This window comes from Saccostrea echinata, unplaced genomic scaffold (assembly GCF_033153115.1).
Source record: "Saccostrea echinata isolate AGI-Se365-2 ecotype Australia unplaced genomic scaffold, CSIRO_AGI_Sech_v1 ptg000009l, whole genome shotgun sequence".
Lineage (NCBI taxonomy): Eukaryota > Metazoa > Mollusca > Bivalvia > Ostreida > Ostreidae > Saccostrea > Saccostrea echinata.
The window spans coordinates 24,988,171-25,049,009 of record NW_026889758.1 but is presented as its reverse complement, the minus strand read 5'-3'; the positions used below and the strand labels follow the sequence as shown (position 1 = coordinate 25,049,009).

At 34.2% G+C, this 60,839-nt stretch overlaps 7 protein-coding genes across 7 annotated transcripts; 2 read left to right on the top strand and 5 right to left on the bottom strand.

Moving 5' to 3' along the window:
• Positions 1-1,250: 1,250 nt before the first annotated feature.
• LOC133182583 (mammalian ependymin-related protein 1-like) lies at positions 1,251-6,747 on the bottom strand. Its single transcript, XM_061317431.1, has 5 exons — positions 6,643-6,747; positions 5,601-5,635; positions 5,371-5,505; positions 4,927-5,202; positions 1,251-1,316 (listed from the first exon to the last, which is right to left on the bottom strand). The coding sequence occupies exons 1-5, from the start codon at positions 6,707-6,709 to the stop codon at positions 1,251-1,253; spliced, it is 579 nt and encodes a 192-aa protein (XP_061173415.1). The 5' UTR covers positions 6,710-6,747.
• Positions 6,748-8,180: 1,433 nt separating this feature from the next.
• Positions 8,181-9,254, top strand: LOC133182581 (carbohydrate sulfotransferase 9-like). The gene has a single exon (XM_061317427.1). It carries the CDS (start codon positions 8,181-8,183, stop codon positions 9,252-9,254), a length of 1,074 nt encoding a protein of 357 aa, XP_061173411.1.
• A 170-nt stretch (positions 9,255-9,424) lies between these two features.
• Positions 9,425-12,268, bottom strand: LOC133183499 (mammalian ependymin-related protein 1-like). The gene is made up of 5 exons (XM_061318449.1): positions 12,123-12,268; positions 11,569-11,603; positions 11,334-11,468; positions 9,676-9,947; positions 9,425-9,582 (listed from the first exon to the last, which is right to left on the bottom strand). The coding sequence occupies exons 1-5, from the start codon at positions 12,187-12,189 to the stop codon at positions 9,510-9,512; spliced, it is 582 nt and encodes a 193-aa protein (XP_061174433.1). The 5' UTR covers positions 12,190-12,268; the 3' UTR covers positions 9,425-9,509.
• Positions 12,269-15,448: 3,180 nt separating this feature from the next.
• LOC133182580 (protein-glucosylgalactosylhydroxylysine glucosidase-like) lies at positions 15,449-24,074 on the bottom strand. Its single transcript, XM_061317426.1, has 12 exons — positions 23,866-24,074; positions 20,554-20,756; positions 20,089-20,308; positions 19,810-19,988; positions 18,258-18,466; positions 17,912-18,095; positions 17,605-17,814; positions 17,101-17,310; positions 16,868-16,968; positions 16,496-16,621; positions 15,826-16,210; positions 15,449-15,465 (listed from the first exon to the last, which is right to left on the bottom strand). Exons 1-12 carry the CDS (start codon positions 24,072-24,074, stop codon positions 15,449-15,451), a joined length of 2,253 nt encoding a protein of 750 aa, XP_061173410.1.
• A 264-nt stretch (positions 24,075-24,338) lies between these two features.
• Positions 24,339-36,295, bottom strand: LOC133183498 (protein-glucosylgalactosylhydroxylysine glucosidase-like). Its single transcript, XM_061318448.1, has 11 exons — positions 36,015-36,295; positions 35,428-35,636; positions 30,418-30,619; positions 29,523-29,701; positions 29,172-29,389; positions 28,400-28,583; positions 28,080-28,289; positions 27,354-27,563; positions 26,680-26,780; positions 26,221-26,346; positions 24,339-24,809 (listed from the first exon to the last, which is right to left on the bottom strand). Exons 1-11 carry the CDS (start codon positions 36,215-36,217, stop codon positions 24,444-24,446), a joined length of 2,208 nt encoding a protein of 735 aa, XP_061174432.1. The 5' UTR covers positions 36,218-36,295; the 3' UTR covers positions 24,339-24,443.
• A 3,321-nt stretch (positions 36,296-39,616) lies between these two features.
• Positions 39,617-41,779, bottom strand: LOC133182579 (heat shock 70 kDa protein 12A-like). The gene is made up of 4 exons (XM_061317425.1): positions 41,468-41,779; positions 41,046-41,267; positions 40,816-40,963; positions 39,617-40,715 (listed from the first exon to the last, which is right to left on the bottom strand). The coding sequence occupies exons 1-4, from the start codon at positions 41,777-41,779 to the stop codon at positions 39,643-39,645; spliced, it is 1,755 nt and encodes a 584-aa protein (XP_061173409.1). The 3' UTR covers positions 39,617-39,642.
• A 9,733-nt stretch (positions 41,780-51,512) lies between these two features.
• Positions 51,513-59,988, top strand: LOC133183497 (probable cardiolipin synthase (CMP-forming)). The gene is made up of 6 exons (XM_061318447.1): positions 51,513-51,851; positions 53,720-53,857; positions 55,058-55,187; positions 56,325-56,410; positions 56,507-56,575; positions 59,896-59,988. The coding sequence occupies exons 1-6, from the start codon at positions 51,585-51,587 to the stop codon at positions 59,986-59,988; spliced, it is 783 nt and encodes a 260-aa protein (XP_061174431.1). The 5' UTR covers positions 51,513-51,584.
• The last annotated feature ends 851 nt before the right edge of the window (positions 59,989-60,839 follow it).

The window sequence follows — 60,839 nt, the reverse complement described above, 5'->3', positions numbered from 1 at the left end:
ATCGATTAACATGTGTAAATGCAAATAACTTTAACGCAAATTGTTGACTGTAAAATTTAAGATTTTCACCTTGTTTTCTTTCCCATAATTTGATATTATACGTTTATTACAGCATTGCTTCTCAAATACGTAATAATGGAATTCTCGAGTGCACCGGGTAGGAACAAAAGTTATCAGCAGCATTTGATCATAAAAATGCACCTTTAATTTTTCTCAACAAAAAAATCGTGATTATAAAGTGTTTTTCGGGAACCATAGCGCTGTATGTACAGCAAGAATTATTTCCCTCTTTCTTCTCGCCCAGCCATAGCAGAGAAGAGCAGTAAACTATACTTAGGCATGTTTATGTTGAACATATATAAAAATTCAAACTACATATATTTAAAAGGGATCTAAATATCATTGGATATTCTTATCAAATGAATATATCTATTAACACCTTGTAAGTGACTGTACATTCTCCTACAAAATGCCTTACCAGCCGGTAATGATTTTACATTTAATGCAGGTTAACCAATAAGTTATTACAATTCTTTCTTTGTTACTTTTTGACAACACAGTAAATACTTAATCTTAGCCATCAATTCATCAACGTTTTCTTTTGGGGAAGAATGTGTACCTTGCACAGAATCTATATCTACCATTAAAATGACAATCTTGTACAATGACATTTTTGTTTCTTCTGGGACTCCTAAAAATTAATTAAGTTCTTGAAATTGATGCATTAATTCTGTGCATTCACTAGAGTTAGCTGATCCAGCAAATAAGAAATCATTTAAGTAATGTACAGTCCCATCCTTTTGTAACCTCTGTTTCAATTCCCAATGTAAAAAAGATACTGAACATCCCATTGGCAAACACTTGTCAACATAGTTTAAATACCTTAGCAGACAAATTCCTGCAGACTTATTGGTTAAAGCCTAAATGCACCTAGAAATATATATCATTGTCATAAGGGCTCCTTTTCCTTTGGTTTTAATTGCATCACCAAATGAAGCATAGCTGACAGTACATGCTTGCTGGTCTTTGTAATCATTAACACTATCACCATAGGGATGGGACCGGTTGGTAATCATGCGCCATGCACCTTGTTCTTTAGGTGATAATCCTAGTGGATTACATCTTATATTTGATATTGGGGGGGGGGGGGACCTAAAACCCTACATGAGCAAACTTCCATCTGAATCTTTTCTTCTTGTTCACCATACTGGTGAATTGCAGACCCTATTTTTCTATATTCAACCCAAATTCTAGGGCCCTGATAATTTAGCAAAATCTCTTTCTGAAAACTCTTTGCTTATATGTTGGTTACTTCCCTGTAAGGATAATTTATTTATAATTTGTGAAGATTGTTACTGTAGATCACTAAATTTTCGCGACACCTTATTTTCGCGAGATAGTCTTTGACTCTTTATTAGCGATACGTAAATATTCACGAATTGTGGTTATTGCTCTATATAATCTTTAGGAATACTAATACACGAGAATGAAATTTTTGCGAGCACACTGTTTCGCGTAATAACGCGAAAATAAAGTTCTCGCGAATAAAAAAGGGTTTACAGTAATTTTAATTCGAGTATGACTCAGACTCGAGACTGCATTTTGAATATTTATCCTATTTATCTTATATTTAGTACTTTATGGATAGTGTGGACACTGAAATTTATATATTTATCTTATAATTTCATATATGATTGCTGTAAATTTTTAAATTTTATTGTTTTATATAACATGCTTGTACAGCGCCTTAGAGTTTAATATATAGGGCGCTCTATAAATGTTTAATAATAATAATGAATCAACTTCCATAATTGTTTGTGTAGGTCGCATTGCTCGCTGTGGAAATCTTGGGCGGAACCTAGACTGGGGGATTGTTTGACATCGTAATTCTTGAAAGATCTACAATTCAAAGAAGGATGTGATCCATTGCATTTCACAGAAATTTGCAAAAATCTACAACTCTCTTTTTCACATATACCCTGAAAGTTGTAAGAGTAACATTTAAATTGTTTTGGGGAATTATAATTATTGTTTTGTACAATGGACTGCATGCAAAATAAGAGGCCCACGCGTCACAACGCTTACCTGAGTGAATATGGCCCTGTTCTTCTTCAACAGATTTTTTTCCTATATATTATGTAAAAAATTGATCCCTATCTGTGGCCCACCTACCCCCTGGGGGTCATGATTTGAGCAAACTTGAATCTACACTTACTGAGGATGATTCCATATCAATATGACTAACCATAGCTTTGCTGTTCTTGAGAAGAAGATTTTTAAAGATTTTTTCCTAGATATTTCTATGTAAAACATTGATCCACCATTGTAACCCACCCTATCCCCGGTCGTCATGATTTGAACAAACTTGAATCTAAACTACCTGAGGATGCATCCATATCATGATGACTAATCATGGTTTTCTGTTCTAAAGAAGAAGACCTTTAAACTGAAATATGGAGATAACGAACAGTATTCAAGCTCCAAAGTCCATTCAAACAAAACAAAATCAGGAGCAGAGCAAACACGGACCTCTAAAACATCAGAGGTAGGATCAAGTGCCATGGAGGATTGAGCATCCCCTGCCGACTGGTTACACCCGTCGTGTGCTCCTTGTCATGATCGTGAAAAATTCGTAGAAAAATCAGTATGTGAATAATGGCCTAACAATTAGTATGAAAACCATCAGGCAGTCGACTAAATGATGGACTGTATTTGCTGACAAGGTCATTGTTTCGATCATAGATCATAGAACTTGCAAAATGCTGGCTTTAAACGAGACTGTTGAAATTCTTGTTTCATCAATTTGTTTGTCAACAGCTTGCCTCGTTTTAAACATTGTTCGTACGTAGAGCATGCTCTTGCGTATCGAATCAACTGAGAGACAAAAACCCCATATGCAGATGATTAGGGTATATTGCTACATAAGTAAGGGAAGTTGACGATTTAAAAGTTGAAGTCATCAAGTTTATCATAAAGCTTGGTTGTTGGGTTACCATTTACGTCTTTTTTTAGTAAACCAAATATGATACAGATGAGTCAGACTCTGTGGTATCTTTTATTTCAAGCTCATTGGAATATATCGTGTCGACATATGAATGGAAATAACTATTGTTAAGGTATTCAATGTATAACGACCATATTTTGTACCTAATTAATGAATGGTCCATGGTTTTTGATTATGGTAGCAATATGAAGGTGTTATTAAATAAAAATGCTCCACCAGAGGAATTTGCCAAATTTTGATTATTGTCCAATTGAATTTAACATTGAAGTCTACGGGTAGCGCATGTTTTTTAAAGATATTGTAAATAGCAATTTGAATTTGAATCAAATCTCTTGGTGAAAATATGCATAAACTCTCTCTTTATTTAACTATGAAATAAAATGAAACATTTACCGCAGACATTTCGACAAATTAAAAATTTTCTCTTTTCCATCAAGGGCAGATAACTCTTCAAAAACTTTTAAGGAGCAAAATGACCGGGTTCTTACATGTTATCAGTCTTGTGAATTTGGTTCATTTCACTTTTATTGTTATCTAGCATTGCATTTTTAACTAGTTTAAAATCATTCAAAATTGTTCAAAATCCCTTCATTATACATTGAATACCTTAACTGATATTACGTCGTTGATATATGTAAATGTCGAGTTGAAGGCCACAGCAAGAGATTTCTTTTTCTCATGTATAAGATTTTGAATAAACTCTGCTTCATATGAATACAAAAATAGGTCTGCTAACAACGGGGCGCAGTTGGTACCCATGGGAATTCCAACAGATTGTTGAAACTGGTTCTTTGATTAACAATTTGTTCAGGGCAACAAACCGGTACTTATTATTCCATTTTTGTTTTAAATGTCTGAGAGACATAAGCCTCAAGCATCGATACTACGCTCTTGAAGGGTGTGGACCAACAACTTTGACCCTTTGACCTTGACCTTGGACTTTGACCTACTTTTCGAAAACTTTAACCTAGGACACAACTTTTGAAAAGTTGTTGCTAGGGCTTTCATATTTAACATGTTTTTTCCTTGTTACAAGACCTTCATTTGGATACCAACAATTGTAATCCATTGACCTTGGAGTTTGACCTACTTTTGAAACACTTTAACCTTGATCATATCTTTTGAACGATTGGTGCTTCAGCTTTCATATTTCACCTGTATATTTCTTGTGAGAAGGCCTTTCCTTAGGCACCATTAATTTTGACCATTTGACCTTGATGTTTGAATTACTTTTGAAAAACTTCAACCTTTTCCATATCTATTCAATGGTTGCTGCTAGGACTTTCATATTTCACAGGTATATTCCTCGAGACAAGACCTTACTTTGGGTACCAACATGTTTGATTTGCATTTGAGAAAGTTTAACCTTTGCTATAAGCTGCCATACGGGGGCATCAGTGTTTCACAAACACATCTTGTTTATTATTACTTTATCATTAAAGTATATACCGAGAGAAGATAAACTCCTTTATTTACATGGATTACTGAATTTCAAATCATCTATACATGTAATCAGTATGTAAAGTCTATACATGTAAACGGTTTAGTGAAGAAAATAGATGCCATGAACGACTGCTACCAGTATATGTGATCGATGTCCCTCCCGATTCGGTTCCTATGATAAATGTTCCTCTGATGTATTAACAAAAATTACTACTAAGTTAGAAGAATGGCTCTTGGTTTCATTGTCATGTGCGTTAGACATGTTTTACTTAACAAAAAAAAAAAAAAACTAGCTCATTCAGTACTTGTATGTTTTATACATTATGTTTCAAAACTTTTCCTGCGCACTCCCTTGGAGGGACGAAAACCATCGGATCACTTATTCCAACACTGATATCGAATAACCTGAGAAAAGAAGATAAATTTATCACTTTTTGATGAGAGAGAGAGAGATTAGGAGAGAGAGAAAGAGAGATCACATACGTATTCAGAACGAAACCGGATTCGTCATTAAACTCCCCATTTGAAACAGGAATACAATCTGGGGATGTGACGTCACCAAAGAATTTGGTTCCATCTTGGTATTGTCCAGCAAAATTCAGGATAGCCACATTTTCTCCGGGAATACCAGCAGCCCCGATGGTAGCCTCACCGGTGAAGTTAGCCTCACGGGGAACCCCATAGGGACGAAAGGTGTGAGTTATAGTTGTCACATTGCATTGTCTTGTTTTCAGATTCAGTCGATATTCCTTTCCCTGAAAATGTTTCGACAACATTTATAAAACTCCTAAAACTCCTGTACGGAAGAAATGACAGTATTGGCAAATGAAGAGTTATAAGTCATTTTTAACTTAATATACATTTAGAATATTGAGTACTGTGAAACTGAGTTCTTATTAACGTTAAGTCTAGAGGTGACATACCACATTGTGAAGGTAAAGAATATCATAATAGTCAACTTGTCTCCCTTCTGTTTCCTCTTCGACAATTCTCCAGCGAGAGGAGGGTTCGTCATAACTAATTCGACCTCTTCTAAAGTAATTCTCCTTTCTATCAACCTGATTAAAAATAGTTGTAGACGAAAGGCTATAGATTAATAAAACAGGAAGAATAAAAAGCACTCAGAATTTTTTAATTATGTAGGAGAACCGACCGTAATTATTCTCCCTTCCCACTGTTTTGGCGAATCTGAAATCAAAGGTTTTGTTAAAAAGTTGTATAAATAAAAGGAGATGGTGAACATGACGAGCGATAAGCCTATAGTGTGACAAACATGAAGACGAAAAATTAAATTTCAATCATATCAAACTTTTCCTTGATATTTCGTCTAACATTAAATTATACTTTATGTAAAATCTCTGTAATTTGCAAAAATCCTTCAAAGATTGAAATTATTTGCCTGTGAAATATTAGACACACACTAAAGCGGGCAAAAAGAGTCATTTTCTCATATTATAATACTATTTTTCGATATGAGTGGGTCTTCGCTCCACCTTTTTGAAAGTTAATCCTCAAAGTTTGCATAAAAATATACATTTTTTGGTTACCAAAAATATGGAGCAATGACCCACTATACCTTAAAAATATACTTCTATGACATAACATTCGCATCTTTTCGAGAAATACTTGAAGTCCATTAAGTCAAGGGTCATATCACAAACATGATTTAAATGCCACTATTCATCAGGACTTGTGTAGTCTAGTGGTTAGCGTGCTAGTCTCGAAAGAAAATAATACTTAGGATTTTTATTGCTAGGGTTCGAACCCACGAATACCAGATTAAATTTTTTAATAAAAGAATAAATTTTGCCGAGAAAATTTTCCTCAGAAAAGTTTTGTTTATCATAATTTCATAAATTTCAATAATGAGAACTTTACTCTAAATACTAAATTCACAAACTGAAAATGATTTTTACATATCTGAAGCTATAGGCTTTCTGCACGCTATGTTCGCCCATCTCCTTTATTTTAATTTAAGGACAGCGATAAAGCAGCATGCTTCTTGAAAATTTGCAATCATGTTGGCTCTTATCGTAATTTGTATTGTTCAAATGGACTTTTGAGAATGATCACTGTTTTCGTTATCTACACATTTCACTTTTATAAATGGCACTATACACTTATTGTGTGATTATGAACAATTAAATTTATCTGAAAGTATTTCTGCTGCATTTTCTCGTGATTTTAAGTCTTACCACATGGTCTGGGAAGCTGCGCAGAAGCAACACACAAAAGAACGTTGATGGTAACAAGAAGGAACATGGCGAAAAGACGACGCGTGGCGACTTACAATATTATATGTGTGTTACGCGAGTGCATAGTTACTTAAATAGAACATCATGATAGGTTATCAAGTTCTTATATAGCACATATAAAAGTATTTATCTCTAAAATTTGTTTCTTTTTGTTTCTTTTTTTTTTTTTGAACTGGGAATTCTATTCAAAAATATGAGAATTATGATAAATTTGCATATAAACTATTTCCTCTTTTAGTTTATCTTTTCTTTCTAGTCGTTTGCTGATATTCCTTTATAGTTCTTTCCATAAGATTGATTTTGACCTCAGTAACAAAGCGTATGTATACATGTACATGTGCAGTTCCTCATGAATAAAAAATATGCACATCAATAATTGTCTTGTTCTTACAAAACCTGTGATGTTTACTTTTCCAAATTCTAAAACATTAGGGAAAAAAATGAACAAGGCTCTATCAGAGAAGAAAACAAGAAAAAAAAAATCACGTAAAGTCTCTTCTAAAATTATTAATGGGAGATTTTTGGACCATCTCTCTGCTTTGTAAGAGTTAAAATCAGGATTATTAAACAAAAAGTCAATGACCATCTAAGTAATATAAGTGATTTCATTTAAAATTGTGTTTGAAATTTAAATATTGAACAACATCAGTTGTTTAAACGTGGCATATCCTAGATTTCTCCTGATGAACCATTGCTGTTAATATCAATCCGCAGCTGTGTCCGCAGAAGAGATATTGTACAGAAGCTGTAAATCCTCAACGATCATTCACGCATTTCTCAAAAGCGGATTTGCTTTGTTATAATAACCATAAAAGAAAAAGAAAATTTTTATCAATCTGTATCTAAGTATTGACCACTGGGATATGACGACCAGAATTAAATATGGTGTTTTTCTAATAGCTGTTTTTGGCATCCTTTACTTATGCAATATTTTGAATATGGCAGAATGTTTTGGTGAGTTATCTCAATTCATATACTCTTGGTACTTTGTTATGGGGGAATATATTTACTTCCTTAATTTTAACAAACTGTCAACTGCCGGGAAAACTTGTTCTCCCATTGGATATACATGTTTATAGCGAAGTTTGTGATGAAGGATGTGTTTTGTTGTTGTTAAGATCAGCAATAATTTAACTTTACAGAAATGAATTTCCTAAACTGGCTAGAATACTCGTAAGTTCATAACGAACTGTGTAGCGTGAGATGTTAAGATATTGTTCTAACCAATCACTTGTTTTGCTAAAAATATATAATGCAGAAGTCCACTAAGTTCTTCTCGTGTGAAACAAAATGTTTTCTGTTCTAGTAATTTACATTTAGAACTCTAATATTTCAAGTATAAACAGTAAAGAGAATGTTTTCTTATTGAGTGTCTTCAAAATCTTACTCAGAAGTTCAAATTTTCAGCAAAACATTGGACAGAATGGAATAATTTTTCAAAGTCTCTTCATGAACGTAATGAGAAAGTTTCCCCGGAAATGTCAAATTTGTTGTCATCAAAAAGTGGAGAAATGAAGAAGAGAAAAAATAAATTACGTGCTTTATGTGGAGTGAATTTTACATTGGAACAATACAGTTTCAATTTTTCTCAGGTAACAGAGAGGTATTACATCGATAAAAAGGCCAAACTTTCTTACTGCAAAGTTCCGAAAGCTGGGAGTTCCTTGTGGACGCAAATTTTTATGATTCTGAGAACTGAACCTCAACAAAATTCATACATGATTAATAAAATAGTGGAAGAGAGTAGAAACAAACTTCATGGATATAAGCCATTCTTTTCCTCGATGCCTACTGTTGGAAACAGCACTAGCTCTGTCATTATGTCCAGGAATCCCTATTCCAGACTGTTTTCGGCGTATATTGACAAGATATATTTGATGGATAAGTTTAAAATTTCAAGGATTATTTCAATGCAAAATGGAAAACCAAAGTCAGTATGTGGATACAATGTGACCTTCCAGGAGTTTCTAGATTATGTTGTCAGTCAAGCATCAAACGGGTATAATATAAATAGACACTGGGCACCAGTTTATCTTCTATGCCGGCCATGTGATGTGAGATACGACGTCATAAGCAAAATCGAAACCCTAACAGAAGATTTACACTTTATATTTAATCATTCGCAGGTGTCTAGATCCACAAAGGATATTATTTTGAATGTGACTAAATATAAAGCAGATCTATTTGGAGTATTAAATACATATTTGTCACATTGGAATAAGCATAGAGTAGAGTGTCCCATATTAAAAGAATACTTGTTAAAGATATGGACAGCATTAAAATATCAGGGAGAACTGAAACACGATCTGCCATTTCCAACAAATGCATTTTCGTCTGTGTTGACAAAAAACCCGGATATGAAAGTCATCGTCAATGATTTTGTAGAGTATGTTACAAAAAATAGACCAACATCAGAGGAGAGAAGAGCGCAGCGGAGGAGGGCCCTGACTGAAGCATACAAAGGAATAAGGAAATCCACGATAGATAGAGTTCAGAAATTATACCAGCTTGACTTTCTATTATTCCAATATGAACTGACTCCACCATTATAGATTATGGTTTGTTTTCATTTTTGTCTAGGGCACTTTATTTAATACAGCAAAATCGCCCATTTTTGAGATTCTTGTTGAATATTGAGTGTAATGATGATATATTAAATTGATGATGAACCATTTTTAGTGATTATATGTACAAAAGGTATAAATAATAACACAATGACGAATATGTGTATTAAGCTTTGTTATTTCAAAAATGTATAAAAAAAATTACAATGGATTGAATTTTATAAAAAAAAAAAATATTTCAGATCATCTTCCGGCGCACTCCTTTGGTGGAATGAAAACCATGGGGTCTGTAATTCCAATATTGATATCGAAAAATCTAAAATAGAAAATGAGCACAAAAATTAAAGGAAATAAAATAGGTAAAAGGAGGCAGGAATGTATGGTGAGGAAATAAAAGAGAGATACTTACGTATTCATAACGAATCCAAATTCGTTGGAAATTGCTCCATTGGATACAGGAATACAATCTGGGTAGGTAACATCTCCAAAGAATCTAGTTCCATCTTCGAACTGACCATTAAAGTTCTCGATGACAGCATTTTCCCCGGGAATACCAGCAGCCCCGATGGTAGCCTCACCGGTGAAGTTTGCAAATGGAGGTACTCCGAAAGGACGGAAGGGGCGTGTCAGAGCTGTCACGTTGCACTGTCTAGTTTTCAGATTAAGACGGTATTCTTTACCCTGGAGAATTCAAATATTGATATTTGAGGATACATGTATTTCGGAATTTTTTATTCATAAAAACTAGAAAGGAAAAATGTATCAAAGTATATAGTTATTTTTCCAAAAGATTGATGATTAATTTAAATTCAAGGAAGTGATTACAAAACAAGTTGAACTGAATGATTTTTTTCTAAAAAAAAAAAAAATAATAATAGTTAAGATCTGTACAGTAGAAAAAATGTTCTTTGTTGATACATCTATACAACAAAAATTCAGTAAAATTATCTAAAGATAAGAACTATACGATCTTGTTTCTGTGTGCAGAAGTTATTCAAAACCATTCATGTCTGGCAAGCTCAAGGCACATTTGCCATTATGACCATGTTTAAGTTCATATGTGCAAGTCCATAGAAAAAGACAAGCTATGTTAATATGGATTTGGATTTCTATTACATGTATTACCATTTCGTCCCCAAAGTAATGGCATGATTTCCCAACAGAATTTTTTTTTGAAAACTTTATATTTAATGCAAATTCTTGAAAAAAAAAACACTTTATATTTAATGCATTCTGAAGTCACAATTTGTAACATACCAAAACAGTCAGGAATAAGGCTAGTAATAAATAAGGGTATGAGAGACGTTACGTCTCAAGCCTTCTTGTTTTTCACAAACAAAATCCAAAGTTGAAACTTGTTATACTAGACAGCTTCGAGGAAGTGTATCGACATGCATTATGTTGTAAAATTTAATTTACTCGGTGAGGTAACAAATTTACAACATGAAAAATTGTTATGATGTTCATATTTGTAATTATCCCTCCCCAGTAAATTCCAAATTTACAAAAGTATGCATAAGTACCGCGTTAAATAACATTGAATGTATGTCTTAGATAGAATAAATCTACCTTACACGAAGCATGTAGGGGTATCTTACCACACGTAATGTGCAGACAGAAAATGAATTATTTTAAATGATAATAGAGAGAGCATGCCACAAATTATTACAATATAGAGGCCATGCCAAAAATGAATGAGATATAGAGAGGCCATGTCATAAATGATTGAGTTATAGAGAGGTCATGCCACAAATGATTGAGTTATAGAGAGTTCATGCCACAAATGATTTTAAGTTATAGAGAGGTCATGCCACAAATTATTACAGCACAGAAGTCATGCCACAAATGATTGAGTTACAGAGAGATCATGCCACAAATTATTACAATACAGATATCATACCACAAATGATTAAGTTACAGAGAGGCCATGCCACAGATGACTGAGTTATAGATAGGTCATGCCACAAATGATTAAGTTATAGAGAGGTCATGCCACAAATGACTGAGTTATAAAGACGTATTACATGTGTTACTGTACATCAAATAATTACTATACAGAGCTCATACCACATTGTGTAAGTAGAGAACATCATAGTAAGACACGTCTCTGTCTTTAGACTCCTCCTCGATGATTCGGAATCGAGGTGCGTACTCGTCATAACTGATGCGACCCGCCCTGAAGAAATTCTCCTTCCTGTCCACCTATAGTAGATAGATGTCAATAGTATGAGATCATAGCAAGTTTGGATGTATATGTAAGTAGATAATGCATATATAATTGTATATATGTTGTGTGGCGTACCGTTATCACTCTCCCCTCCCATTGCTTCGGTGATTCTGGAATAAAAAAGTTTTAGATTGTTGTGAAAGATATAAATTATAATAGTGACTGTGACCGAATTTATCGGAAGATAAAGATTGACAATCACGTGATCTCTATGTTGGTCTTACAAATGATAACGGTGAGAATTTAGAAAGGTTAAATACTAATAAAGTCCTTCTTAGATAAATTATAATAAGTTAAAAATAATAGTAAATAATGCTAAAAGTAGAATGGTCATCATATACTTATATCTTAACAAATAACTTCGTGGCGAATGATAATTCTTGACTTGCTTTTAACTTTCTGATCTGACTATTTTGAGTCTTTATGAAACACGGAAATCTATATATGGTGCATACATGTGCTTGTATATTGAATCTATTTCAAGTACAAAGGATGCTCAAAATACATTTATGGTTATACATGTAATATAATTGGAAAAATACCCTCTTGAAAACTTATGCATTAAAGAAAAAATATATGATTTTTTCGGTCTTATGATTATTTTTGTTGCTATGAAGTGCGAGTCTTACCACATGGCCTTGGAAGTTGTGCCGTTACAACACACAGAAGAACGCTGAGGGCAACCAAACGGAGCATGGTGAACAGACTACACTGGCAGACGATCCAAAGTAACGGTCTTCTGCAAGTCCCAAGTTCTTAAATAGAACCCTTGTCTTTATCAAACGTTATCTGAAGACGTGACACACATACTTGTGTCGTTATAATATGCAGAAAGACCATAATATAAAGGACTAAAATATCCACTTAACAATATTTGTGTTAGGAAGATGTGCAACCATCTTCAGTATCTCTCTTTAACTTTATCAATATCGCATGTATATATTTGTTCATCATTATGTCATTTTACAAACCTAAGTAAAGTAAATGACGATTACATTAAATCGAAACCTGAGTTTAAAATCTCATCCTTTTCCTTAAATAATTACATGTATCTGTGAATTTCTTAATTATACACCGCAGTATTATGGACGGCATGGCATCTGTATGCTTTAAGCTCTTGACCAAGACCACTTTTTACCTGCATGTATAAATGCATGATTTGTACAGTGTTTACAGGAACAGTATAAAGAATATTGAATCAGGACATAGCTCCCTCAATTCGATGTTAATAACTGATGTTCCGACATCTTACAGGAATTGGGGAAATTTTCATTTCCTGCTCACACGCCTACTGTATGATGTTTTAATGTAAACTGAGGTATACTTCAAAAATGGACGTTATCCTGGTCTTGTAACCTTAACCTTCGTCCGTCGACTAATTCTGACTAGGAGATTTCTAAATCAAATATGGCTTTTTTCACATCGACGGGTCACAATATAGAACAAGTACCGAGTAAAAAGGCAAACCTTATATAACATAAAACAGTGTTATTAAATAATAATTTGGTCTCCAATAAACTTTCCAGCTTAAACAAGCACATATGCAGTAGTTTATAAGTCACACGTGACCATATATTAAAAAAAAAACTTTAATAAAATTAGATACTAAGTGTAGTTTTGGTGTTATCGTTAGTTCACCAATTTATAAAAAAATTAAGAAACAGAACCAACATCTAAATTCTTTACTTTTCAATTTATGCAAAGGCACAGTGCCATATTAATTGTCTTTTTAAGTACACATAAACTGATAAAAGAAAAGTCGGTCATTTTCCTCAGACCTGTGACAGGGACATGACATTTTGTCGAGGTCATATTCACATTTCTCGTCCTAGAACAGTATAAGCACTTCTCATTAATTATATTATCGCATATTTTTGCGAAACATATCGCGCATAAATACATTCAAACATAAATTTAAATCATAAATCCAAAAACAATTTCACTCAGATTTATTCAAAAAATATTTTTACATAAATGTTGATCTTAATGCCTATTCCCTGTGATGAAATGTATATTAAAGAGTTATTTGTTCAAGTGACATTCACTTACCAATAAGAAAAAAAAAATCATCATAAAGTTAATGTATATATACCGAATGCAAAGAGTTTGCACATAAAACTTTTGACCTTTCACTTGGTTCTGAAAACACAGTTATAATCTGTCCAATACGAGCGCTTCCATCACTTTTTAAGCGATTTCAAATAAGTTTGACGTATTTTCAAGAAAAAATCATTAAACATAAAAGTTTATTATACCTTTAAAAATAATTTCCTATAAAAATATATACTAAAAACGTCTTATATTTTACTGAGCGATCAAAAAAAAAAAAAAAAAAAAAAACAATGTTGGACCGCTTAGTATGATATTGGACCTTTCGATGACATACAACTTGACTTTTAAAGGTATATACCAAAACATTTATTAACAGTGTTCTCGGGCAAAATGCGTTTCGTCAACCCCCGAACCAAACAGTTTGGTTCTTCGGTCCGACAAAACACATGCTGCCCTCGAACCCAGTCAATAAATTTTTATTCATCATTTCAAAACCATATTTAGTCAGATTGGATTCATAAACATTGATAATGATACACAATTTTTCAAAGTTAACGGAAATGTATTTTTCGGCCATTACTGTCAAAAAAAGAGTTGTTATTTCTAGGAATTATCTGAGTGTACGACTGATCAATAGATTGATTCCAAACGTGTTCCATGACATGACATAAAAAACGGTTTGTTTGTTTGTTTGTAACGTCCCTTTTTCATGGCAGCACCTCTAAAGGACCGCTCTCCACGTCCCACAGTGGGATTTGAACCTGCGATGTAAGGATCAACTCCTTACTCCGCGACTCTAGAGCAAACGCTCTACCCACTGCGGCAGGCGGGCGACTGTAAAATAAAGAATAATAGTGAATCCTTGGGACGGATTTTCGTAATTTGTTAACATTCAATAGACTGAGAATTTCTTACCGGTTCAATACACTAGCTGAACTCGATGGTTTCTTTCAAAGCATAACGTTTGAATAAAATAATATATCTGTCGAACCTATAGTTTGAAAGACAAGGTTTATTTTGAGATATGATACAAAAAGTGATTATATTGGTAGGTTGGGAATACTATAATGTTAAACACATACATGTAGTTACTGACAGAGCGTGAAACAAACATGATTGTTCACTTTTTGATAAAGAAAATATTTTAAAACTTTTTTGTTTTGTTTCGTTTGTTTGTTTTGTTTTGTTTTTTCAAAATGTCTTGTTGATTTTTAAAATTAATATACATTTGTCAGTAGTCAGGACAGGCATGTGCTGTAATTTAATTGGCAATGCCATACAGCTCAGTAAAGTCTGTACTCAAAGGAACCAATCACCATCGTCTTCTGCATTATATATAAAAATACATAAAGACTTGGCCATTTGAATAGGTTCTATCAATTTATTCATTTTTTAAACTTAATGCTTTCAAACGATTCAGCGAGTTCAATTAGTACATTGACATGACAGCAGATGTAAAGTCTATAGGGATTTAACACTACAAATGATAGGTATCCATCATTATTCGTATTTTTTTATCACTTTCCTCAATATTGCACAAATAGGACATATTCGGAAAAAAATTAGTTGCAACATTCGGATATTCTCTTGAAATATGCCAGCTCCCTCCTGCACTTGATAGCATTGACCGAAGTTTACGTTGTTAATGAATTTCGGTAGACTTTGACGTTGTCTCATGATTGTTTATTTCAAGTTGTATGCATTCATCCAACTATAAATGACTTGGATATGTTTAACGTTTTCAAGTTTAATAATATTTTCATTAAATATAGCATAATTCTCTGCTCTCGTACAAATGAGGTTGAAGCGCTCATATGGGACAAATTATAATTGAAAAAATTGTCAATGCAACCATCGGGACATGATGCACAAGTGGACAGATAACTGTTCAAGATTTTGGTTGTCATAAAAACTTGTTACCTTAAAATGTATAAAGTAATACTGATATAAAAGTGACTACATTATATTATATTTAAGATGAAAAAAGAGCATATATAAATATCCTTCTTATCAATCAGAAGGTACTTGACTTTATAGGAGAAAATATGTAGTAATTCAGTTTTCGTTCATGCCATGGTCAGTGACTGCATTCATAATTGGGGATCAATGGTCTAGGTGCATTCATAAATCGGAATCGATGAAATCTTCATAAGGAATATTGAAAATTTTGGTCAATTATAGAATAGTATAAAAGTTTATTTCAATAAACAAGATTAATTATCAATATTAAAATAAAGATCGGAGACAACGAGATCTGTCCTGCAATGTTGATGTTCTTACTAGGGATAGTACTTGCTGGTTTCTTGGTCGGAAGTAGTGGAAAATCTGGTTCTAATGAGGCAGGACTGGTCGTAAATTCAATATTTTTTCCGACTTCTAGCCGGACAGTTTTCCCCTCACATTTTAACTTCATTGGGTGTTTTGCCATTTTGGTTAATGTAACATTAGTTTTGTCATTCGTGAAAGATAAATCTATAGATCCGCCAAGATAGTCTAGGCCTGTGATTTTGAAAGATGTTGTTGACGGTGGAAGACGACCGTGGAAATCTATTCTGTCTGGATGAAGCCGGATGCCACCATAACCGAACAATAGAGACTGTAAAAATCCGCCCATACCTGTGATAAAATTGACGGCTCCTGTACCATCGGCATTCTCCGTCCAAACCTGGAAATTACAAAAGCATTCTGGATTTCTATTGGCTTCATGGTTGATATCATGAATAAGGCGAGCAGGATATCAATCAATGATGTGAACTTTTCGTTTTCACCAAATCTACATGTAGGGAACTACACAGCTAGTGTTGTATTGTGTATCATCTAATATTTAAGTTCATCATTTCCCTCAACGTAATTCTAACTAACGATATCTAGTAGTCACCAGAAGTATGGAAAAATTGTACATGTTCTGTGACAAACAATATTGCTGAAACACTTCACACATAGATCTTACATTAAAAGGGGCCGCCACATTTTCTTCTTGCTTTCTGAATAACCTGGCTGCTTCTGTGGTATCATTAAGTTCCAGGTAACCGATCGCAAACATTCCCCACGTCATGGCGGGCCCGGCAGGGGTTACCTGAAATGAAGAAAACAGAAAATTAAAATCTTTTACATCTTTTAAGAATGAAGTAAATTCATGCTGTCATACAAAATACTGTATAGATTGTTATGTCAAAATGTAAGAAAATTAATTATTCCTTTTCAATGAATCATTCTAAAAAAAGAAACCAAAGAACATCCAACATGTTATTTAGAAAGGAGAGATTTCAATACATTCCTTTTTAAGAGAGCTGAGTATGTGATACTTATCCAAAAATATTACATTTTCATATATTAGTAAGTCGTTTCTGCGCACGTCTCCAGGCATAGCCATCATTAAAGGAAACCCCATCAAAATAACATCTGCCTGTTTTACCTTTTCGCCTTCAAAAAAAAAAAAAAAAAAAAGAAATAAATAAAGCAAACAACATTCGACATTATAGACAGGAAATTAACAAAAACACATGGATAGAACAGTACAAAAATTCGTTTTCAGAGAGCAAGATCTACATGTACCTTGTTGATATCCGTCAAATTCTGGATGATAACGTCGTGACTTGTCAAAGGGAATGTACATATTGTCTGCCACCTCCTTATATAAAGGCTTGGAGTACTGACCCAGGAGTCCATCAATAAACTCTGGGAGGCGCAGACTCAGTTGGGCCACGAGGTTTGTGTAGGCAGAGTTGTTGATTTGGTGGTGGTACTCATCTGGTGGCATCACATCTATCAACAAAGTAAAACTTAACAGTAAATCCTACTCTTAGACCATTGCTCTAGCTCAGACGAAGATAATCACTGCATGGTAGCTTTCAACCACTGTCGATTCACTTTCAGGTCTCTTTATTCAATAATCTCTGAAATAATTAAAACTTTTATGATACTTGGACCAAAGAAGTTATTCTCTAACAATTTACACACAAATTAAGAATATATTAATAATTCAAGTAATCAATAAGAATATCTAATAATCTTCAATAAAAGACAGAAAATATCAGACACAAAACACAAAACAAATACTATATATTTCATATACGCTGGTTCTTTTATTAAATACTGCACGGGATTCCCAAAATTCAGCAATATCTCTTATCATTTCATTCCCTCTTTCATGGATTAGAAAATGCGTATCACGTGTAAGGTAAATATATTGTCTGGCTGCGAATGATATATCGCCTGTTATGTGTTTTTCAAACTGGAAGTATGGAGGAACTGGTGTGACGTCATATCCTGCAAAAAAGGGGGGAAATATTAGTTTAAATATACGGAAATACATGTAGCTCCGAGAATGTAACAGATATGATTAATCTTACTAGATAAATTTTACCACTGAATGCACTTTCCCATGGATACATAGCTCCCCTGAAGCCCCTCATCATGGCCTGATGTTTAGCGTTATCCAGTGTCCTAATTCTGGTTTTGATTATAGCCTTGCCTATATCGCTGTGCAATAACTGAATGGGCGGATACATCCATGTCTCTTGGTCCCAAAACACGTGACCATTATACATCTGAACAAAGGAGTATAAATAGTTAAATACTTATTTCAATAAGATCACTTGATTTGAGTAGTGTCATTTCAGTGAAAGTATAAAGACATGAATACATGCACATGTAGTGACTGCTAGTTCAGAGAGTTCAAAGAGTTTATTTATTATTAAATCTCAGTTTACCAGTCCATGTGCAAGACCCCCTGGTGAAAGACCAATGAAACCCGGTTTTTCTGACAGGGGAAGGGAGCTGAGTATGTAGTAGAGAGATGAGCATATTAATTTAGCTAGATTGTCGTTCCCTACTACGTCGATACGTCCATTGTTCCAAATACTCTGCCATGTCTGTATGTGCTGATTCTCAAGTGTGTTGTTAATGAATAGAGTCACACCTGCAATACAATCACGAAGAAACTATGACACAACTTGAAAAAGTTGCTGCATAAAAGCCCCTTTAAATCATGGATGAGAAATGAGAAACCTTTGGCCGATTTAAACTTGATCGATTTCTCAGCGATAGCTTAAAGCCAGGAAAGGTCGTTTCTGTTTAAATATATAGTTTAGGGAAGATCTTAATGCACTTCTTCTGGGATTAAAAATAGAACATTGCTTAATTTCACGGCGACTTGCCTTTCCCAGATCCTACAAAAGTCTCTAAAAAAACCCTCAATGATCTCCCAAGGAGAAATGGATCTCCCATAAGTCTCCAGAAAGATGAGATGGTTTCTCTGCAATCTCCCAATGATCTCTCTGACATCTCTTCCATATGAAGTTCAAAATATGTTGCGTTCTTCGAAAGATCACATTTGGGAATTAAAAGATCGTTAGATGAGCTTTCTGAGCTTTTTGAACGATCATCGGGCGGTCTTTGAGAGTCATCATTGAGAAATCGTTTTAGGTGGAGTCAAACTTTTTTAGACCATGAAGACTGTGAAGACCTCTGGCATATCATTGAGAGATCATGACAATGCCTAGAGATCGTTCAGAACCTCCGTGTAGGCCCCCTTTTAAAAACATGGAGACTGTTGAGAAAACCGTGGGTGATGTACAGGTCAGATCTTTAAGCGATATCTGAGAGTCATGAAAAGTCTATATCTGTGTAAATGTTATTGGAAGATTATAAAGTGCTTATTGAGCGATGAGATGTGAGAATTTCTCTATATTTCTTAACGATCTTTCGATATCAATGAGCGATCATGGATCGCACATTGAAAGATTCCGCAGAGATTGGTGGTTACTCGTACAATGTACTTTGCTTTCTGTAGCGAGTTCTGAAAGTTCGTTGAAAGATTACTTTGCAACCAACAAAGATCATTGAAAATCAATGGAGATTGTTGAAAGATCAAGACTTTTAGTGTGACCAAAGGAGATCACCGTTGGATCGAAAGTGACCACTAAGAGATCCTCATTCGTTCTAAACATTTTGCATTCCAAGGGACTGTTGGGCAATCTGTCTGCACTCTCTTTGTGTTCTTTGAGAGCCTGTTTACCTTTGTGATAGTTGAAAGACTGTTTTGGATAAGTTCAACACTTTGAAGAGAGACTGTTGAGAAATGTGAGACCACTAAGAGATCATGGCAATGACTGGGCGATCGTTGAAAGATCGTAAAGATTGCGTAATATTGCATCGCTCAGCAATCTGTCAACGGTCGCCACCTTTGTGTAAAGGGGGTTTAAAGGGTCTTTGAGCGAGACAGGGGCTTTTCATTACTTAATATGGACACCAAACTCATACCTTCAGTAAACTGTTCTTTGGCAACTTGTGGATTACTATCAACACTAAGAAGAAAAAGTCGAGCCATCTTTTGATATGGAGCCACACAGATATTTGAAGGTATCCGTGAATAAACCATGGTAACATTGCGTGTCTCATTCCAAGAATACTCAAATTCTTTAATTCTTCCGAAAAATATTCTGTTAAAAACATAATAGTGATATTTCATGGTCATCTAGTACTCTATGTATGTGCACTTCAATGCAAAGATTTTCTCCAAGCTATTTGACATTAACTCACCCGGTATTATTGTCTGAGGGTGATGAACGACTCCCACTGAGATTTTGATCCAGATCATCAGTCACGGTTGCCTTACCACTGCTGATGGACAGCTGCAGAGGCAGATGTTGTTCGTTCAGCATCAATAGCTCTGTCACTATTAGCTGGGGGAGGGACCGATGGGCGTACATCTTCATTGTCACTGAGAAGTTCTGCCCGCTGTGGCTCTCCACGAACATGCCTTAGTTATGTATTGCACAGATTAATAAGAACAAGTAGACAATTTGTTCCATTTCAAATATATTTTAATTGTTCAATACAATATTAATGGAAAGTTCATTTACAGCTTACAAACAGCTTCAAAGTGTGGTTGAAATTAAACTGTATCAAGGAGTTGTTTTCAATAATTATACTTTTCTACTTTTCACTGACTTATATTTGATATCAATATACAAATTAAGAAAGCTTTAAATTATTTTTACGCACCATTCTTGAAGTCTATACTGTAGTTGGACTTAGCACTTCCGTTGATAGTAATACTTTTTATCATTATAGATGGGAGCAAGGCTCGGTGTGTTTTAATGGCGTAACCGTTGTAAAGCCCATTCATACACATTGTGTCTGATTTAACAACAGTAGCGATATGCCCATTTCCAATAGTTGGAAGAATGCGCGTGTCATTTGTTAGTCTGTAAAAACAGTTAAATTTAATATAGTAATAGGTCTTACTGCTATTGCTTACCATTACGTCGAAGTAATTTATTATTTCAAGAAAAGCAGTTCTCCTTAAGGACGACGGACCTAATTCGAAATTTCACGCCACTGCGCAGAAAACCGCGCATATGCCTTGAATCAAATTGACTTAATTATGTATTGCAAAAGATAAAAAAAAAAATACATTGTTAATTCTTTTAAGATATTCAAACGTTTCCTCTCCATTAAAAATATTGTAAATATTTCGATTTTTATTCATTTGTTGATTTTATAAATAAATGATTTATTTGGCCAAGGTATTTTCATTGAAAAATTCCCTCAAAATGTGCCCTACTTCTGAGTTTGACATGCCCCCCTTAAAAATCTAAGCCGATGACCCATTTATTTTTTGGCATAATTTGCTGGTAAATTGTCTTTTTAACATTGTCCTTTAATATGAAAAAAAATTCTATTGCAGAATTTTTTTCCCCAATGATCACTCTTATACCCTACACTGGCAATTTCCCAGTACTTCCTATAGTAATTATCGATTTCCATTGCCAACTTTTGAAACGCTCCCCATTAAAAATCTACATCGATGACCATATGATTTTTTTTTATTGATTTTAACTCACCAAAAGTCACTTAACCTCATATCAAAATTTGAATAAAAAATCTATTGCAGAAATGAATTAGCTCCGTCATCGTTAATTAAGTGTGATATAAACGATATTATTTGTTCCAAAGATCAAAAAACGTGTACATGTTACTATTCCTTAAGCTAAGAATCCTAAGTTGAGTGGATTTATTTTTTCTTTATATTATGCATGGGTAAGAGTTAGCTAAATTAGGGATCAAATTTGACATAATACATGTATATACAGGAAAAGAATTTTCTCCGTAAATGCAAGGTCATGCTAGTCATATTGATATTGAAGCATCACCATGTTATGTGGATTAATAGAGAGTGTTACAGTGGGGAAATAATATCCTGTCACAATTTTTCATCGGAATAAAAAAATAGCAGGGCTATACTTATTTAGCTCAGCGTTGTGCCCAATGGGCCTGTTATTACATTTGTGGTCATCTACAATACGTAATATCACTGCTCATTCTGCAGAGGGAAAAGGTTGAATATTGGCATACAGTATATGCCGAATGGACGACAATGTGTTCGTTCAGTACAAGTAGAGCTTTTTTCAAAAAGCTTGGCCGTCTTTAGCATCAACCTTAAACAGTAAACTGGCACATACCTATCAGGCCATATTATTCTTGAGCATTAAATTTTTACTGACATTAGTATGGTGTCCGGATAGGGCCATTTGCAAAAGCTCAACAGCGCGTTCAGTTTTCTGAACGCACTGTTGAGCTTTTGCAAATGGCCCTATCCGGACACCATACATTAGCCCTACCATGTGAAAGTTCAACCAGGCTCGGCTTTCTCCGTGAATCAACTCTGCAGCTGGTCGGAGTTTACGAGAGATTAGAAAGATAAGTGCAAAACAAAAGAAAAATACAAGCTGACAAGCGATAATAAAAGAACATTTCTGTTTACAATGAAAATAAAGAAACGCCTTCTAGTTATTGCTATAAAAAATTAAAGTGTTATTTAGATTTATTGATTGCCATTTTCAACTGTTCGTTTTATCAATGTTTTTTAAGATTGAAAATCTTGAGAAATTGTTAAATCGCACTAAAATTAGATCACCAGAAAATTATCTCCCTTCCCTTGAACAGCATTTTAACCAATGAAATAATTGAAAATTTTCACATCATGTAATTTCTACCAATCACAAAGGAGGGGAAGTGCATAATCTGAAGACTGTAAAATACTTCAACTCTGTATACCGTCTTCCTCCGCACTTTACGTATATTTAGCAGGCGACAATTTGTACATTCACAGTCCCTATTGACTGAAAAAATTGTTGGAAATACACATGCTTTACTTATTTTATTGATTTATTTTTGGAGAAAAATATATCTAAATTCAAATAAAGAAAAACTGTATGGGCATTTTTATTGATTTTTTATGCCCCCGTATCGAAGATTCGAGAGTATATAGCTTTTGCCCTGTCAGTCCGTCTGTCTGTCTGTCTGTTCGTCTGTTTATCCTTGACCTACGAATTTGACCTACTTTTGAAAAACTTTAACCTTGGTCATAAATTTAGAACTTTAGGTTGGTTCTAGGGCTTTCATACTTCACATATGTAATCCTTGTGAAAACACCTTCTTTTGAATACCAACAACTTTGACCCTTTGACCTTGAACTTGGAGTTTGACCAACATTTGAAAAACTTTAACCTTGGCCATGACATTTGAACAGTTAGTGCTAAGGCTTTTATTCTTCACATGTGTAAATTCTTCACATGTATAATCCTTGTGACAAGACCTTCCTTTAGATACCAACAATTATAGCCCATTGACCTTGGAGTTTGACCTACTTTTGAAAAACTTTAACCTTGGTCATAAATTTAGAACTTTAGGTTGGTTCTAGGGCTTTCATACTTCATATATGTAATCCTTGTGACAAGGCCTTCTTTTAGATACCAACAACTTTGACCCTTTGACCTTTGAATTAATTGCTATTGACTTACCATGGCTCAGTAAATAAGGAATTTTAAAAGTAGACTTACAAAAAGTAATAAAGACATGTTTTAAAATATATTTTATCATAGATTAATATAAAATATATGTATTATACATGTTTTTATTTGTGGATTTTTTTTTTTTTTTTTTTTTTTTTTTTTTTTTTTTTTTTTTTGGTCTTAGACAACACGAATTTTCAATTCGTAGGAACTGGACAGAACAGATAGACGAGCAGTAAATAAAGTAATAAACATTATATAATATTATGCACATCATAACTCTTTTCAAAGATTTATTTCCAACGAAATTTAATACCTCAGTTTCTTTATATTACTGATATTATTAATCAAATGTGCTTTTCAACCCGATTTTAAAGTGTATATTCTAAATCCCCAAAATGAATTTTAACAAAGAAGTAAGTCTTTGCAAACCCGATATGAAATACACTGCTTAACCATATCCTGAATTTTCAAATATTCCATCCAATAAAGTACTTAGTATCGGGGGAAAAAAACTTACGTGTCGTTACTCAACACGGTTATATCTGGCGCTGGGGCCAATAGACGCCCATCTGGAAATGGGATATTTCTCGTTTTAGCTCCATGAATGAGAGTAATTTCATTTAAACTTGTGGTTGGATTTCCAGAATAGGGGCAATTAGCACATATTGCTAAACGGTCAGAGAAACATAATAAAAACACAATTCCGAGGATGGGAAAAAGTGTCATGGTCGAACCTGTGACATGTGACGAAATTACTATTCTCTTAGAGCGCAAGTTAGCTAGCCTAAAATTTAAACAACTCGATTAAATTACATATCTGAAGTTCTTAGTTACCTAAAAATTTTAAATCAGAGCTTGCATGCATCTTATCTAATCTCACAGTTTTTCTGATATACACTCAAAAACACAAAATGATACACTCAATACCAGTACAAACAAACGAGAAAAAACATGAACTGACATCCACATATTTTATTTGTACACCTTCTTAGAACAGAATGTTTTATTAAGCAAATTGCTACATTGTTTTGATTTGATTTTTTAAATTTAAATATATACACTGACAAACATGAAAAGACTTTTTTAAAAAGTAAATTATCGATTTCTTTTGTTCTTTAAGTCTGGCACAATACTTGCTGCGGTGTTTGGAAAAGTTTGTGACTTCCCTACAATTAATACTAAGTTCTTAAATTTTGTTCTCAGCTTTAAAACATATCGAGCTGAATGTATCAGACGAACAGAAGTCATCTCCTCTGAAAAATAAAAATCTATAGATCCGCCAAGATAGTCCAGCCCCGTGATATTAAACGAAGTAGTTGACGGCGGAAGACGACCGTGGAAGTCGATTCTGTCTGGATGAAGCCGGATGCCACCATAACCGAACAACAGAGACTGTAAAAATCCGCCCATCCCTGTGATAAAATTGACGGCTCCTGTACCATCGGCGTTCTCCGTCCAAACCTGGTTACAAACAGAAGTTATAAAGATAAATACAGGGTTTCTTAAGAAAATGGGTGAATAATGCATAGTAAATGAGTGATCCATGTCCAAATTATTGAACTTTATTTTCAATGTTATGATCGAGTGCAATACTGTATCAAACAATACTTTCCAGGGATAATTCCGCAAGCAAAAAGTCGATCTTCGATTTAAAAAGGGGCAAACTAAGAAAAAATCATTTGTGATTTTGCATTAAAGATGTGTATTCATTTGGCATATTATATACTAGTACATGCAAGCGCGGAGAATTGAATTCTTATGACGGAACAATTCCATTAATATATTTAATGGTGTCTACTGACAGGTTAATTAAAGTTTACACCAGGAAGAAGTACTTTGTACAAAATTCTGCAGTTAATGTAGATGCAGAAATAGATACCCCCCACCCCTTTAATTTTTTTTTTTTTTTTTTTTTTTTTTTGTATTTATTTATTAATTTTGGTAAGAACTTGAAAATACCAATTTAGTTAATTGACAATACCTTATTCATTAAATGACAGCAAGTTTATAAGTAATACGCTGTACTTCTTGTACATACATGTACTGTACTCAGGTTCGCCATGAATGCCCATGATACTCTCAGTGGCAAATATGCACATTTTACTGACGCTTGACTCAATTTTATATAGGACGAGCACGTACGAGCTATGTGCGTACCAGTAAAGTGCCGTTGTCCCAAAGACTATTGGTAGAACTAAGGTTGTGCTAATTTTATCAGTAAAATGTGCATATTCGCCACTGAGAGCATCTACATTAATATGAGACAAAGTTCTGCACTTTACCGGTACGTACAAATTATATGGAAATAGTACGTGCTCTTTCTGAGTCACGCGTCAGCGTGACGATTTCGTTAAAACGGTAATAAAATTAAAAAATAACCTATTTTTTGAATTCTCGTCATTTTTTTATGCTAATAAATGTTTTAATGTTAATTAACAAAGTTTATAAATCAGAATTTCTGGATTTCAAAAACAAACCAGTAACTTTCTAGTTTTCAATCACATTCTAAAGGTTTTTAAAAAACAATTATCACAAGTACATGTCACTTAAGTCAAGTTTTGATTGAATAAATCACTTATGATGCTTTTTCAAAGAATTAATTGACTTTTTGTTGTCAGTTTCATTAAAAATTGCCAGCAACTTTGGTCCGCCAACCGCAATCACCACCGTGTTCTCTTTTTGTTGTTTATCGAAAACGAATGTAGCCTTTTAATTAAATTTATAATTTTATCCAAATGACATCTCAATATAACATAACCTTACACTGATGTAATATAAAGGGTATGAACTCTGGCGCAGGGATTTATTTACAAAATCTATAAATTTATAATTACAGACATTCCCCTAATTATATCCCAATAATCAGACTAACATTGAAAGGTTTTGCGACATTGAGGAGCTGTCTAGTAAAGTGATTGGAGGCTCTCTCTGTATCACCGATCTCCAGGTTCCCTACAGCAAACATACTCCAGGTAAGAGCAGGTCCTCCAGGCGTTACCTAAAAAGTAAACTACTGGGAAATCACTGATTTTCATGGGAAGTTAATTTTTTTTATTTTTGTTGTGTTTGGAGACCCACGAATTCATGTCAACTACGAATGTACATAACTACTCAACATTTCTTCATCTGACACATCAAATCCCCACGAACCCTTTTTTTTCTCAAACAACGAATATCTTACCATAAATATGTGATTTTATAGTACATGTACACAGTCTTCAAATTTTTCAATAAGAATAACCGGAATTTCATTAAACAAATGTATGAATTTGTATCAGAATATGCACTGCGAATTGCCCTGGTCCATTTCTACATGTAATTGCAAACTCACTGCTTCGTATATCCGTAGGTCTTTCTTTCTAGTACTGTGTGTCATGTTCAGCATGAAAGGAAAGCCCAACAAGATAACATCTGCCTGTTTTACCTGCATATCTATAAAAGAATGCTTGAGATCTTAAAAAAAAGAAAAAAAAGAAAGAAAAGAAGCTTATGGACCAGTGGACCGTTTTACGAAAGAACTTACAACGAAGACCAAAATTTACTGCTTATAAATTTCTAATTTTAAATAAATTGAACATGGTTTTAATCTTTTTAGAGGAATGTACAAAGATATTTTTACGCTGGCAACTTTTAACAGAACAAGCATTAGCAATACTAGTCCCCTACCGGCAAGTGTAATCTGGTTCCCGTTAAGAATTGAAAATGCCATAATTCCGACAAAAATCAATGAAGCGGAACGAAATGAAAACTTGATCTATTACATGTACTCATCAAGATAAAGTCACATACCAAAAATCAGTTCAATATCTGCAAGCGTTTAGAAAAAAAATGCGGAAAACCAAGTGGGACAGACAGAGGGACAGCTAGACAGACAGACAGACGGACGGACAGACTCAGAGGAAACCTATAGTCCCCTCCGGTTTCACATATTAGACACATATTATTCTAATTGTTTTCAACTTCAATGTTGCGGAAAAATCGCTTTATGTACTCAGACTTGCTTACTTGTTGTGTAACCATCAAACTCAGGGTGATAGTCTATTTTTCTGTCGTATGGAATGTACAATCGGTCTGCAATGGCTTTGAACCTAGGATCGGGCTTGGTATTCGTTAAATTACAGACAAATTCAGGCAGCAGAAGACTCAATTTTGCCACAGCATTGGTAAATGCCGAGTTATTTACTTGCTGGTGCCATTCATCTGGTGGCATGACGTCTACATATGTACAAACAGAGGCAATATTTATTTTTAATTCTGCAACTCTCTTATAACTGAAAATGTCGATGACAGTTTTAAAAAAACTATAGTACCACAATAATAACTTGATAAACATTAAAACAGAAGGTATCTTACTCCGAATTACCACTGCCCTGAATCGCAGTCATTTACACTTTCAGAAAAAATGCATTGGCAAACTGTTTGATACCATTCTCTCCTACGATAAAACTGTGCCCTGTTGTAAATGGTTTTCTTAAGCTGAAAATTTTCAATTTTACCTTCAGCTACATACAATATTTATATTACTATTCGATTGTGACCTCTGATTTTTTTTCTCGAAGATGTGCTATATAGGTGCATTTGTTATTGATGGCAAGTAACGGGAAATCATGATAGATTCCTTTCCGAAGAGGTGACCATTTCCCATTTCAAATTTGCCGCCGTTTCAATATACACTAGTTGAAATCAAAGGATCTTTTCAAATCAGAAAGTTTTGGGGAATTGAATACTCACCATGTATTTCGTACATATTTGTTGAAGAATTGAGAGAAACACGTGAAGCCCAAAATTTCGCTATTTCGTTGATTAAAGCTTGCCCAGATTCTTGATTCAGGAAATAAATGTCATGTGTCAAATAAAGGTACTGTCTAATAGCAAATGAAATGTCGCCAGTGATGTGTTGTTCATTTAAGAAATATATAGGATCTGCTGTTACATCAAGTCCTACAAGGATAGATTGCAGGAAATAATAAATTTCACCTCTCTTTATGTCTTTTTGTTATCTTTTATGTAAAACTTATACAGTTAAAAGATTGACTGCAATAAATGAGTACCTGAAAGTGCAGTTTCCCACGGATACATGGCACCATCGTAACCCCTCATTTTTGCTGTCTCTTTAGCGGCTCCCAGTGTTTTGTTTCGGGTTTTAACAATGACCTTGCCTATCTGACTGTGTAGTAAAAGTATGGACGGATACATCCAAGTTTCTTGGTCCCAGAACACATGACCCATGTAATCCTGCGTTGAAAAGAACAAAAGCAATTCTAATTAAATGAATTATATACATGTATTGTGATGTGCCTTACTTTTAAAACATTTTTTTTCTTCATCCAGATAGAATAATGCTGTAGCTTCCATCCTTGTAGAGTAAGTGTTGAATTTAATAATAAGTCTCCATAATGTAAGGTATTGATACCACAGTAATTTGAGTGAGACTCCATCTGAAATCTATCTGGGTTTTTTAAGGGTATATATAGTTGAAGTGTTTAACAGCATTCGGACAATGCATGTATTAAGAGGCTTTACCTGTACAGAATACCGGGTAATTATCTCCCACAGATGGAAGACGTTTGTTTTATTTGTCTGTATTGCTATTTATTTTTTCACTCTCCACAAGGCATCTCAAAGGTTGTCTCTGATTTTATGATTCTTTTAAAATAGGTTACTCTCGAGCAAGAAAGAACTTAATAACTTTCAAAGCAGCTCTGATTCAAGGCTGCATTGAATTTTTTTCCTTTCAATTTCGTATAAATTCTGGACAGAAATGCTGGGTTGACAAAGGTCTAACCTGCGTGCTCTCTTATTTATGATGTGAAGAACTTTTACCTTATTACCTGATCCATGAGCTAGATCGCCAGGCGACAATCCAACAAAATCGCGGGAATCTTTCAAAGGAAGAGAACTCAAAATATAATACAAAGACGAATAAGCGAGGGTGGCCAAGGTTTTATTTCCGGTAATATCAACGCGCCCAGTCTTCCATACATTTGCCCAGGCGTTTACGTGACTGGATTCTAGGGTCTGGTTGAAGAACATTTCAACACCTACAGGTATATATAAGAAAAACTGCATTTTTAGATTAAAATATTCAGCCTGGCAACAGCACTGAGACTGAAAGCAGTCGTGAAATGTAGATACATGTATATAATTTTCAAAACTGCAAGCAACAGAGCAAACCTTTATTAAATGAATTCTTAGCGATTTCTGGATCTGAATCGATGCTCAGTAGGTAAAGGTGGGTTATTTGCTCAAATGGCTCTACAGTGATTTCCTCCGGTATTATTGTATGTATCATAGTGACGTTCTGTAGTCCTGTGATGTCATATTCACTTTCCTTCGTTCTTCCACTTATGATACTGTATTTAAAGAAAAAAATTCTTCCAATAATCACAATAACATACTGTACCAGATAAAATATAATGGAGTCATCTAGTTCTACCATATATCTTAATTTTTTTCCTCATTGAATTTTCCAAAAACTCCAAAATATCTAAATTATTTTTCAAAATTGTGTACATACAGGCCACGTGCTACCCACAGTGTTGGCTTAATGATGCTTTAATTTTTGTGTCATTTCCTTTGGGGGGGAGGGGTGTTAAATTTTCTTAAAATTTTAATCGTGTATTTTCTTCTTAGAAATCTTTAAGTATAGTGTATTTGCGATTCGCAAACCTAATTCTATTTTTACATCAGAGTGTACACAAATATTAAGTACAATATAAGTAACAAAAAGCCTTAATGATAAATTCCACAAAGATTTGTTGCATCTCAAATTAAAAAGTTATATTTAAACACATTCTAAAAACGAATGTGTGATTTTTGCACAATCTTCTTACTCACGTCTGCTACGCTATATTTTGAAATTATGTGAGCAAGAATGTGAGGATAGATTTTTTTATTATCTCATTAAACAGTTAGAGGTTTAGATTCTTAGAACAAAATATAAAAAGAAATTTCAAACAGTTTAACTTGAAAAATAATTTGGCATATCTTCTGTTGTGTACTACCTTAAATCACCAGTTGGCACAACAAAAGTGTTCAAAGTAAACATCGTCATTAGGGAACTTTTTACCCGATAGAGTGGTTGGTGGTCGAGGTTACTTCTAAGTCTTCAGTATCAGCGATTTTTGTGGTGTTCAAACCTAGGCTAAGGGTGGCTTGTCCTGTATTTTGTACTGTCACCATGGTGACAAGTAACTGTTTTACGGCTCGGTGAGCAAACATTTTCATTTGAATAAAAAATCTCATAGTTTTATATTCCTCGATATACGTAGCTGAAAAGCAGAAAAAAGTCACTGATAAAAATAGCCTATTAGGATCAATCTATATAGGAAAAAATAATAATAAAAGGCGTTATAACGCCTTTCAGAAAGGCGTAATAACGCGAGAAAAGGCAATATAGCATCGTTCGAAGGGCGTAATAACGCGGAAAAAGGGTAATAACGCGAAAAAAGGCGTTATTATACGCTTTTCAAAAAGGCGTTATTACGCCTTTCCAATATCAAAAAGGCGTTATTACGCCTCTCTAAAAGGTGTTATAACGCCTTTCAAAAAGGCATTGTTACGCCTTTTATTTTCAATACATGAATAACTTAGCCCACCCCAGAGGCTGAAATCTTACCCTCGGGACATGAATTTCACAATTAAAATGTAGGTCTAATTTCTTAAAAATAATTTAAACATATTGTAATTAGATTTTCAGGAAAAACGATTTTTAAATGTGTATAATATATTTTCAATGTTTAACCAACTTAATCCTTCTTTGAAGCCAGACACCTCTACCAAGGGTCATGTATGTCACAAATTTGGCTGAAGGCTAATTGCTCATTATACCCATGCAAATAGTCGCCTTCTTTTTTCCAAAAGGAGAGAAAAATATTTTTCCAAATTTGACATGAATTTTTAATACATGGACAGCAAAACCCCAAGCTGCATCTGCCTACATCCTTGATTTTCACAAGGAGAGTGTTGACTTCTCTTAATACGCATGCAAACAGTTGTCTACAAGATGTGCAGAGATATAGAAAATACTTTTAAATATTACATAAATAAATATGGCTTTGATTCAATCTTTCATATATTTATTAATATAAAATAACGCCTTTCCATTTTTGGATATACAGTAACACCTTTTCAAAGAGGCCGGTAGTACGAGTGCAAGTGGGAGGGGGCTCCCCCACCCCACTTTTTGGGAGAATAGTCTTGCTATGGTTTAAATATAAAACTTTTGTTGTAGTATGGTTAAACTCTGGCAAATTATTGCATTTAAAAAAAGTTTTAAAACAAGGTTAGAAAAAGATCCCCCTCGAGTTTAGGCAGTATAGTTTGTTTTTTTTGGGGGGGGGGGGGGTTTCTTGTTTTTTGTTTGCTTTTTGGGGGAGGCTGCCCCCCATTCAAAAGCACGGGCTTGTCAAAGGCATAATAATGGATCTTCAAAAGGCGTAAAAAAGCCTTTTGGAAAGGCATAATAACGCCTTTAAGAAAGGCGTATTAACGCCTTTTAGAAAGGCGTAATAACGCCTTTTTGAAAGGGGTTATAACGTCTTTTAAAAATTTTCTCCATAGATTGATCCTAACACGCTTTCGTACCTTTAATGCTAAAACAGCTTAAAATATGTGCAGTAAAAGTAAGTTAGGATTCCTTAATCCCCTAATTGAAAAAAAATTCAATCAAAATAATTCTTAAATCTTGAGAGCATTTCAATTTCATTTTTTACTATTATTTCATGTCTTTAACAGGCGGGGGTGGGTGGGTGGGGGAGAGGGTTGCCCCCTCTTTTTTCTAAACAAAACCTTTAACTATTGGAAATGTATATTGAAAGCCCACCCCCACCCCCCAACCCCCACTTTTCGTTGTAGCATTAATATTGTTAAATCATAGTAATGTGATAATGCATTAATAAATTAATAAAATATGGTTGTGAAGGGAAGTTGGACCCATGTGAAATAATATTGACCGAAGACTCGGTAAATGATATCGATCAAGTTTGTACCTTGTCATTTGACTTCGTCCTTATACCCACATATTTACCATATGCTGAAGCCCATTGTAGTTAATATGTAATCAGTGCTACAAACTGATAATGTGGAACTACCGGTGTCATATAGTGAGACTTCCCCCCAAAAGTCTGGCCATATATAGTGAGACCTCCCCCTGGGGAGAACAATGACCAGATAGTGAGCTTTCTCCCTTAACAACCAAAAGTGAGGTTTCCCCCTTCCGTGTTTGGTTTGGATTTTATTTCCATCGGCGATGGAACCGTTTTATCAATCTGATTAAAATACAGATCTCTTCATAGCGCAAAGCGCACTGCGCTTTGCGCTATGAAGAGATCTGTGTATTTTAATCAGATTGCCGTTTTATATAAATCATTTACAGTATTCTTTATTTACCTCTGGAAGTCCAACATTAATGAATGATATAAATATCATAATAGAATCGGTTTCAAAGTGTTTCAGTACTTGTATATAATTTATTTCAGCGCTAAAATTAAATGGCAATGTTTTAAGTACGATATCTGCTGAGTACAGATATATGTAAAAAATGAAACATTTCTAGGCCCCATCTTACATTTTATACAAGTCGCCCGCGTGACGAAGTGGTTAGAGCGTTTGCTCTAGAGTCGCGGTGTAAGGACACGGGTTCGAATCCACTGCGGTTCGTGAAGACCTGCCCATATCGGATGAGACCGTATAAACCGACGTCCCGTGTCGAAGTAGGTGCTGGCACGAAAAAGATCCCTCACTGCTCAATGGCCCTAAGTATCGAGTATATTTAAGCTTACATAATGCTAATTTTTACATATCTGAGAAATAACATATGAAGATTCTGTTGTTATCACCATTCATATATAGATTGTATTATTGAATGGTGAAACAAATAGGGAAACTTAATTATTAAAAAAAAATTACCATTAAAAATTTGCAACTCAATCATTTGACAAATATTATAATCGGATAAATTTACAATGTATTATATTAACTGTAGTTTGAGCCCAACTTGGCCAGATAGTATGCTCCGGGCAATGGAATGACTCGGGCGGACGGACGGACAGGCAAACAGACAAATCACTACAGGGAGCCCGCTGAAAGGGGCCCTGAAACAATGCAATTTAGTAAAGATGTCTACTTGTAACAATTATGTACGTATACGTACCCTTTTCTTTCAATTATCTCACTTACCCAATATATGTAATATCAAAATTATTTATGGCTAACAAACTGTTCAAACGCTATTAAAATGTTTTAATTATTAATTCATATGACGGAGAACTTTTATTCAAACACTTAAAACATTAGTTAAAAAAAAAACAATTGTTTTAAAATGAAAAAAAAAATCATTCCGGAAACTATATTTGAGGAGGGAAGTCTCGCTATGAAGAGGGGAAGACTGGCTATATAGGGACCCCCCCCCCCCGAAGACTGGCTATATAGTGAGTCTCACTTTATAGCCAGACTCGGGGGGGGGGGGGGGGTCTCACTATGTAGCCATTTTTTCCGGGGGAAGTCTCACTATATACATGTAGCAAGTCTTCCGGTGGAAGTCTCACTATGGGTGAAGTCTCACTATACGATACCGGTACATATAAGAAAATTTAAGTCCTAAGACATTCTTTTGGAATCTAAATATTCCTGTAAAGCATTGACTTCTAGCTTTATTAATGGTTTATTATTTCTAGCTGTCATATTCGCCATTGTCTTCAAATTAAAATCCACTTTATCAGAGTTGCTAATCCGCCAAATCAAACGGACAAAGGGAGTTTTAACACAGACCGATGTCGAAATGGCACTTATATAACTTCACAGCATCACATTGCCGTACTTAATAAAAAATAAGATTTTATTTATGAAACACTGATGTCCGCATATGACAATTCCTATCAAAGGTTAAACTTTCTCAAATGCAAATCAAACATGTTGGTACCCAAAGTAAGGTACTGTCTCGAGGAATATAACTGTACATGTGAAATATGAAATATGAAAGCCCTAGCAACAACCATTGAATAGATATGGAAAAGGTTAAAGTTTTCAAAAGTAAGTCAAACATAAAGGTCAAGTTCAAATGGTCAAAATTAATAGTGTCCAAGGAAAGCCCTTCTCACAAGAAATACATGTGTGAAATATAAAAGCCATAGCAACAACCGTTCAAAAGTTATGGCCAAGGTTAAAGTCTTTCAAAAGTAGGTCAAATTCCAAGGTCAAAGGATCAACGTTGGTGGTATCCAAAGTAAGGTCTTGTCACAAGAATTACATATGTGAAGTATGAAATCCCTAGCACCAAGTCACCAACTATTCAAAATTAATTGCCAAGGTTAAAGTTTAACAAAAGTAGGTCAAACTCCAAGGTCAATGTCAATGGGCTAAAATTGTTGGTATCCAAAGGAAGGTCTTGTCACAAGGAGTGCACATTTTAAATATAAAAGCCCTAGCACCAACTCTTCAAAAGTTATGACCATGGTTAAAGTTTTTCAAAAGTAGGTCAAACTCCTAGGTCAGGTCAAAGGGTCAAAGTTGTTGAAATCCAAAGGAATGTCTTGTCACAAGGATTACACATGTGAAGTATGAAAGCCCTAGCTTCAACTGTTCAAAAGTTATGGTCAAGGTTAAAGTTGGGTAAAATTTTCCAAAAACTGGGTCAAACTCCAAGATCAAGGTCAAATATGATGGTACCCAAAGAAAACTCTTGTCACAAGGCAATGAAACTTATGAAAGCCATAGCTCCAACCAATCAAAAGTTATGGGCAAGGTTAAAGTTTTTGCGGACAAACAGACAGACAGATGGACAGAGCAAAAACTATATGCCCCTGATTACAGGGGCATAACAATTAAATAGAAACCCTTCAGAACTTGGAATTGGAAGCAATTTACTAAAAACAGGATTTACAACACTACTAAATTTGTATATAGAAAAATTGCATTTAAATAGTGAAAAAAATTCAATTTCTTCTATAAGATGGATCATTTACCAGGTAGTAATATAATCATGATACAGTTAAGTTTTTTTCAAATCCGTTAATTTTTCTGGAATAAAATATATAACATAAAGTACAAAATCAACTGAAATGATAACCTACTAGTATACCTGCTGCTAAATCAAGACTATAGTTGAACTTGGGATGGCTGTTACTTTTTATGCCTATGTCTTTTATAAATGCAGCTGGCATTTTGGCACGATGGCTAGTTATGTTATGTCCATTGTAAAGTCCATTCATAAAGACTCCTTCACCTTTAACCACAATTGCAACTTGGCCATTTCCAATGGACGGCATGAGACGATCATCCAGTGGCAGACTGAAAGGCGTAAAGAAACAAAAGGGATCATAAGTTTAAGTGGGTAATCTCAAACAAAATATATTGGTATTCATCTGATAGTTATTTTTCGGGAGAGTATGATTGATTGATTGTTGTTTTACGTCCCGTTTGAGAACTTTTCATTCATATTGAGACGCCACCATATACCAGTGTAGGGCCTTTACTCGGCACTCGGGGCAATTCGAGAGCATGATCTCTGACATAGCTTATAAACATAAAGATATTATATGTTATATGTATTCCTTACTTGCTGAGTGTCTTACGTTGGCATTTGCATTTAACAGCTGTAATGGTTATGGAACAAATTAAGATTAGTCATGGTGTAAACATTTTGATGTTTATCTAAATGAACTATACCTTTCAGTAGATAATGTTGTGATATCTGGGATCATGTAGGGAGAAGTTATGGTTGACACACTTTTCAAACTGATACTTTTTCCTCCATGTGACAAAACAACCATATCCCCGGGACTGCATCCCGTAAATTCATCTCTTATTCCGAAGAAGATAACTTTACACAACAAAGTTTTAACAAAGGTTATTGCAGCAGCCAACAGCATTTTGGAGTCCTTATTTAGGCATGTTTTTGTTGACAATATTTCCAACTCCCATGATCTCTGGTAAAGAATAAGACCTAGTAGATTAATTCATCATGTAATAATACTGTTATTTATCACTGTTAAAGAAATCCACGTATCTTAACTGCATATCGATTGTATTGTACAAAGTTCACCATGGTAAGTAACATGGCGGTCTTACATCCTGGCGCCATATCCTATCAAATGCAGCATCGGATTGTTACAAATTTGGCAGAAACTGGAATTTGTCCAAGTTCGATATGTGCTAGGCCAGTTACGCAATATTGTCCCCTAATGCTTGTCAAACATGCCCTCCAGGGAGAGGTTGTAGACAACGGGGAATAACTCCTGCAATCCTCTTCACTTTGTCAGGGTAAGGCCATCTTTAAAAAATTGTTTGTGTGCCCTCTCCCGGCCGATTACCTAAAAATGGCCCGACTCAAACTTTTTTTACATTCCAGAAAACGATTTTTTTTCCTTTTTATTCCTATTATCCTGTATTATCCTGTCAACAAATATATGTTGAAATTTTTGTTTGTACTGCACAAACCTGTGCAACTGATTTAAGTTTCTTTGGTAACTTTTTCTTCTGTCGTGGAAGAAGCACACAGTTACCCTTGTCGCTACCGAAAGTTTAACAATAGCTATGTAGAATACGTCTATCCACACCGGGGAGAACTTCCTACACTGAACCGAGACCAATTAAGTGAACGGCTTATATAGGGGCCGTACAGCTAACGAAAATTGCAAAGTAACATGGCAGACAAACATAGATCTCTGCCTTTTATGAATCGTGTTCGGCATATAAAAAGCACCTCATCATAATGAAGACCCATCACATATGGCAGCTGTTTCATTCCATTCACTTGAGTCGCATTAGTTCTTAATAAGTGATGCTGTAATGAAATCTAAAATAACCTGTGGGTGTAATGAGCCTCCTTAAGGTATAACGTAAAGACTGTAGTAAAACAAGCAGAGTATTTTTATCTCGGAGATTTTAGAAGTTTTAAAAGTTAACTAATGATTTATAATATCGTTGTTTATTGTTAAAAGGTGACACCATTTAAATGTGAGTACAACTACAAAGAAAAAATATAGTTAAAATCGAGCTAGTTCAATTAAGTAGCTAAAACTATGTATATTGTTTATAATTAAGTACAATCCTACGTACATGTATATTACATTACAGTACCATATGGTATCAATTTATGATAAAACTATACTGTAAATGGGACAAGTATAAAAATTACAATACACTGATACAACTTTAAAATCACCAAAAATAATATCACGCTGCATGGACAAGAATGTAAAACTACATACATTACGAACATTTTGACAAATATTTCAAAAGATAAATCTCAGAATAATTTAGGTAATATTTGTACAGAAGTTGAATAGCACATTTGAGTTGCCCAAAATTCTGCTGACAATTTTTGTACGTTGGTCACTTTATTTAATTGATTATCATCTCTATCCATGTTTGCGCAGTAGACTTGAAATGTATGTAGTGTGTGATATTTACCTCCATACTTAACATGATTACAGATTTATAGTGTTTTAATGGTTTAACTGCGCTTGGATCATAGAATTTTATGGAAACTTGCATGTATTAGTTCAAACATTTGTATATCGGTTAAGAAGTACCATTTAATATTAAATTTAGAAAGTTAAAAATTCTTATTTTCAAAGGAAATTGATATACATGTAATTGATTAAATAAAGACAATGAATAGATTTTTTGTAAGTTTCGCGTGATACCGTAATGGTGCACTGTGATGCACCGTGTACACAACGTGTTAAACATAGCAAAAAAAACCCTAACTTCAAACACACCGACATTTATCGAGGTCCGCGCAAGAGAGTGGACTTTCGGTCCACGAGGCCCCGTGAAATACTCGTGGCCGGTATGTATATTACATAACAATACCATGTGGTATGAATTTATGATAAAACTATGCTGTAAATAGGACAAGTATAAAAATTACAATACATGTACATGTACACTGATACAACTTTAGAATCAACAAAAATAATATCACACTGGATGGACAAGAATATTACAAACAATTACACTGTAGACTAAGTACATGCAACACCGACTGACCGCATCAGTACATTATTTGAGTTGAAAGTATCTTAACCAGGTACTATTTTAAAATTTTGCAATTTCATAGGAGTACTGTACAACGACATGTTGGAGAAGTGGTGTTTATCAAATGTGGATTCAAAATATAAACTCCAAGGAACTTTTAGAAAATTTGAAATCACATATTTTACTAAAATCGATAGCATTAAAATTTAAAATGTACGAGGTTTCAACATTTATACAACCATTTCTTACGATAAAGTAAAGACAAGGCTTTTTGACAATACAGACTTCTTCTTCAATAAAAATGGAACTCGTAAATTTGCACAGCTTGTCATTGGTCATCTGCAAACTTATTTGCATGGTTTAAAAACTCCAATTCTGCACACAAGTTTCCCAAGGTTGATATCAAAAAGATGCCTTAGTTTCGTTTTGAAAATATCTCTGTAGTTTTTGGAGACTTAGTCTTGTAAGAATAACCCATCTTCCCATGTCAAGGGTTTCACTCCGCTCCACATAAACCCTTGACCGAATAGGCTAAGTTTGGCGGGGTTTACTATCGCGCCGTCTAGTGAGATTACACATTTTGAACTGACTTCTGCTATTGACCAAGTCGGTAATAAATTCTAAATTCAACTAAAAAGCTGAGACAAGCCTTTAACTGAGTTATTTAATGGTAATGATGTTTTCGTTGGGACTAAAGCTGGCGTGTTTTTCTATTTACGATCTACATGTAGTTTCAGGTTTTAAAAAAAACAATGTTTATAATTGGCTCATGCAAACTTGTGACTGAGGCCAGTCAGAGAGAACATTTCTAACCCCGTCAAACCTAGACTATTCCGTCAAGGGTTTATGTGAAGCAGAGTGGATCAGAAACCCTTGACATGGGAAGATGAGAATAACCATGGGTACTTATTGTGTCCTGTTATAAGCAACCCTATTTTTGGTATCCTGAAGCAGAATATATTCAAAAACTTCTACATTAAAAACATGACATATTAATTTGTATGGTGACCGTAATATACCGGTATAAACCAAAAATACTTATCTAATGATTACTGGTAGGATCTAACAAGTTTGATTTATATAGCACATTTCTTTTCTGATATATATGCAAGTTTAATGGATTTCTTTTCAATTTTGTCAGTCTTTAAAATATACCTGCGATTTTTTTGAAAAAGTTGTCCAATTAAAAGTCTTTTTGTCCTTGCAGGGGATGTAGGAATTTGCATGTGGGTGTATATCTTCGTCTTTTAACAATATAACAATGAACGGAGATGTCTGAAGCTTTTTATAGATATGAAGTAGTTTAAACATTCTATTGTGACATCCTTTTCAGAAAATCAAACGACACGCGGTAATAATACCCTGTTTGCTTATCAACAGCGATAGCTTCCAACTCTGTTCCTCGACAGACCATACGCACTCCCAGTTCTCTTTTCCCACTAGATGCAATAGCCTGTTGTAAGTGAATGGTCAATTGTCCAATATTTTGACACTCTTCATCACAATACCTTGGGTTCTTCTTTGATGATCGATACACTTTCCAAAACACTTCTGGATTATTTGTATCAATCACATAAAAGTTGTGCAATGTCAATTCCTTAGCAATATAAATGGTTTCTCCGATTTCAATATGTTTATCAAATGCAGTAGTGACTACTGCTTTACCTTCTTTTGTTATGGTTTTCTTTCTCTCTTCATCTTCTTTGGGATTGAATTGGCGTCTTGTTTTCAACCCATAAGTAAAGGGGCTTATTCGGGCTGAAATGGATTTGGGGTTATGACCAAAAATCACTGCACCCTTTAAAACAGCACTTCCAGCCTCATGCGGGACAATCACCTTTTTATCATTGAAAGCTTTCGTGATTTTTGAGTTTACAATGTTCGATTCTGCAAAACCTCCAACGAGTAAAATAGTGTGAAGTCCAGCAGCTGTTGGAATTTGGAGAATTTCTGTAACATGTTTAATGATTGAATCGATGGTTTGTTTGAAAAAATCATTCAAAACGCTTGATTTTATTTCGATAATATTATTCTCAAGAAAGACAACTTTGTTTTCCAAGGATGTTTGCTTTGTTATATCCCTCAAGGATGATTTTGACTTTTTGGCATGTAATTCGGTTAAGTGAGAAGGTAACTGAATCATCAGGCTTGTATCCGGGGTCATTGTTCTTTTCTCTTGCTCGAAATCTTGTTGAAATTTCATCCACTCGAACATATGTTGATGTTTGAATTCTTCAAAAATATCCTTTCCAACTAGCTTTTCCACCAGAGAGTAAAAAGCATCGTCTATTCCTACACCACCCCAATCCCCACCACTTGGCGCATGCAGTTGTTTTAGACTTCCGTCAGAAAGAACTTCCTGAAGTGTGACGTCAACTGTGCCACCTTTAAAAGTAAATTTCATTACAGGTTCACAGCATTATAACACTAAGTAGTCTGATACTTTGAAATTAAATTACCACTGTCAGATAAATTAAGACTATACCTCCAAGATCAAGAACCATGAATTTTTGTCCAGGGTTGAGAGCAGTGATGAAATCGGTGCTCCTTGCATCTACGGAGACTTCTTTGCAAAATACTGATGCCACCTCTGGTTCATATGCTAATAAAAGTTGACTGTCTCCAATACCCGCCTAAAGTAAAGAAAAAAAAGAAGTGTTTTATATTTGATCATTGAGTCTTTTTCAGTTTTTTATAAAGTTTGGGAATTCTCACCGCACGTGCTGCATCTCTCATATACTGCTTTGCAGCTTCTGACCAAATGGCAGGAACGGTTATCACCCACCGAATATCTGACTCTCCGATCCCTTCATACCCACGCTTTTTAATGGTTGCAAGAAGACGAGACTTTAAACACCCAATTGCCATTTCAAAAATTGAAATCGCTCTAAACTTTTTCCCTTTGATGTCCTCCAGCATTGTATACTCTGCCAGTTCCTGCAATTGGAAACAAAACAAATTTCAGCTGTTGCATTTGTCAAACGATTAGCAAGTTAACTTTGAATGTTTTAAGATCGGGGAAGGCACTGGGTAGTTTTCCAGGGACATAATAGTCATGTATTTTGATTTAAAAAACAAAAGGTAACTTAGGAGGAAACAATTTTTTTTTTTTGAAGAATCACAGTGACAAATCTTACCACATGTCTATGCAATGTCATCTTGAAGCGCCGGAAGTAATAATATTCTTCGTGCTCTTTTTTGGCTGCCAGTCTGGCATATTCCTTCTCCGCCTCTAATCCAAAGGAATGGAACTGTCTTTGTGGGTCAATCAGTACAGTGGTCGGTTCCTGCAGTGACGTCGTCTTGTCTCCCTTGTTGTTTTGATTTGCGAAGATGTACAGAGGATTTTTTTCATCGTAGTCTTTCTTCGAAGAATACATTACGCCACAGTAAGTAGTCCCAAAGTCTATGGCAGCGGACAGTTTGTAGTCTTCACGCAAGGCACTCATTTTGAGCTTATATTGAAAATAAATAAAGTAAAAAAAGGAAATCTTACTACTGCTTAAAGATAGCTCGAAAAATTAAAGCATGTTAAAGACTAAAGAGGACATACAAATGAAAATAATTCTTTATCGAAATTAAAACATTAATTTTTATGATAATTTAATTAACCTTGATCCGTTAGCTAACTTAAATTCTTAATAAACTATTGCCATGAGATAAAATCATTTAAAATATAAAAATCGGAATAATACTACCTTGTTTACAATTTGACGAGGCGCTTTCCAATAAAATGGGTAAGCATAAATCTCTCGATTTGGTGATATACAATCTATAAATGAAAGCAAACACAAAGCGATATTGGTTTGTATTCATGTGCTATCAACACATATTTAAAAAATTTGGAATGGGTTAGTCCAATTTCATCTTTATATTTTTTATAGCTTTCAATCTTCTAGACATATAAGTATACAGAATCAACGGAGTATAACCTGCAGCTTTTATCTAAAATACCTTCAAGGAGAAAAAAAATCAATGAACAGAATATTGCATGGATTTTATAGATGATAATGGTATGAAAAGAATAAGAATAATGAATAAGAATTTTAAAATCATTTGAAAAACTTCTTTTTATATTCTTACGCTGATCTGAATTAAAAATCAAATATATGGTCGATTAACCATACAGCGTAAAAGAGATGAGCGAACAAGCCGAGAAGAATGCCTGTTGTTCGACAAAAGAAAGTTAAAATTGAATCTCAATTATAACGAAGTTTTCTCTATTTCAGTTGACATTAATGTATACTTGACGTAAAAGCTCCACAATTTGCAACAATCACACAAATGTTGAAATTCATCGTCGGAACCCACGGGTTTTCTCTCCGTTACACTATACATTCACATCGTCGGAACCCACGGGTTTTCTCTCCGTTACACTATATATTCAACTGAATGTAGTGTAACGAAGAGAAACCCGTGGGTTCCGACGATGGTTGAAATTATTCGTCAATAAAACAACATGCACACATCAAAGAGGGCAGAAACGATCATTTCTTCATACCTTTTCACAATTTTTCTATATAATTGGGTCTTCTCTCCATTTTTTTCGAAGTATGTTTAGAAATATACATATAATTAAAATTAACGATATATTACCGGTATATCCATTTCAGTTTGTTAGACATGTTCGAATGATATGCATTAAAATTTCAAATATATCATGATATATATGCATTTCAAACATTTAAAATTTTAAACTGCAAAAATGGGCCGGGGTCTCGGAGCAAGTCAAAATTTAGTAATTTAAAAGCAATACTTTAAATAATGTACAATTGGTAGTCATTTAATTATCTGTGAAAAGACACTAAAATGGGGGGGGGAAATGTTGTTAAGTGTAATCCGTGGTAACAAAACGTTGATTTTAGATTTCAGTAACTTGAGTTCCATTTAATCAGATGGAATGAAACTCCACACATCAACAAAATAAATATTTTTTTAATGTGATAAGGCGCTGATCTTCAATTTCTTGGGGGAAAAAATGAAACGAAGACTTGTATTGTCCGCGAGCTTTCCGAACAACCCTCGTATGTATGTTTTTTTGCCACAACTGTTAACTTATTAATAATATAAACATTGCATGAAAAACTTAATTATGAAATTAAATTTTGTACTTTTTACACAATGGAGCCATACTAGTTCTCTACAACTTACAAGGTGCATAAGTAATACATTACACTACATTTCGACATTGACTAGCCTTTTTTTCAATTTGTCAGCATTATTGAAACAAATAATTTATGATCATTATATTAGTAAAGAAATGTTTTTGAAAACAAGTGTGACAGTCCTAAAAATGTCCTTGAAAACTTGCTAATATAGAAGATATTCGATGTAGTTGGAAGGGGAATCAATTTTACATGTATTTATTTATTTATTTTTATTTTTTTTAATTTTTTTTTTTATTTTTTAATTTTTTTTTTTGATATTTTCATTAGTGCGTAGCAGAAATGAAAAATATTTTTATTTTAAAAACCCTGCCTCATACATGGCAAGTCAAAAGTTGCAATATTTGGTACTTTCCCATCTGTATTGTAAAGAATTTTATATGTATATAAAAGAGGGTGTTGCAGTTCTTTTGTTATTTTCCCTAAAGTTGTAGCAGTTTAAATGAAAAATTTTAAGTAACAGAAAACGGTCTTAATTTTTTTCAGATACAACGGTATATACAGCACAATGCACATGTACAACAATATTTAGAAACTTCATATCGACTTCCAATTTGCCATTAAATGAAGTGTAAATTAGTCACATAGCAAAATAAGTCAAGTTTTCTGTTTTTCAAATAGGGAATCCCCATTGTTCTGAAAAAGTGCCTCCTTGAAACAGAATGAATTTGATATACGCATAAAGAGACAGGATTTTTCTTCAAACTGCCATTTCCGATTTTTATTTCAAAGAGGCATATTCTTGAAAATCACAAAAAATCGAATAAAAATTATTATCCATCCGAAATGCAAAATGTGCACTTAAAATAGCATATATACTTCACTGTCGGAACTGGTCTAGTGGTAAAGCTATGGACCCTATGCAAAGATTCTTTTACCTGAGAATTGATTCGAATCCTGGAATGGCTGGTATATATATACATATTTTTTTTCTCATATAATGGAAGTACAATGTAACATTTCTTTTGAGAGAGAAAGAGAGAGGGAGAGAATGTCAGAAAATTAATGGGTAATATTTTAAATGCATGCAGAATTAAATTGTTTTCCTTGATATTGTGATCTAAAACTAATAAGACATATATTTAATTTTATTATTTAGTGGCGATTTCTTAAAAAATAAAGTACTATCATTTTAAATAATTTAATTTTTTCATAGGCATTTCGTTTCATTATTGTTCTGTTAATTAGTTGCTCAGATTTGACTTAAAACAACTAAAATTGAAATAACTCAATGAAATTTCTTGGATATTGCATCAACGGCGTGATTATTGGACACATTTTTATATATTGAAAAATATTAACGCACACAGTCTACAGTACATCTTTCAAAATGATGTGCGAGGTGCACTTGCCATTTATTGTGATTTTAATCGTTCTAACTTTTCTCGTGCAATATGGCGACAGTGACCATAGATGTGAAAAAAAGGTTTACTTACAGGTCGCTAGTCTATGTTAGGAAAATACTATGCATGAAATAAACGTAAAATGTTAAATGTTTTGTTATGACAAGCTGGACATACCCGCTGTATAAATAAAGCCATCTACGTAGCATTATCTATATTTAGAGATATATCTTCATGCGTCGTGGATATTTAAATGTCCTTCTCGATATAGGGAATAATCACGGGTTTCTGCAACACCCACCTTATTTTTTTATTCTACATTTTCCATTTGTATGTTTGTAATTTTCCATTTGTATTCTATATTTTCCATTTGTATTGTAAAAAATTTCATTTGTGTCATAATTTCTTATTTGTATTCTAATTTTCCATTTGTATTTTATAATTTCCCATTGTATTTTATAATGTTCTATTTGTATTGTACATGTAAAAAACTTCATTTGTATTCTATATTTTTCATTTATGTTGTACAATTTTTTATTTAAACTTGTATAATTTCTTATTTGTATGCGATAATTTTTCATTTGTATTGTATCTTTGTTCATTATGAAGGATTTTTATGGTCAAGTTTTAGCCTGCATCGTGTTGTTCAAAGTCGAACTAGATATTCCGGGCGCTCAGCGCAAGGTAAACTGATTCCCTATTTGCGTGCGTATTATCGACATACGTCGTGTCATCAAGACAACACTATCCTCTATCCCCAATGGACGCATTTCAACAAAATTTTTATTTTTACTGATACGCGCTATGAACAGTAGGGGGAAAAGTGCCGCTTGATTTTGAAGGACCTTTCCGTAACTTTTTGGTGCATTTTTTATGACCCCATAATCGAAGATTCAGGGGTATATATTTTTGCCCTGTCCGTCCGTCTGCCTGTTTGTTTGTCTATCTGTTTGTCCGCAAAACATTTTCTATAACTCTTGATTGGTTGGAGCTATGGCTCTCATATTTCAAATGTGTATTCATTGACAAGGCCTTTCTTTGGGTATCACAACTTTCGAACTCTTGGCCATGGAGTTTGACCCAATTTTGCAAGAATTTACCCAACTTTTACCCTGGCCATAACTTTTAAAGAGTTAGTGCTAGGGCTTTCATACTTCACATGTGTATTAATTGTGATAATGCCTTTCAACGAATATAAATATTTTTGACCTTGAACTTTGAATATGACCCACTTTTAAAAAACTTTAACATTGGTCATAAAATTTGAACAGTAAGTACCAGGGCCTTCATATTTCACAGGTGTATTTCTGTGGCAAGGCCTTCCTTTGAATACCAACAGTTTTGGCCTTTTGACCTTGACCTTGGAGTTTAACCTACTTTCGAAAAACTTTAACCTTGGTCATAACTTTTGAACAACTGGTGCTAAGGCTTTAATATTTCAAGTGTATTTCTTATGACAAGGCCTTCCCCTTGGTACCTTTAATTTGTACCTTTGACCTTAACCTTTGAGTTTGAGCCACATTTAAAAAACTTTAACCTTGGCCATAACTTTTGAATGGTTAGTGCTTGGGCTTTCATATTTTACAGGTATATTCATTGAAAACAAGTCCTTTCTTTGGGTAACTGCATTTTTCATGACCTTGGAGTTTGACTTGCATTTGAAGAACTTCAACCCTCGCCAAAAGCTGTCATACAGGGCCATCAGTGTTTCACAAACACATCTTGTTTTAATCCTGGAATTTTCCACTGCTCTACCTAACAGAAACAAAGAGTGTGTGTATGTGTGTGAGGGGGGGGGGGGGGGCAACCAATATATAAATGAAAATTTACTACAGCAAAATACTATACTCAGAAAAAAAGTGCCCCCCCCCCCCCCGGCATTCTACGGGCCTGTGTCTGGTTACAAGTTGATAGATTTTAAAGTGTTTTATATTTATGCCCCGTAATCGAAGATTCGGGGCATATAGTTTTTGCTCTGTCCATCCGTCTGTCTGCTTATCTGTTTGTCCGCAAAAACTTTAACATTGCAAATAACTTTTGATTGGTTGGAGCTATGGCTTTCATATTCCACATATGTATTACTTGTAACAAGGCCTTTCTTTGGGTACCATCATATTTGACCTTGACCTTGGAGTTTGACACAGTTTTGCAAAATTTTACCCAACTTCAACCTTGGTCATTACTTTTAGACGATTGGTTATAGGGCTTTCATACTTCACATGTTTAATTCTTGTGACAAGACCTTCCTTTGGATATCAACATGTTTGACCCTTTGACCTTGACCTACTTTTGAAAAATTTTAGCCTTGGCCATAACTTTTGAGGGTGGTGCTAGGGCTTTCATACTTCACATATGTAATGCTTGTGACAAGAGCTTCCTTTGGATACCAACAACTTTGACCTTGACGTTGGAGTTTGACCCAGATTTGCAAATTTTACCCAACTTTAACCTTGGTCATAACTTTTTAACTGATTGGTTATAGGGCTTTCATACTTCACATGTTTAATCCTTGCGCAAGGCCTTCCTTTGGATACCAACAAGTTTGACCCTTTGACCTTGACCTTGGAGTTTGACCTACTTTTAAAAAACTTAAACCTTGGCCATAACTTCTGAAGGGTTGGTGCTAGGGCTTTCTTACTTCACATATTTAATCCTTGTGACAAGAGCTTCCTTTGGATACCAAACTTTGACCCTTTGACCTTGACCTTGGAGTTTGACCCAGGTTTGCAAAATTTTACCCAACTTTAACCTTGGTCATAACTTTTGAACGGTTGGTGCTAGGGTTTTCATACTTCACATGTGTAGGCTTTGTGACAAGACCTTTCTTTTAATACCAACAATTATAGCCCATTGACATTGACCTTGATGTTTGACTTATGTTTGGAAAACTTTAACCTTTTCCATATCTATTCAATGGTTGCTGCTGGGGCTTTCATATTTCTCAGGTGTATTCCTCGAGACAAGGCCTTACTTTGGGTGTGAACAGATTTGACTTGTATCTGAGAAAGTTTAACCTTCGCTATAAGTTGCCATACGAGGGCTTCAGAGTTTCACAAACACATCTTGTTTTATCGTATAACTAACATAAATGTTGGGAAAATAGCTCTTTGTTTTAATGTAACTGTGAGTTGTGGTACATAAAATATATACTTACAGTTTTCTTGCATAAAACACAATATTTAAGAAAGAGTAACACCCTATCCACCCCCTCCCGAAGTAGGTTCTTCGAATTTTCAAGCATTATTTGTCTTATCTCCACTTAAAAAAAACAATGCTAAGTCGCAACGGGAATGTCGCACCATGGTGAACGATGGGAAAAAAGCATAATTCTACTTCTATCATGTACCAGGTCATTGATGACAAAATCAATTGTTTCTGGTTTTATTCAACATTTTCATTTATACAAAAAAAATCTTTCCGAATATCAATACCCATAGTATAATTTAAATATCATTTACATGTAGTTACAAATTAGATTTTATGTCATGCCAAAAGCGATCACAGAATCAATGCATGGTATACTTATTTTCTTCTTTTTTAAAATCCATTTTGTTAATCATAACTGGAAAAAAAAAAAATAGTAAGACCGTATGAGTCCAGTCGTCATAAAAAAGAATAATACAATAAAATTGCATTGCTTAGTTTATAGTCACATCCATTGATATGTATGATGTATATTCACCTGGATAGAGGTTCATTGCTTAGGCCAATAAAACTCCATAGCTACTTCTAATAAAATTTCGAACTTCCAATAAAAGGTCATGCGTTGGGTTAAGTTAAGGTAAACAGAGTTTTGTGGTATCTAAAAGTAATGTCAGATATCGTAATGGAAAAAAGAAGCCTGTTTATCATTAATATCTTTTTTACTCAATTCAAGTTTACGGCGGTAGTAGAAAAATGGACAACAAATTAAAATTTAATTTTAATTGAGAGTATGGTGGCATGCGCGATATTTATGTAGACATGTAATTTATTTATGTCAACATGTGAGTTACATGTAAATTAGCCAACATGCAATGACTTATTATTTTGTATCTCTTTGGATAATTATTAGACAAAACATAAAAGAAAGAATTAGATTTAAATCACGTAGTGCTTACCTCCATTTAAGCCATTAGTTTTATATCATGATCAAGGTTCTGATCTCTAGTGGTTCAAAGTTTACTTTCATTTTACAACACTACATAAATGAGTTTAATGATTTACAACTTTTTACGTAGATATATCTACATGACAGTGTGTAAAACGTAGCAGTGATCGACAAAAGTTTCATTCAATGTCGCATTTTCATTGTCATTGATACTATTCAAAAATGTTTTTTATGCCCTCGTATCGAAGATTCGGGGGTATATAGTTTTTGCCCTGTCCGTCTGTCTGTCTGTTTGTCCGCAAAAACTTTAACCTTGCCCATAGCTTTTGTTTGGTTGGAGCTATGACTTTCATATTTCACATGTGTATTCCTTGTGACAAGACCTTTCTTTGGGTACCATCATATTTGACCTTTTGACCTTGGAGTTTGACCCACTTTTGCAAAATTTTATGAGACTTTAACTTTGGCCATAACTTTTGAATGGTTGAAGCTAGGGCTTTCATACTTCACATATGTAATCCTTGTGACAAGACCTTCCTTTGGATACCAACCATTTTGATCCTTTGACCTTGACCTGGGAGTTTGACCTACTTTCGAAAAACTTTAACCTTGGCCATAACTTTTGAACGGTTGGTGCTAGAGCTTTCATACTTAACATATGCAATCCTTGTGACAAGAACTTCCTTTGGATACTAACCACTTTGACCCTTTAACCTTGACGTAGGAGTTTGACCTACTTTCGAAAAAATCTAACCTTGGCCATAGCTTTTGAATGGTTGGTGCTAGGGCTTTCATACTTTACATATGTAATCCTTGTGACAAGACCTTACTTCGGATACCAACAACTTTGACCTTGACCATGACGTTTTACTTACTTTTAAAAAACTTTAACCTTGGCCATAACTTTTGAACAGTTGGAGCTAGGGCTTTTAAATTTAACAGGAATATTCCTCGAGTCAAGACCTAACTTTGGGTACCAACATTTTTTATCATTTGGCCTGGATTTTGACTTGCATTTGAGAAACTTTAACCTTTGCCATAAGCTGCCATACTGGGGCATCAGTGTTTCACAAACGCATCTTGTTTTTAATTAAAAATAATGTTCAGATACTGTTTACATGCACACTTGTATTTACAGAATGTGTCTATAGCTGGTTTTTTAAAGGCGTTATTACGTCTTTTAATTTGGCGTAATATCACAAAGTGAAAGGAGTTGTAACGCGCGAAAAAAAGGTGTGACAACGTGAAATGAAGAGGTGTAATAGGTCTTTTGAAAAGGTGTAATTATGTGCATCAAAAGGCTTTTGCTAATCAAGGAATCGTAGCTTGCACGTCGAGACTTTAATTAGAATTTCAAAAGTATATGAATTTTCAATCATGACCATCACAGCCCTAACTGGGGGTTTGTACCCAGAGCACACGAATGTCATAATAATGTACGGGAGTCAGGCGCCCACTTAAAATCATGTAGATTGTCCTACTAGAGTGACATATAAAGAATATTTTTTCGAAGGTGTATTTTCAATTTATGATCAACTTTGCCCCACCCTCGCTTGAACCCTTGATCCGTGGGACATTAATTGTTTCACCATTTAGGGCTAATTGTTCATGAAAAATAATTTAAAGTTATTTTCAATATGTAAATAACTTGGCCCTTTTTTCTGATACCAGAATGCTGGACCAAGGGTCATGGATTACATTTTTTGATAATGGCTTATTGCTCATTATACCCAGGCAAATGACTTGCCTGCTTTCTTTCCAAGCGGAAAGAAACGTGAAATAAATTTTCAATACAGTCAAACATCGTTATCGCGAACTCTATGGGACCTGGAAAAAAACTTCGAGATATCTGGTCCGTGGATTCGAGATATCCAGGGTAAAAATACTTTTTTTTTAAAAAGAGGTTGGTTCTTCCAAATCACTTCGATATGTCCATGGCATTTGAGATATCTGTATTCGAGATACCGAAGTTCAACTGTATATGACCAGCTATATAGGCCCCACTCTGGGCCTAAAAAAATAATAAAGCCTTTTCAAAATGCGTCATAATGCGTTCTCACATCGCGTTATAACTTCTTTTTCGAAGGCGTAATAAAGTCTTTTCACTTGGCGTTATAAACCCTTTTTGCGTTATAAGGCCTTTATTATACCCGCACTTTCTAAAGAAAATTCGGGTATATTGTTGTTATCCTGGTCCATCTGCAATTCTGTCTTTTGCAAGATGATAAGAGGTGTTCTGCAGGTGTGCAATGAGGTTTCGGAATTTTCATTTTCACCCTTGGGACCAAAGTGGGGTAAAAAAAAAATCGCGCTGTCAAGTTCCAATTTGATACTTAACAAACCGATTTAACATATAGGAAGGAATGAAAAAAGATGCAATTCTCTCTCTCTTTCTCTCTCTCTCTCTCTCTTGACGATGAAATCCTTGATTTGATATCGTGATTTTTTTTTTATTGCCACACTGTACTTATCTTTACTTCATTCGTTGCAAATATGTACTATATGAAGATCCAGAGGTCGGGATCGATATGCAAAAATTCAGATCCAATATGTCTGCGCCCTTGTTGTTAACGCCGAAGGCAGTGATTTAGTGAAAAGTTTCATCGATTACATACTCATTTGATCTTGAAAAAGTTGTTTTGACTTGTTAAGAAGAATGCTGTGTCGACATTTGAATACACTTACTTTAAGACCATATGGTTTTGTGAGATCTTCCATTTTAGTACGCCAGTTTTGTTGCACCAATGTCAACAAGAACTGTGATTCGTTTACATGTTTTAAGCTTCAAAAATGTAAATATCATATACCTAGCAACGTTGATTTAGAAGGGTTTCGACGCCATTTTTCTTCGTCATGTTGGTATTGTTGCAGAAAGAGTGACAAAGATGATGGTAGGCGTAAAGAGAGTATACAGCCATTACAGGTAAGTTTCTTACATTTGTGACTGTTATCAGTTAAACGATTATGTTGTATAATATGTTGACGATGCGACCGTTGGGGCGAGCGCATTGTTCACTTCGTTTTAAGATCTGCCTCTTCAAACCGCATGAGACAGTTGGAACATCTAGACTGTGACGTCACATGATGTCGTATGTTAGCTGCATTTCCATAAACAAAGTTTAAAAAGTACGAATATTTTAACAAAGAACGTTTAATCTACTATCTGCATGCAATATCCATTAAATTAAGGTGAGTTTATTTTTTGTGAAATTTTAGTTGTTACCGCGTGAACGAAGTAAGCAGCGAGAACAAGAAGCGATGCATTGTGGGTCCAGAATTACTGCGGAAAAAAATTCTGTTGAATGAATGTGCAGTAGTTCGAATTTTCTCTTCGCTTAGGCGTTGTTGTTAGAGCTCGCAGTGACGAGCGGCGCTTTGCGCCGCACGCTGTGCTCGCTATTACTCATTGTAATGAGATGTAGCAAGCTGATTTATGTTATTATATAGATTATAAGAAGTCTAATATGTTTTACGGTGTGACCGTTGGGATGAGCACAGTTGTACCATCAAAAACCTATATACACAGCTTACACTTGTAACGTTTAACCACCTCCTTAAACTTCAAACCGCACAAGACACAGTCTAGACTGTGACATCACATGACGTTGGAATTTACGGAGACAGCCAAACATCTGTTTGAATGAGACTACAGTTCTTGTGCAAAATTAAATGAAATATGTTGTGGAGTAGATGCAATTGTTTTTTGTTTCTTTTAAGCCAATCTAATCAAAATTAGATCCTTTATGCTCCCGTATTTTGTTAGTCGCTGTAAGGTGCACAGCGACATAACAAAATATGGGAGCGTAAAGGATCTAATTTTAATTAGATTGCTTTTAAGCTCTCTGCAAAAAAAAATAAAAGTAAATGTATCTCTTGATAAGGAACAATTATCCTTGGTCTTTTGTATGTTTTGTAATAATTTCGCATGGAACCCTAGTAGTGAAGGAATTCCAGGAATGTTTCACAAGAAAATTTGCCTGACGTATGTAAAGATTTCATTTCAAATTTCCTCTGTTCTTACAAGTTAGTCTATTGAGCTCGCTTTGCGAGCAGCACTAAGCGCTGCTTGCTGCGCTTACTATAAAAAAATACTAAAAGTCTAGAGAATATAAGTGTTCAATATCTTGGTGTTTTATTGAATGCTGAGTTTGCATTGTATATGAGTATGTCCCAAAAAAATTCCCAATAGGAGCGTTCAATATCGAACGCCCCGTTGTAAACAAAAAGTGTTGTCTGATCAACCACTCAATGACAATATTTAAGAGGAGTAGTGGTTTCTAGGTACTAAGATGTGTCTATTTTCACACAAAATTGAAATTATCAATTAATAATTTAGTAACTATTAGCCTCAAGAAAAACCTAAATAAGTTAAAATAAAACTTGGTAGGGTCACTGGAATGATGTGATATTGAACACTTACAGGAAAGACGCTGATATTGGACAGTTTTAATTTAAATACAGATACTGAAAAATTCTCATTAATTTTAGGTATTTAATTGAAAAAAAATGATATAAATCAATGGGAAATGTTTAACTATATAAAAAAGGAGTTATTGAACTTGCATTGGTGAAAATTGGCACTCGTTGGCTGTACAATTCATGAATTGCACTCGCAAGCTCGTGCATTTGTACAGCCAACTCATGCCAATTCATCAATATAACATCAAAAACCTTCTAAATACAATAATAAATATACATGTATTATATAATGTACTGATGCCTCTTTTTAAATGAAGTTGAGTATGTTTGTATTCTGATTTGTCAATGCCTTTATCTCATATTTTTTTAAAGGGTGAGAGCATTAAGACGATTCCAAACATAATTACAACATGTAGAATTATTTCTGCGCCATTTCTAGGGTATATGGTTACACATGGTCAATTTGAAATGGCACTTGGTTTGTTCATCATAGCAGGCATTACTGATCTGGTTAGTACTGACTTATATTTTGAATATTTATGGAATATAACATATTATTTCTATTTTAATTTTGATATGATGTAAATGCAAAAAAAAAAAAAGATATTAATAATCAAGCTGTTAATAATAATAATCCCCAGGCATGTTTCATACATCTGATTACTGTTCCAAATCTCGTGACTTTATAATGTAACTTTATTACAATATACTACCGGGTATTGTACTTGAATGTTGCACAGATTGCTCATGGTTGCTTACCAATCACTTGCAAAATTGAATTGTTTCATATCTGTTGCATAATCACTTTGAGTGGTTACCTTAGTAATATGGACAAATAATAGATTGCTGAATTTATTTGTATGTTGAACATAATCTTACATTTCAATTTTAACAAAAATGGGATATAGCCAAAAAATTTGGAACCATCTTAATTTGAAGCACTTATCTGTGGAATTGTCATTGCTGGGAATTTCAGTATTGATATTATGAATTTACCAAAAATTAGTGTTGATTGGTTGATATATTAAAAGATTTAGACCACAAGTATTGAAATATAATGATTATACAGTTGAACTTTGGTATCTCGAACACCGATATCTTGAATACCATGGATATATTGAAGTAATTTTGAAGTCCCAATCACTTATTATTTAAAGTATTTTACCCCTGATATCTCAAATTTTCAAATATCTTGAAATTTTATCAAGGTTGAAATAACAAGGCGTACATGTAGCTGTATATAATGATTCCAATAATATAAAATCAACAGATATGCAAATTTTATAAAGCACACTAGCACTTAATGAAAAATATGCCTATTCATGCAAGTCTGTGTGATTTACGCACCAGTAACTCAAACAAAACTTAAAAACATTCCTTAAGAATCATCAATGGTCAGTTGATGCATCTTGGGAGATGTAACCAAAAGTAGGTCATAATGACTTCATTTTGGAATATTATGTCTATATTTAATCAAATTGTGTCCAGAAAATACCTTTCACACTGTGAGGCCAAAACCATCAAAACATGAAGAAATTTCTTTCCATTAGCTAGCTTATAGAGTAACTTAAAATTGATTTGACAATTAATAATTTTATTGAAATGTTTGATATTGCTTGTTTATTTGTTGCTTTAATAAGTCTGTAATAATATGTGAATTTCTGGCATACATATATATATATATATATATAATTTCTTTCTTCATTTAAGCTGGACGGGTACATTGCCAGGAATTTCAAGGGTCAAATGTCCAGTTTTGGTACATTTCTGGACCCATTAGCTGACAAGGTGATGATGACTGTGATGTTTACTACTCTATCTATGGCCCATATTGTACCAGGTACTAAAATCTACCCTGTCCACATCCACAATGTCCATCATAAAAAATCATCCGAATATTCAGGTATTATACACAGTGATTTTGACCATTACCCACCTGTTCCAGGTATGGTTATTAAAATATCCTAGTACTGTATTCAGTTTACCATTGTGTCCATGGCTAACTTGTTCCAGACAAAGTCACCAGAACATCAAAGTATTGTACCTACAGCACCTGGTTGAAATTTACTCTTTTGTCTTTGGTCCATTGTACTATCTAAAAGTACCAGAATTTATAAGTATTGACGTACTTATCAATGGAGTACACTCTTACTGATCCACATGTTCATGGCCCAAACTGTACCAGGTAAATGTCTTAAATAACCAGGTTCTTGTATTGTACTTCCTATAAAATTCTCTATGCTGTGCATATCCAACATTTATCTTCACAATGTCAAGGTTTTGTGATATTGTTTCTCTTCACAAATCCTTAATAAAAGTCGCTATTTAAAAGTTGGGATTGTTGTTACACATGACATAATGGTTAGTTATAAACCAACCAACGAGAATATATCTTTCAAATCCGTCATTTTCAAGGGGTTCAAAACCATCCCACATCTTTTGTGACTGTATGGAGAAGGATCTTCCAAAAGTTATTCTCTAATATTTTATTTGAGGTAACCAGTCTTACATCCTACAATACTGGCACTTTCCATTTTAAAGACAAGTCATATTTGTTTACAAAACTTACCTAATCCTAGACTGGGAACAAATAAAATAATAGTTTTCTAGCCTGACGTTTAAATAATGACTTTTGTCAAGGGTTTGTGAAGAGGAATGATACATTGTGAAGGTGCATTTTCCAAAATTGTGAAACTGAATTCACTAGAACATCCAGGTATTGTACTCCTAGTGAAGGATTGTTCTTAAGGTTATCTTAATGTACTGTCACAGTGGTTTATTCATACAAGGCCAATTCATATTTACGTTGTAATTTATTTTAAAAATGAAAATTTAAGTCAGTTTCAGTATAAATCTGAAGTCTAAAATCTGTGTCAGAAATTTTCAATAAAACTAGACTAACTTGCCATACATTCCTCTTTGTTTTCTAAACAAATTTTCTGGTTGTGAAAACTGAATGATGTCCCTTTGTTGACAGTGCCCTTGACTGTGATCGTGGTAGGAAGGGATGTATTCCTTATAGCAGCTGCTTTTTATATCAGATACATCTCTATCAAACCTCCAGTAAGTATTAAAAAAAATGTTAAATTCATTTTCAACATTTCATTTTTAAATCAATTCCTCACATGCATATGTTTGTACACGTTCTATCCTTTGTAGGTAAATATGAAAAATTTCTTTGATGTTTCAAATGCAAGTGTCTCACTGCACCCTTCAACATTAAGTAAGGTAAGGTACATATAGGAGTAAAATTAATGAAGTAAAATACATGAAGCCTACAACAATCATTTGTAACTATATATTGAGGATGTAAAGCTGTGAACCACTGAGCAGGCAGAACAGGAAATGGTGTAGAAAAGGACACACTATGTAATCCTGGATCTCAGCTGTCATTTTTTACATAATTTCTTTGAAAGAAAAGGTTAATCAAATGGCAATTAAGAGTGCACACATGTATATCTACCAACCTGACTTCTTTAGCCATGCTTGACTTACTAAAATAAGCTGTTTGGTTGTCTCTGATCTTGATGAATTGTTCTGATACTAAAAATATAAAACTATCGATTGACATTTTCATTTATATTCTTATTTCCCCTTTCAAGGAGGCAGAGCTTTTTTAGAGCGTATCATTGAAGCATATTTGAAAGAACATACAATTGTACATCTTTTTATATTCTTTAAGTCTGGAATCGGCTTTTAGACCTATCAATTGGAGATTTTAAACATAAACTCTCCAATTGTCTTGTACTTGTATAGATCTCTGTTCCAGTACAACTCTCCTTCTGAGACTGATATAGAACCTCTGTCATTATTTTACCTCTATCTGTTACATACAACACAACTACCCAGTACTACTAAGATTTATTGTATCACTGTTTGTAACAGTCCATTGCAACTACTCAGTAGTACTAAGATATATTGTACCTCTCTCTGATACAGTACAACACAACTACCCAGTAGTACTAAGACATATTGTACCTCTGTCTGATACAGTACAACACAAACTACCCAGCAATACTGACATATTGTACCTCTGTCTGATACAGTACAACACAACTACTCTGTAGTACTGACATATTGTACCTCTGTCTGATACAGTACAACACAACTACCCAGTAGTACTGACATATTGTACCTCTGTCTGATACAGTACAACACAACTACCCAGTAGTACTGACATATTGTACCTCTGTCTGATACAGTACAACACAACTACCCAGTAATATAAGATATAATGTACCACTGTCTGTTGCAGTACAACACAACTACCCAGTAGTACTAAGACATATTGTACCAATGTCTGATACAGTACAACACAACTACTCAGTAGTACTGACATATTGTACCAATGTCTGATAACAGTACATCACCACTACTCAGTAGTACTGACATATTGTACCTCTGTCTGATACAGTACATCACAACTTCCCAGTGGTACTAAGACATATTGTACCACTGTCTGTTGCAGTACAACACAACCACCCAGTAGTACTAAGATATATATTGTACCTCTGTCTAATACAGTACAACACAACTACTCAGTAGTACTAAGATGTTTTGTACCACTGTTTGTTACAGTTCAACACAACTACCCAGTAGTACTAAGATTTATTGTACCTCTGTCTGATACATTGCAACACAACTACCCATAGAACTAAGACATATTGTACCAATGTCTGTTACAAACAGTGGTACAATACATGTTAATACTACTGGGTAATTATGTTGAATTGTAACAGACAGAAGTACAATATATTTTGTTGTTTTGTACTGTAACAGACAGTGGTACAACATACCTTAGTACCACTGGTATTATTATGTAAACTAAACAACACAACTCTCCAGTTGGTACTAGTTACAAAACACCCCAGTTAGTGCTGATGACACATGATGTTCTGTCTGTTTAGTACACTCTCTAGTTGACATTGACATAATTACAGTACAACACAACAGTGCAGTTATTAGTCTCCTACCGGTGAAACCGGAGGAGACTATAGGTTTCCTCCGAGTCTGTCCAACGGTCTGTCTGTCTAGCTGTCCCTCTGTCTGTCTGTCAGTCTGGTCCACTTGGTTTTCTGCACTTTTTTTTCTACACGCTTGCAGATATTGAGCTGATTTTTGATATGTGAGTGTGTCTTAATGAGTTACAGATCAAGTTTGCATTTTGTTCCACTTCAATGATTTTTGACGGAATCACGGCCTTTTCAATTTTCAGGGTTTTCTGCAATTTTTTTGTAAACGCTTGCAGATATTGAGCTGATTTTTGGCATGTGACTTTACCTTGATGAGTTATAGATCAAGTTCACATTTCGTTCCGCTTCATTGATTTTTGATGGAATTATGGCATTTTCAATTTTTAATGGTAACTTGCCAGTAGGGGACTAGTATTGCTAATGCAATACTCTCAGAATGCTTGTTGATGTTGACACATATATACTGTCTGTTTTAATACACTCTCTCCTTGACACTGACAGTATGATCTCTTTCTGTTACAATAAAACACAACTCTCCTGTTGGTGCTGTTGACACATGTACTGTCTGTTTTTGTACACTCTCTAGTTAACACTGACTGTATGGCCTCTGTCTGTTACAGTACAACACAACTCTCATGTTCATGCTAGTGACACAAGTACTCTCTGTTTTATTACATTTTTAGTTGACACTTATATTATTGTTTTTGTTACAGTACAACACAACTCTCCAATTACCGGTAGTGCTGTTGACATATGTTGTACTGTTTTTTTTTGTACACTCTCTAGTTACACTGATATTATTGTCTTTGTTACAGTACAACACAACTCTCCAGTTAGTGCTGTTGACATACGTTGTACTGTCTTTTTTGTACACTCTCTAGTTACACTGATATTACTGTCTTTGTTACAGTACAACACAACTCTCCAGTTAGTGCTGTTGACATATGTTGTACTGTCTTTTTTGTACACTTTCTAGTTACACTGATATTATTGTCTTTGTTACAGTACAACACAACTCTCCAGTTAGTGCTGTTGACATACGTTGTACTGTCTTTTTTGTACACTCTCTAGTTACACTGATATTATTGTCTTTGTTACAGTACAACACAACTCTCCAGTTAGTGCTGTTGACATATGTTGTACTTTTTTTTTTGTACACTCTCTAGTTACACTGATATTACTGTCTTTGTTACAGTACAACACAACTCTCCAGTTAGTGCTGTTGACATATGTTGTACTGTTTTTTTTGTACACTCTCTAGTTACACTGATATTACTGTCTTTGTTACAGTACAACACAACTCTCCAGTTAGTGCTGTTGACATATGTTGTACTGTCTTTTTTGTACACTCTCTAGTTACACTGATATTACTGTCTCTGTTACAGTACAACACAACTCTCCAATTAGTGCTGTTGACATACGTTGTACTGTCTTTTTTGTACACTCTCTAGTTACACTGATATTACTGTCTCTGTTACAGTACAACACAACTCTCCAATTAGTGCTGTTGACATATGTTGTACTGTCTTTTTTGTACACTCTCTAGTTACACTGATATTACTGTCTTTGTTATAGTACAACACAACTCTCCAATTAATACTGGTTGCCTCAGCTCTGACTGCTCAGGTGATGGGATGGCCAAATCATCAAGCACTACAAGCTCTCTAGTAAGTCTGTTACGATCTAATCCATTTATTTTGTTAATTTTAACATTTTTATGTTAGGAATAACAAAACTACATTTGCTGATCATACATATACACAAAATGTAACATATTTACCCGTGTCTCATATTATGCATACTTAAAGGTTTAGAAATTGCAATCTTAATTTCATATTAATTATATGAGGGTAAAAGGTGACATATTAAGCTTACAATTGAATGCAAATGTAATTCCTTGACCTGGTGTATTTATTTTTAATTCATTTTCATAAAAAATATCTAAATCAGATTCCAAGAACACATTAAACTTGTGCAGAAAAATACTTCAATATAATGTAACCATAATATAATGAGAATGGAGTATACCATTTCTGTTCAGCCTCTATTTGAAATCCATTGCATTGTAGATTTCTGTGGAATATTACGTTTATCATTTTATTGAATTATTCAACTTTTTACTTGTACAAAAACTTTATATTTGCATATGCTCTGTTATTTCTATATAAACCTGTGCTTAGCAGTTACATTTATAGCTCCATAAATGCAATTGCTCTCAATATATGCACAGGTTGTGTCAAACTCTCACATAGAAAAATCTACCAAGTATAAGATATGATTTTCAGTAGTATTTATAGGAAATATAGCTAAAAATAATTAAGTTTTTAAAAAATGAATCAAGAAATGTTGCTTACCAGCTATTGACAAATAAGTTGCTGAAACAAGAATAGTCTTCTTTAAAGTCAACATTTTGCAAATTCTATGGTCGATACAATGACCTTGACAGCAAATGCAATCTATCATTTAGTGGCATGTTGACTGGTGTTTTTTATACAAATTGTTAGGCCATTATTTTCACA

Coding starts and splice junctions, on each gene's coding strand:
- LOC133182583 (XM_061317431.1), bottom strand. CDS start 6,709: ATGTTCCTTCTTGTTACCATCAACGTTCTTTTGTGTGTTGCTTCTGCG. Junction 5,636..6,642: donor GCAGCTTCCCAGACCATGTG/GTAAGACTTAAA, acceptor CTTTGATTTCAG/ATTCGCCAAAACAGTGGGAA. Junction 5,506..5,600: donor GGGAAGGGAGAATAATTACG/GTCGGTTCTCCT, acceptor ATTTTTAATCAG/GTTGATAGAAAGGAGAATTA.
- LOC133182581 (XM_061317427.1), top strand. CDS start 8,181: ATGTCAAATTTGTTGTCATCAAAAAGTGGAGAAATGAAGAAGAGAAAA.
- LOC133183499 (XM_061318449.1), bottom strand. CDS start 12,189: ATGCTCCGTTTGGTTGCCCTCAGCGTTCTTCTGTGTGTTGTAACGGCA. Junction 11,604..12,122: donor ACAACTTCCAAGGCCATGTG/GTAAGACTCGCA, acceptor TTTTTATTCCAG/AATCACCGAAGCAATGGGAG. Junction 9,583..9,675: donor TTTGGATTCGTTATGAATAC/GTAAGTATCTCT, acceptor TTTCTATTTTAG/ATTTTTCGATATCAATATTG.
- LOC133182580 (XM_061317426.1), bottom strand. CDS start 24,074: ATGACACTTTTTCCCATCCTCGGAATTGTGTTTTTATTATGTTTCTCT. Junction 20,309..20,553: donor CAGTATAGACTTCAAGAATG/GTGCGTAAAAAT, acceptor TACATAACTAAG/GCATGTTCGTGGAGAGCCAC. Junction 18,096..18,257: donor GGGGTCTTGCACATGGACTG/GTAAACTGAGAT, acceptor TCCTTTGTTCAG/ATGTATAATGGTCACGTGTT.
- LOC133183498 (XM_061318448.1), bottom strand. CDS start 36,217: ATGCTGTTGGCTGCTGCAATAACCTTTGTTAAAACTTTGTTGTGTAAA. Junction 29,702..30,417: donor ACCACCAACCACTCTATCGG/GTAAAAAGTTCC, acceptor CTTTAAATACAG/TATCATAAGTGGAAGAACGA. Junction 26,347..26,679: donor ACCTACGGATATACGAAGCA/GTGAGTTTGCAA, acceptor TTTACTTTTTAG/GTAACGCCTGGAGGACCTGC.
- LOC133182579 (XM_061317425.1), bottom strand. CDS start 41,779: ATGAGTGCCTTGCGTGAAGACTACAAACTGTCCGCTGCCATAGACTTT. Junction 41,268..41,467: donor TGACATTGCATAGACATGTG/GTAAGATTTGTC, acceptor TTCCAATTGCAG/GAACTGGCAGAGTATACAAT. Junction 40,716..40,815: donor CATGGTTCTTGATCTTGGAG/GTATAGTCTTAA, acceptor TTACTTTTAAAG/GTGGCACAGTTGACGTCACA.
- LOC133183497 (XM_061318447.1), top strand. CDS start 51,585: ATGCTGTGTCGACATTTGAATACACTTACTTTAAGACCATATGGTTTT. Junction 51,852..53,719: donor AGAGTATACAGCCATTACAG/GTAAGTTTCTTA, acceptor ATTTTTTTAAAG/GGTGAGAGCATTAAGACGAT. Junction 56,576..59,895: donor ACCCTTCAACATTAAGTAAG/GTAAGGTACATA, acceptor TCTTTGTTATAG/TACAACACAACTCTCCAATT.